A 60,013-nucleotide genomic window follows, 5' to 3' on the forward strand; every position below is an offset into this window, starting at 1 on the left:
GTGTCCCTCTCCCTCCTGATACTGCCTGCCTTGCTCTATCCCTCTCCCTCCTGATGCTGCCTGCCTTGCTGTGTCCCTCTCCCTCCTGATGCTGCCTGCCTTGCTGTGTCCCTCTCCCTCCTGATACTGCCTGCCTTGCTCTATCCCTCTCCCTCCTGATGCTGCCTGCCTTGCTGTGTCCCTCTCCCTCCTGATACTGCCTGCCTTGCTGTGTTCCTCTCCCCTCCTGATGCTGCCTGCCTTGCTGTTTCCCTCTCCCTCCTGATGCTGCCTGCCTTGCTGTGTTCCCCCGGCCTCCTGATACTGCCTGCCTTGCTGTGTCCCTCTCCCTCCTGATGCTGCCTGCCTTGCTGTGTTCCCCCGGCCTCCTGATACTGCCTGCCTTGCTGTGTCCCTCTCCCTCCTGATGCTGCCTGCCTTGCTCTATCCCTCTCCCTCCTGATGCTGCCTGCCTTGCTGTGTCCCTCTCCCTCCTGATGCTGCCTGCCTTGCTCTATCCCTCTCCCTCCTGATGCTGCCTGCCTTGCTCTATCCCTCTCCCTCCTGATACTGCCTGCCTTGCTGTGTCCCTCACCCTCCTGATGCTGCCTGCCTTGCTGTGTCCCTCTCCCTCCTGATGCTGCCTGCCTTGCTCTATCCCTCTCCCTCCTGATGCTGCCTGCCTTGCTGTGTCCCTCTCCCTCCTGATGCTGCCTGCCTTGCTGTGTCCCTCTCCCTCCTGATGCTGCCTGCCTTGCTGTGTCCCTCTCCCTCCTGATGCTGCCTGCCTTGCTGTGTTCCCCCGGCCTCCTGATACTGCCTGCCTTGCTGTGTCCCTCTCCCTCCTGATGCTGCCTGCCTTGCTCTATCCCTCTCCCTCCTGATGCTGCCTGCCTTGCTGTGTCCCTCTCCCTCCTGATACTGCCTGCCTTGCTGTGTCCCTCTCCCTCCTGATGCTGCCTGCCTTGCTCTATCCCTCTCCCTCCTGATGCTGCCTGCCTTGCTCTATCCCTCTCCCTCCTGATACTGCCTGCCTTGCTGTGTCCCTCACCCTCCTGATGCTGCCTGCCTTGCTGTGTCCCTCTCCCTCCTGATGCTGCCTGCCTTGCTCTATCCCTCTCCCTCCTGATGCTGCCTGCCTTGCTGTGTCCCTCTCCCTCCTGATGCTGCCTGCCTTGCTGTGTCCCTCTCCCTCCTGATGCTGCCTGCCTTGCTGTGTCCCTCTCCCTCCTGATGCTGCCTGCCTTGCTGTGTCCCTCTCCCTCCTGATACTGCCTGCCTTGCTGTGTCCCTCTCCCTCCTGATGCTGCCTGCCTTGCTGTGTCCCTCTCCCTCCTGATGCTGCCTGCCTTGCTGTGTCCCTCTCCCTCCTGATACTGCCTGCCTTGTTGTGTCCCTCTCCCTCCTGATGCTGCCTGCCTTGCTGTGTTCCTCTCCCTCCTGATACTGCCTGCCTTGCTCTATCCCTGTCCCTCTCCCTCCTGATACTGCCTGCCTTGCTGTGTCCCTCTCCCTCCTGATGCTGCCTGCCTTGCTGAGTCCCTCTCCCTCCTGATGCTGCCTGCCTTGCTGTGTCCCTCTCCCTCCTGATGCTGCCTGCCTTGCTGTGTCCCTCTCCCTCCTGATGCTGCCTGCCTTGCTGTGTTCCCCCGGCCTCCTGCCTGTCTATATTGAATTCCAGCATCTGTAGTTTTTTTTTGTCTCAAACTGTTCTCCACCTGAGGGCAAAGGTAAATGAGCCGCCCTCAGCACTAAGCCTCCATCAAAATAAAGATCTACAGACAGTAGTGAACAGGTTTGTTTTTGCTCCTTTATATCTTTATTTGGACCGATTTAGAGATGTCGGTGTTGGACTGGGGTGTACAATGTTAAAAATCACACAACACCAGTTCGCTTCCAATTAAACTGTTGGATTATAACCTGGTGTTGTGTGATTTTTAACTTTGTTTGGACTGGTTTAGAAATAGAGCGATAGAAGCCCCGCCTATTTCAGACACTACCCCCTTTTAGTGAAGGACAGGTTTGGGTTAGAGAGAACCCATGGCGCCATCTTGATGAGGACGGATGGTGGTGTCTCTGGCGCCATCTTGATGAGGGCGGATGATGGTGTCCCGGGCGCCATCTTGATGAGGGCGGATGGTGGTGTCTCTGGCGCCATCTTGATGAGGGCGGATGGTGGTGTCTCTGGCGCCATCTTGATGAGGGCGGATGATGGTGTCTCTGGCGCCATCTTGATGAGGACAGGTGGCTTTTGTCGTGGCTCGAAATTTGATAAAGTTTATTGAAAGTGAAGAGTCGACGGATAATGAAGCTGTTGAGGATCGGTAAGTGACCCCCCCCCCCCCCCGGGATCGGTAAGTGACCCCCCCCCCCGGGATCGGTAAGTGACCCCCCCCCCCCGGGATCGGTAAGTGACCCCCCCCCCCCCCGGGATCGGTAAGTGACCCCCCCCCCCCCCGGGATCGGTAAGTGACCCCCCCCCCCCCGGGATCGGTAAGTGACCCCCCCTCCCCCCCGGGATCGGTAAGTGACCCCCCTCCCCCCCCCGGGATCGGTAAGTGACCCCCGGGTACAGCTGGTTCTCTGGGGTCTCGGGCTTGTAAACAGATATGTTCCCCACAGACACAGACACAGACTGAGACACTGACAGTGACACAGACACAGACTGAGACACTGACAGTGACACAGACTGAGACACTGACAGTGACACAGACAGTGACACAGACTCGGTGTCGGTCTTGGTGTTGAAGGAGAGCAGCTGCAGGTGAAGGGGATGAGGGGCTGGAGATGGCTGCCATTTACCTTTTCTTTCTGTTTTCCTTCCCTCTCAAGTGCTGCCGCGCTTGGCCTGTGTGAGGCTGACGGTGCCCATTCCCAGATACCAACCGAGATCTCAGCTTCACGGCCTGGCCCGGCCTCCTCCTCCTCCTCCTGCTCCTGCTGCTGCTGCTTTACTACAACAAGGTCAGTGAGGAGCTGATTACTGGGCTATATTCATTCCTGAAGAAGGGCTTATGCCCAAAACGTCGATTCTCCTGTTCCCTAGATGCTGCCTGACCTGCTGCGCTTTTCCAGCAACACATTTTCAGCTATATTCAATTACTGTATATTCAAGGCTAGTACTCAGAGATTTGCATTTCTGCAGAATCCTTACAGACCACAAGTCATCCCAAAGAGCTTAATGATCAACTCAGTATTTTTAAATTATGTAAGTATTATAGTATAAATTAGACACACGATCTGCAAACGGTAGTGTAGTAGTCATAGATTCATAGACATAAACAGCATGAAACAGACCCTTTTGTCCAATTCGTCATGCTGACCACATATCCCAACCGAGACAGGAGTAAGGATTGCAGATGCTGGAAACCAGAGTCTAGTTTAGAGTGGGGTGCTGGAAAAGCACAGCAGGTCAGGCAGCATCCAAGGAGCAGGAGAATCAACATTTTGGGCCAAAGCCCTTCAGCAGGAATGGAGGCAGGGTGGAGAGATATATGGGAGGGGTGGGGAGAAGGTAGCAAAGAGTACAGTAGATGAATGGAGGTGGGGATGAAGGTGATAGGTCAGAGGGGAGGGTGAAGCAGATAGGTGGGAAGGGAGATATCCCAACTTAATCTAGTCCCATTTGCCAGCACTTGGCCCATATCCCTCTTCCTATTTATATACCCATCCAGATGTAATCCAAGATGGAGGATGGAAAGAATTTCTGTCTGTAACAGGCTGCTCCTTTTTTTTTGAGGTATTTTAGGTGTTGGAGGTGATTTCTTCAAATTCCAGGAGCAGTAATTACTATTTTATACGCTGTTGCAATTGTTTTGGTACTTTGTAAAACAAGTCAAAACAACAGCAATTTTAGAAGGGAGAAAGACAGACAAAGGCAGAATGGTCTGTAAGAGAGAGAGAAAGAAACCCACACTGCAAACTGACACAGCAGTGTAGCTGCGTAGTTACTGCCTTTGAATTCACGTATCGCAGAACGTTGGAGTGTGTCTAGGAAAACTTAACAAACAGCAAAGTTGACAACTGATCTTGGAGGAACCTGTTTTGGGAGAGGTCACAGCACAGACACAGATAAGTAAATACTTTTAAGTATAGTCTTGCTGCAAATCCACAATAGCAAGTAGAGTGGTTTCTTTCTTGATAATGTTTTTCTTGGGATCTGTCTCTTGTTTAAATCTTAAAAATATAAGCCCATAAGTATTAAGTTAGCCTGGAGTGGTATTTTGTATATCAATAAGATGGTGCTATTTTCTGGGTCTGTAGATTGGAAGGAGCAAAATGGCCTTTAGTAGAGTGATATGCTCTTGTCAGATGCTGGAGTTTTGGGAGAGTTTAAGGGTTACTGAGGATTATGTCTGCAATAAATATCGTTGGTTGCAAATCTTATCAGATCGATTGGAGGGACAGTTAGAGGCAATAATTTACAAGAGCAAGGAGATGTGTTTGATGACAATTATAGGAAGGGGGAAAAGCCGCAGATACAGTCAGGTAGATGGGTTAACTCCATTAAAGGTAAGAGAGGTAGGCGGGTAGTTTAGGAGTCTTCTGTGGCTATTCCCATTTCAAACAACTGGTTTGGAAAATGTAGGGGGTGATGGACTTTCAGGGGAATGTAGCACGAATGGCCAAGTTTCTGGTATCAAGACAGGCTGTAATGTAATGAGGGGTACGTCGGGTTCCAATTGATCAGTTGTGTTAGGGGACTGTCAAGTCAGGGGCACAGACAGATGTTTCTGTGGCCAGCAGTGAAAAATCAGAATGGTGTGTTGTCTCCCTGGTGCCAGGATCAAGGATGTCTCGGAGAGGGTGCAGAATGTTCTCAAAGGGAAAAAGGACCAGCGGGCGGCCATTGTACACATCGGTACTAATGACATAGGAAAGAAACAGGATGAGATTCTGAAGGGAAAATGTAGAAAGTTAGGTAGGAATTTAAAAAGGATGCCCTCAAGTGTAGTAATATCTGGGTTACTCCCGATGCTACCAGCTAGTGAGGATAGGAATAGGAGGATAGAGCAGATGAATGCGTGGCTGAAGGGCTGTTGTATGGGAGAAGGATTCACATTTTTGGATCATTGAAATCTCTTCTGGAGTGGAGGTGACCTGTACAAGAAGGTTGGATTGCACCGGAATTGGAAGGGGACTAATATACTGGCAGGGAGGTTTGCTTGAGCTGGTCGGGAGGATTTGAACGAGTAAAGGGGCGGAAGTGAGTGAGACCCAGGGAGATAGTGAGGAAAGAGATCAATCTGAGACTGGTACAGCTGAGAAAAGAAGCAAGTCAAACAGTCAGGGCAGGCAGGGACAAAGCAGATAACAAGGTAGGGCTGATAAATTAAACTGCATTTATCTCAATGCAAGAGGCCTAACAGGGAAGGCAGATGAACTCAGGGTAGGGTTAGGAACATGGGACTGGAATATCATAGCAATTACAGAAAGGTGGCATAGGAATGGACAGGACCGGGAGCTTAATGTTCCAGGATACAAATGCTACAGAAAGGATAGAAAGGGAGGCAAGAGAGGAGGGGGAGTGGCATTTTTGATAAGGGATAGCATTACAGCTGTGCTGAGGGAGGATATTCCCGGAAATACATCCAGGAAAGTTATTTGGGTGGAACTGAGAAATAAGAAAGGAATGATCACCTTATTGGGATTGTATTATAGACCCCCTAATATTCAATGGGAAATTGAGAAACCAATGTAAGGAGATTTCAGTTATCTGTAAGAATAATAGGATGGTTATGGGAGGGGATTTTAACTTTCCAAACATAGACTGGGACTGCCATAGTGTTAAGGGTTTAGATGGAGAGGAATTTGTTAAGAGTGTACAAGAAAACTTTCTGATTCAGTATATGGATGTACCTACTAGAGAAGGTGCAAAACTTGACCTACTCTTGGGAAATAAGGCAGGGCAGATGACTGCGGTGTCAGTGGGGGAGCACTTTGGGGCCAGCGACCATAATTCTATTCATTTTAAAATAGTGATGGAAAAGGATAGACCAGATCTAAAAGTTGCAATCCTAAATTGGAGGAAAGCTAATTTTGACGGTATTAGGCAAGAACTTTCAGAACTCCACGAAGATTGGTGGAGTAGCAGAAAGCATAAGACACTGTCAAAGAATACAGGAGGATATAGATAGACTGAAGAGTTGGGCGGAAAAGTGGCAGATGGATTTCAATCCAGACAAATGTAAGGTGATGCATTTAGGCAAGACTAATTCTAGAGCAAATTATACAATGAACGGAAGAGCCTTGGGAAACGTTGATGGGCAGAGAGATCTGGGAGTACAGGTCCATTGTACCCTGAAGGTTGCTGCACAGGTGGATAGAGTGGTCAAGAAGGCATGTAGTATGCTTACCTTCGCTGGATGTGGTATTGAGTAGAGGAGCTGGCCAGTCATGTTAAAATTGTACAAGACATTGGTTCAGCCGCATTTAGAATACTGGGTACAGTTCTGGTCGCCACATTACCAAAAGAATGTGGACGCTTTGGAGAGGGTGCAGAGAAGGTTTACGAGGATATTGCATGGTATGGAAGGTGCTAGCTATGAAGAGAGGTTGAGTAGGTTAGGTTTATTTTCATTAGAAAAAAGGAGATTGAGAGGTGACCTGATATGATTTTGTAAACTCAGAAGGGTATAGACAGAGTGGATAAAGACAAAGCTTTTAACCAGGGTGAAGGATTCCATAACGAGAGGTCATGCTTTCAACGTGAGAGGTCAGAAGTTTAAGGGGGATACACGCGGTAAGTACTTCACACAGAGGGTGGTGGGCATCTGGAACGCGTTGCCAGCAGGGGTGGGAGAGGCAGGCACGGTAGATTCATTTAAGATGCGTCTGGACAGATGCATGAGTAGGTGGGGAGCAGCGGGATACAAATGCTTAGGAATTAACCGACAGGTTTAGACAGTAGATTTGGATCGGGTCAGGCTTGGAGGGCCGAAGGGCCTGTTCCTGGGCTGTAAATTTTCTTTGTTCTCTTTGTTCTTGGGGGCAGATGCTTGTAGGTAAGGGGACGGCTGGAAAATGGGAAGCCTTCAGAAATGAGATAACAAGAGTCCAGAGTCAATATATTCCTGTTAGGGTGAAAGGAAAGGCTGGTAGGTGTAGGGAATGCTGGATGACTTGAGAAATTGAGCGTTTGCTTAAGAAAAAGAAGGAAGCAAATGTCAGGTATAGACAGGAGAGATTGAGTGAATCCTTAGAGTATAAAGGCAGTAGGAGTTTACTTAAGAGCGAAACCAGGAGAGCAAAAAGGACCTGGACCTGATCAGGTGTACCCTCGAATTCTGTGGGTACCTACAGAAGTGATTGCTGGGCCCTTCGGGCTCATACCCGAAACCTCGATTCTCCTGCTCCTTGGATGCTGCCTGACCTGCTGCGCTTTTCCAGCAACACATTTTCAGCTCTGATCTCCAGCATCTGCAGTCATCACTTTCTCCCCTTTGCTGAGATATTTGTATCATTGATAGTCACAGGTGAGGTGCCAGAAGACGAGAGGTTGGCTAATCTGGTGCCATTATTTAAGAAAGGTGGTAAGGACAAGCCAGGGAATTATAGACCAGTGAGCCTGAAGTCGATGGTGATCAAGTTGTTGGAGGGAATCCTGAGGGACAGGATTTACACCTATTTGGAAAGGCAAGGACTGATTAGGAATAGTCAGCATGGCTTTGTGTGGGAAATCATGTCTCACACAGGGAATTGATTGAATTTTTTTGAAGAAGTAACAAAGAGGATTGATGAGGGCAGAACAGTAGATGTGATCTATATGGACTTCAGTAAGGTGTTTGACAAGGTGCCCCATGGGAGACTGGTTAGCAAGGTTAGATCTCATGGAATACAGTGAGAACTAGCCATTTGGATACAGAACTGGCTCAAAGGTAGAAGACAGAGGGTGGTGGTGGAGGGTTGCTTTTCAAACTGGAGGCCTGTGACCAGTGGAGTGCCACAAGGATCGGTGCTGGGTCCATTACTTTTCGTCATTTATATAAATGATTTGGATATAAACATAGGAGGTATAGTTGATACGTTTGCAGATGACACCAAAATTGGAGGTGTAGTGGATAGCGAAGAAGATCACCTCAGATTACAACAGGATCTTGATCAGATGGGCCAAGAAGTGGCAGATGGAGTTTAATTTAGATAAATGCGAGGTGCTGCATTTTGGGAAAGCAAATCTGAGCAGGACTTCTACATTTAATGGTAAGGTCCTAGGGAGTGTTGCTGAACAAAGAGACCTTGGAGTGCAGGTTCATAGCTCCTTGAAAGTGGAGTCACAGGTAGATAGGATAGTGAAGAAGGTGTTTGGTATGCTTTCCTTTATTGGTCAGAGTATTGATTACAGGAATTGGAAGGTCATGTTGCAGCTGTACAGGACATTGGTTAAGCCACTGTTGGAATATTGTATGCAATTCTGGTCTCCTTCCTATCGGAAAGATGTTATGAAACTTGAAAGGGTTCAGGAAAGATTTACAAGAATGTTGCCAGGGTTGGAGGGTTTGAGCTACAGGGAGAGGCTGAATAGGCTGGGGCTGTTTTCCCTGGAGCATCGAAGGCTGAGGGGTGACCTTCTAGAGGTTTACAAAATTATGAGCGGCATGGATAGGATAAATAGACAAAGTCTTTTCCCTGGGGTTGAGGAGTCCAGAATCTAAGGGGCAACGTTTTCATGGAGAGGGTGGTGCGTGTATAGAATGAGCTGCCAGAGGAAGTGGTGGAGGCTGGTACAATTACAACATTAACAAGGCATCTGAATGGGTATATGATTGGAAGGGTTTGGAGGGATATGAGCTGGGTGCTGGCAAATGGGACTAGATTAGGTTGGGATATCGGGTCGGCATGCAGGACTTGGACTGAAGTGTCTGTTTCCATGCTGTACACCTCTATGACTCGATGACTCTAAATGTTGGAGAAAATGAGGGCTGCAGATCAAAGTCGAGAGTGTTGTGCTAGCACAGCAGGTGAGATAGCATCTAAGGAGCAGGAGAATCAATGTTTTGGGTATAAGGCCTTCATCAGGAATGAGGCTTGTCGCCCGGGGGGTCTGAGAGATAAATGGGAGGGGGTGGAGTTGGGGTGAAGATAGCTGAGAATGTGATAGGTTGGAGAGGAGGGTGGAGCATTTAGATAGGAAAGGTGATGGACAGGTCAAAAAGGTGGTGCTGAGTTGGAGGCGTGGGACTGGGATAATGTAGCGGGAGGGGAGTTGAGGAAGCTGGTGAAATTCACATGTGGTTGTGGGATCCCAAGGTGGAATATGAGGCGTTCTTCTTCCAGGCGTTGGGTGGTAACGATTTGGCGATGGAGGAGGCCCACGACCTGCATGTCCTTGGCAGGGTGGGAGGGGTAGTTGAAGTGTTCAGTCACAGGGCGGTGGGGTTGTTTGGTGCAAGTGTCCCGGAGATGTTCTCTGAAACAATCCACAAGTAGGCGTCCTATCTCCCAAATGTAGAGGAGACCACATTGGATGCAACGGATATAGTAGATGACATTGGTGGAAGTAGAGGTAAATTTCTGTCGGATGTGGAAGGATCTTTCGGGGCCTTGGACGGAGATGAGGGGGGAGGTGTGGACGCAGGTTTTGCACTTCCTATGGTGGCGGGAGTGCGGTGTGTGCTGGTGGGGGGGGCGTAGATCTGATTAGGGAGTTGCGGAGGGAATGGTCTGTTTGGAACACTGATAGGGTTGAGAAGTCAATATATTTGATTGATTAATATGTAAATCTCAGAACTTTGTTCAAGTCACTGTCCCGAGATAATTTAAGGTTTTATAAAAACAAAAGTGACATCGCATTACAGACAGTGCATTAAAGGTGTGAGGTTAGAGTATGTCTGTACCTCAACCTTGAGTCGGATCGTTTCTATTTCCAAAGTAGGAATTTATATAATGAAATATATTTCTGGTGATGGGGTCCGTTTGTAGGTGGCAGAAGTGGCGGAGGATGATGCAATGTATACAGAGGTTGGTGGAGTGGAAAGTGAAGAGCGGGGGGTGGGGGTGTGTCAAAGATGTAGGTGGAGGAGAAGCACTGGAGGGCATCGTCGGCCATGTGGGAAGGAAAATTGCGATCTTAGAAGAAGGAGGTCATCTGAGATTTTCTAAAGTGGAATTGGTCATCTTGGGAGCAGATCTGGCGGATGTGGACGAATTGGGAATAAAGGATGGCGCTTTTACAGGAGGTATGGTGGGAGAGGTGTAGTCTAGCTAGGTGTGGGAGTTGGTGGGCTTGTAGTAGATGTCTGTGTTTAGTCGGTTGTCAGAACAGCTCATCACAGCATCCAACAACCCCCAATATTACCTTTAATCTCTTTCCAGTGTTTGCTGACCTGACTGCAGCTAACACCCCTTTTGTTAATGATGCTTGCCACTTGCCTTGGTATTGAAATTCCAGGCCTTAATCTAGGCCCATGCTCATGACAGACAACTTCTTTGTGATTCTGCATGTCATTAAACAACAGCAAATATTACTGATATATTTGAAATAATATGCATTTTGTTTAAAATGAATTGAAGAATTCTGTCAAAAGGACAAAGTTATTTATTATCATTTTTCATAAAGATCTGGTTTTACATGGATTACTTCAATTTTTTTCCCTAGTTTCCCCAACTCCATGAGGGCAGAATGAATACATTGGACTACATTAAGATGCAATAATTTTACTGAGCATATTTTAATCCATAAAATGAGGCTGGGGAAAAGGAAGCCAATCTATGCCAAGTTTTGCATTTTGTTCTCATGTGTGGAGGTGTTCTGAAGGTGCTCCATGTGTCATCATTTTTGTGCAGTTGACTTTAGAGGATTATGGCGATCCATAATTTTTTTCTAAGGAGTTCAATGCCTGGACAGTGGAACCTTTTTTTAAAATAAGACATTTCTTAAATGGCACATATCTTATGGTAACTGCTTAATTATTGCAGACACCCGGGCTCTGACATACCTGTGGAAGAGGGGCAGGCAGTTGGCCCTAATGACCTTCCACTGCCCGCTGCCTGGACCTGTTTATGGCCAGTTTAGCCAGGCCCAGGTGCAGACCATGAGCGGGTCCTCAGGCCTGCCCTCCCCACTCTGTACCGGGTGCCCGAAGATCAGGAGCATGGGACTGAAGTGGAGCATGGGACTGAAGTGTAGCCAGGAACAGAAGGTGGTTTACTCCTGTTGTTTGTTTTTTTATTATTTCTTAGAGTGAGCAGAGCCTCTGTCACTCCTGTTTGTTTATTTTTTGTTCCCTGATCCAGTTCCCTCAGAGCCAGCTCTGAGTCAACAGAACCTCTGACACTCCTGTTTTTTTTCCTTTTTCTTTCCCCAGCACCCATGTTGTGTGTGTGTTTGTGCGGATGTGAGACACAGTGAAAGACACAACATGTACAAATTAGGAAGAAAGGAAACACCCGGGTGGCCAGTGACAAGCAGTGCCCTTCACATCAAAGGGCCGTGCTGTGTGATCAAACAGTGAAGGGGAGGGCAGGGATTAAATCAAAATAGAGTTGGAGGGGGAAATAATACACTCCACTCCCTGCGGCGCCCACCTCTCCCTGAACAGCTCAAGGGTGTTGGCGGACACCACGTGCTCCTTGTCCAGAGACACCCAGGCTCTAACATAACTGAGGAACAGGAGCAGTCTGTCGGCCCTAATGACCCCCTCCACGGCCCGCTGCCTGGATCTGTTTATGGCCAGTTTGGCCAGGCCCGGGTGCAGATCCATGAGGAGGTCCTCTGACCTTCCCTTCCCCCTCCGCACCGGGTGCCTGAAGATCAGGGACTGAAGTGCAACCAGAAACAGAGAAGCTGGTTTCCTCCTGTTGTTCTTGTTTTTTCTGGGCAGCTGGTCCAGAGTCAGTCCCCTCCCCTCTGACACAATCAGGAGGAGAGTCCTTGTACACACACACTGGTCCTGCTCCCTCAAGAGCCAGCTCTCAGTGAACAGAATCTCTGACACCTTTTTTTTATTTTATTTTTCTTTCTTTTTACCCCCACACTCCCGTCTAACTGCAGTAGTGCTTATTATTTTTTTTCCCCAGCACCCATGGTGTGTGTGTGTGTGTAGGTGTGAGACACAGTGAGAGACACAAAGTGCATGAATCTTTATTCGATTTCCACCACCAGGAAGATAGGAAAACACCTGGGTGGCCAGTGACAAGCACTGCCCTTCACATCAAAGGTGGACACCACGTGTTCCTTCTCCAAGGACACCCGGGCTCTAACGTAACCGCAGAAGAGGAGCAGGCAGTCGGCCCTAACGACCCCCTCAACAGCCCGCTGCCTCGACCTGCTGATGGCCAGTTTGGCCAGGCCCAGGAGCAGACCCACGAGGAGGTCTTCAGACCTGCCCTCCCTCCTCTACTAGGTGCCTGAAGATCAGGGACTGAAGCGCAACCAGAAACAGAGAAGCTGGTTTCCTCCTGTTGTTCTTTTTTTCTTAAGCAGTGCCCTTACACCTCCTTTTTTTTGTTTTTTTTTCTTAACCCCCACACTACCACCTAAGTGCGGTAGTGCTTATTTTTTCCCCAGCCCCCATGGTGTGTGTGTGTGTAGGTGTGAGACACAGTGAGAGACACAAGGTGCACGAATCTTTATTCAATTTCCACCACCAGGAAGATAGGAAAACACCTGGGTGGTCAGTGACAAGCAGTGCCCTTCACATCAAAGGGCAATGCTGTGTGATCAAACAGTGAAGGGGAGGGCAGGGAACTCCTGTTGTTCTTGTATGTGAGCCAGGGCTCCCTGATTGGACCATATTCTACAAGGTCCACCTGGCTGACCTCATTGCAATCACTACACAAGTTGTACATTCCTAAGTCAGGGACCCTCTGTATAAGGCGGTTGATTCAAGTGACCATCAGCTTTTTCAAAGGTTGTGTTTCAAGGAGTGGCTTTAAGGAACTGAGGGCCAAATGAGGAACTCCAGGGCTTTATGGTCTTCTGCACTGAGACCACAGTTGCGAATGGTGGCACAAAAGAGTCAGTGGTATGCAAGAGTCTGAAATAGGAGCACAGAGATCTTTGAGTATTTGTGGCTAATACAAATCAGTGAACTTAGGGAAGAGGGTTACAAAAACAAGTACCAGCTTGGTTATGGGGCCTCAAGGTATGGATAATCTCAAATTTTTGAGAGGACAAGAAAAGCAGACTTGCCAGAAATTCATTGGAAGTGACAGGTCTGCTGGTTCCAAAGGCATGCTTGAGTGTTTCAGCAGCAGCACTCAAGGTTAGTGGAAAGCCAGAGGTCTTTACAAAAACTAGCAAAAGATAACTAAAAAAGCATTAAGGGGGAAGAAGATGAAATATGAGAGTAAGCTAGCCAGTAATATGAAACAAGATCACAAGATGTGGAGATGCCAGTATTGGACTAGGTTGGACATGGTTAAAAATCACATGATACCAGGTTGAACTCCAACAGGTTTATTTGAAAACACTAGTTTTCTGAGCATTGCTTTGTCATAAGGTGTAATGTAAGAATTTGTTTTTGAGAGAGAGGAAAGAGTGTTTATTGGACCACTGGAAAATAAGACTGGATAAGTAGTAATGGGCGCAAAGAAATGGCAGAGGAATTGAACAGGTACTTGGCATCAGTTTTCACTATGGAAGACACCAACGGCATACCAGACCTTTGAGACAGTCAGGGGCAGAGATGAATGTAGTGGCCATCGTTAAGGAGGTGGTGTTGGGGAAATTCAAATGTCTAAAAGAAGATAAATCACCCAGAACGGATGTATTACACCGCATAGAAAGAGATAGCTAAGGAGGCTGTAGAGGCATTATTGGTGATCTTTCAGGAATGACTGCAGTCACGGAGGGTCCCAGAGGACCAGATAATGGCCAATGTAACACCCCTGTTTAAGACCCAATCCCTACTTCACCCTGCCCCCACCTCCCCCCAGTCCTAAAGAAGGGTTACACCCGAAATGTTGACTTCTGCACCTCCTGATGCTGCCTGGCTTGCTGTATTTTCCAGCCTCCTGCCTGTCTACTTTGGATTCCAGCATCTGCAGTTTTTTTTGTCTCTAAGAAGTGATGGAGGCAGAACACAAAGTTATCTGCTGGTTAGCTTCACCTTGGTTGTTGGTAAGATTTCAGAGTCCTGTATTAAAGATGAAATTGTAGAGTATTTGGAAGTCCTGGTAAAATACAGCTGAGTCAGCATGGCTTTGTCAGATGGAGATCCTGTATGACAAATCTGTTAGAATTCTTTGAGGAGATAATGAGCAAGTTAGACAAAGGAGAGCCAGTGGACATGATGTATTTGGTTTTCCAAGAGGCCTTTGACAAGGTATCGCACAAGAGGTTGCTAAATAAGATGAGATAAGAGCCCTTGGTGTTATGGAGAAGGTGTTGGCATGGATAGAGGATTGGCTGACCAGCAGAAGGCAGAGAGTGGGGCTAAAGGGGTCCTTTTCAGGATGGTAGCCGGTGATTAGTGGAGTTCCACAGGGGACTATTTTGGGACCACAACTATTTATGTTACACATTAATGATCTGAACAAAGGAATTGAGGGCATTGTTGCTAAGTTTGCAGATGACACAAAGGTGGAAGGGCAGTTAGTGTTGAGGAAGCAGGGAGGCTGCAGAAGGACCTGGTCAGGCTAGGGAAGTGGGCAAAGAAGTGGCCAATGGAATAGTGTAGGAATGTATGAAATTATGTACTTTGGTAGGAAGCACAGAGGCTTTTCTAAATGGGGAACGGCTTCGAAAATCTGAAGCACACGGGGACTTGGGAATCCTAGTTCAGGATTCTCGAGGGTAACAGGCACATTCAGTTGGCAGCTAGGAAGGCAAATACAATTTTAGCATTCATCTCAAGAGGGCTAGAATACAAGAGCAGAAATATACTGCTGAGGCTGTTTAAGGTCTGGTCAGACCACATTTGTAATATTGTGAGGAGGTTTGGGCCTTGTATCTAAGAAAGGATGTGCTGACCTTTGAGGGGATTCAGAGGAGCTTTACAAGAATGATATTGGGAATGAAAGGCCTGTCATATGAGGAGCAGTTGAGAACTGAGTCTGTATTTGATGGAGTTGAGAATGAAGAGGATCTGATTGAAACTTACACTGAGAGGCTTGGATAGAAAAAACGTGAAAAAGATGTTTCCTCTAGGAGGAGAGACTAGGGCATCGGCTCAGAGTGAATAGAGATGAGGGGGAATTTCTTCAGCCAGAGGGTGGTTAATCTGTGGAACTCATTGCGACAGAGGATTGTGGAGGCCAAGTCATTGAGTGTATTTAAGACAGAGGATAGGTAGGTTCTTGGTTAATAAGGGGGTCAAAGGTTATGACAAGAAGGCAAGGGAATGGCATTGAAATATATATTAGCCATGATCAAATGATCAGACTGATAGCTGAATGGCCTAATTCTGTTCTTGTGTCTTCTGATCTTACAGCATGTGAGCTGAAGGTAATGGAATGAAGACAGAACAAAATAGTCTTGCTAACAGACAAGTTCAGGACTCCATAACTCAACTTAACATCAAATATGACACCAGTAGTTTTGAGCAGTCTGCATTAACCTGAGACAGCAGTGGGGGGATGGAATGGAGTGTTCATAAGTTGGGGAAAAGAGGAGAGAGACAAGCAGCAGGGGACACGAATGATCATGGTACGAGAGCAGGAAAAGGAGCTATTGCAAGTGATTCCCTAGCCATAGATTGCATGGTTGTGTTCAGTTAGATGACTGTGGACAGGTGTTGGAGGACGATGATGTAATGGATAATAACAAAGGCTACTGACACGTTGAGAAGGGAAAGTTAACTTCGGCACAATCACATAGCTGTTATTAAAATCACAAATGTCATCCTGTTTTGGTATATGATGAATGGAACGTTCATTGAAGGGTTTCAGACATAGAGTTCTAGAAAATGTAGCCACAGAATTGAAAGTGGTGTTGTAAGTGAAATGTGGAACACATTTTGCTTCCCCAGGGATGGAAGGGGGTTAGCAATAAAGGCCTAATCTATCATTGACATGGAGATTCAATCCTAGATTCAGCCCATCAAGCCTGTACTGGCTCTTTAAAAAACATTTAGGAATTAGGAATCTCTCAGTACAGAAGCTGTGAGATGAGGTTATATATGAATGAAGTAATTGTAGTGCATTGGTAGTGTACCTATCTGCTTCAGAGGTTTCTGGATTAGTGGTGCTGGAAGAGCACAGCAGTTCAAGCAGCATCCAAGGAGCTTCGAAATCGATGTTTTGGGCAAAAGCCCTTCATCAGGAAGTTTGTCATATCACATCTGAACAGGCTAATTAAAACGTATATACAGCTGGATAAAGGGGTCTGAGCAGGGTGAGATCTGGTGATAAGAGTCAAATAGTGAGAACGACTGTCTTAAGTCAGCAGATGGTGAAAAGTATCATAGCGTTTCAGCAGAGGTAAGGTATCCCAACCTGTCAGTCTACTTTCAGTCAAAGCTGCCATATCAATGCAACCAGCTACAATAAGAGGAATGAATGACCATTTCATCTGTGAATGTGCAGAAAAATGATAAAATGTGGATAGCTCAGTACTGACGGCTCATTATTAATTCTGATCCTGAGCTTTGTTATGAATATTAACCATTGACTTATGTAATTATTCTAGAAAATGACTTGCTATTGACTGACCCCCTGAAACACCCAGACTTCTTTCACGTCAGTGAACTCTTCTCTCTCAAAGACCTCTTCAATGCCAGGGTGCACTTTGGTCACAAAAGAGGTTGTCGAAACAGGTAGGTGATTAATGTGCTGGTACTGACGGTGAAGTTCTTTTGAAACTACTCAACCAGGTGGTTCTGTAGATGAGGATTGGAGGTTAAAGGAAGAGTATAATTACATTACTTTGGTCTCATAGAATGGCTATTCCATTGAAGGAGTCAATTCCACAAGGTGTTCATGCTGGCTTGTTCACAACAGTAAATCCATCTGTCCCACAACCCTGCCTTTTACCCCATAGTCCTGTCAATCTTCTCTTTTCAGATATCTATCCAATTTCTGGAAGTATTTTTGTAAATATTTTCTGCACCCTCTCTAGTGTCTTCATGTTCTTTATGGTGTGTGGTGCCTGGACTTAGACAGTACTGCAGTTGAGGTCCAACCATTATTTTGTAAATGTTCACAATCACCTCCTTGCTTTTTTATACTGTGCCTCTCTTTATAAAGCTCAGGATTCATCATTAACCATTTTCACAGAAAACCCCAGGTATCTCGGCTTGTGCATCGCCTTTAGAATTTTATCTATTTTTGCATTTCTGTAGTTGTTATCTAAATGTTCACACTTATTTCAGTTAAATTTCATCTGTCACATGCCTACCTGTTCAGCCAGTCCTCCTCAGAGTTCCAAGGTTTGTCTCATTTGCAGGGTGCCATGCACACCTCACTCGAGATCATGAATATAGAACTGGAGGAACCCCATACATTCCTCCAATCTGAAAAATAATAATTCACCACTATTCTGATTTCTGTGATTCCAGGGGCTTCAGCTTTGCTGATGACTGTGTTATGGGGGACTTTGCCAAATGCTTTTTGTGAGTCCCTATGTACCACACTGATTGCATTACCCTCATCAATCCAGTCTGATATCCCAGTAAAAACCTCAACCAAGTTTAATACAACTTATTCCTAACAAATTTGTGCTTAATTGTTAATCAATCCTTAATTAATCCAGATTTGTACAAGTAGCTGTGAATTTTGACTCAAAGTCTCATTACTAAAAGCTTTCCCGTCGCTAAGATTAAACTGAATGTCCTGTAATTGCTGGGTTTATCCATACGTTCTCTTTTGAATAGATATGTAACATTGTCTGATGAGAAAAAAATTTCTGGTGTAAGGGGAGAAGATAGAACAATGGAACTTGATGAGTTGGCCTTGCAGGGAGCTGGCATAGACACAATTGCTGCCTACTACACTGAAAATACTCTATTAGTGTGTTAAAAATCACATAACACCAGGTTATAGTCCAACAGGTTATTTGGAAGCACTAGCTTTCAAAGCGCTGCCCCATCATCAGGTGGTTCATTAGCAGCGCTCCGAAAGCTAGTGCTTCCAAATGAATCTGTTGCACTATAACCTGGTGTTGTGTAATGTTTAACTTTGTCCACCCCAGTCTAATACTGGCACCTCAAATCATGACTGCTATTATGTAATTTCTGGCCTCCGGCACCACCTTTTTTGTTTGTTTGGTTAGGTTTAATAACAAAGTTTCACTATCTGTAATTCAACAGTTTCCAGTCACAACTGCTTGAGAGAAATTTCTCAGTAAAGTAAAAAGAATGAGGATAATGGTGTGAATGTTAATTATCATTTATGGGAATTCTTTCACTTCCATTAGGCTGATGGAGCCATATCTCTTTGGTTGTCGATTGGATCAGGACATCATTGATTTGGATCAGTCGATTCTTCACCTTCAGCAAGCTCTGAACTTTACGGCCCATTGTGCCTATCGAAAAGGGATTATCCTGTTTGTGAGTCGCATGCGTCAGTTTGCTCACCTGATAGAGGAAACTGCAAAGGAGTGTGGGGAATATGCACACACCAGATACTGGCAGGGTGGCTTGCTGACCAACGCACATGTCCAGTATGGAACTGGTGTTCGCCTGCCTGATCTCATCATCTTTCTGAGTACATTGAATAATATCTTTGAGCAGCATGTTGCGGTGCGAGATGCTGCCAAGATGAATATTCCAACAGTGGGGATAGTAGACAGTAACTGTAATCCCAGTCTCATCACTTATCCCATCCCGGGAAATGATGACTCTCCTTCGGCAATTAATCTCTACTGTAAACTTTTTAAAATGACCATTCTTCGAGCAAAAGACAAGAGACGTCAAATGGACCTACTGTATGGAATCCAGAAAAAATTGACCAAATAAAGCTGTTAATATATTAAACCATTCCTATCATCAAATACAGCGATTTGTTACTCTGATTATCTCCATCATTGAAGAATAGAAAAGTGCATTAAATTAGTCTGCTCACAGCACTTGATGTTATTTGAATGCTGCTACAGACCAGGGAGGATGAATGATAGGAAGGATGGACTTATTGCGTGTGAAAGAAATGGAAATATTTGATGGGATAGAAATAGAAAAACATGTTTTCACTGGGGAACATAAACTAGAAGCCATAAATATAAATAAAAACTAAGTGCTAGAGAAACTCAGCAGGTCTGGCAGCATCTATGGAGAGGTAAAGAGTTAGAGGTTTCAGTGTGATATGACTTCTTAGGAGCTGGAAAATTGTATTTTTTTTATGCTAAGGCAGAGGGGGATGAGGAATGAATGGAGCAGATTGCGAGGCTAATTAGAGCAAAAGACAAAGCCAGTGATAATGGTGGTAAAGGAGAGATAGAGATGTAAAATAGGTGCAAATGTTAGCTGTGTAAAGAAGGAAATGAGGAAAGGCAGGTTCCTACATCTGATGGAATCGAAAGTATGAAAGATATCGGAGGTGAGTGGTCGTTCCTTGGAAGACCAGTCAATGATGATGTTAGCTAGGGCTTAGCCTATAGGAGACCCCATGGCAAAGCTATTTATTTGGACACACACGGTATCATTGAAAATTAATTCAACTGTATGAGTTGCTATGTTTGTGAATTTAGTAAACACAAATTTAGACACCAATGGTAAAACTCTGTAATTGACTACTCTGGAAGAGTGTACTGTCACTGTAGTCCCGCTGTTCCATGGGTTACAAGATAAAATAAGGATTAGAGTCAAGAGTGTGGTGCTGGAAAAGCACAATAGGTCAGGCAACTTCCGAGGAGCAGGAAAAATCAACGTTTCAGGAATGAGGCTGCGAGCCTAGGGGATGGGGAAATAAATGGGAGGGGGTGGTGCTGGGGGTGGAAGGTAGCGGAGAGTGCAATAGGTGGATGGAGGTGGGAGTGGTGCAGATAGGTGAGAAGGAAGATGGACAGATGGGACAGGCCATGAGGACGGTACTGAGCTGGAAGGTTGAAACTGGGGTAAGGTTGGGGTGGGGTGGTAAATGAGGAAACTGGTGAAATCCACATTGATGCCATGGTGTTTGAGAGTCCCAAGGCGAAAGATGAAGCGTTCTTCCTCCAGGCATCAGATGGTAATAGAGGAGGCCCAGGACCTGCATGTCCTCAGCTGAATGGGAGGGGGAGTTAAAGTATTCGGCCACCCGCAGCTACACCGGCACCACTCCCCACCTTTTCCTCCGCTACAGCGATGACTGCATCGGTGCCACCTCGTGCTCCCACGAGGAGGTTGAACAGTTCATTGACTTCACCGACACATGTCACCCAAACCTTAGATTCATCAGGACCATCTCTGACACCTCCCTCCCCTTCCTGGACCTCTCCATCTCCATCAACAGTGATTGACTCAACACTGACATTTTCTACAAACCCACTGACTCCCACAGCTACCTGGATTACACCTCCTCCCACCCTGCCCCCTGCAAAAATGCTATTCCTTATTCCCAATTCCTTAACCTCCACTGCATCTGCTCCCAGTTCCACCACACATCACACACCAGATGGCCTCTTTCTTTAAAGACTGCAAATTCCCCTCTCACGTGGTTGATGATGCCCTCCAGCACATTTCATCCACTTCCCGCACCTCTGTCCTTGAACCCCAACCCTCCCACCGCAACAAGGACAGAACCTCCCTGGTCCTCACCTTTCACCCCACCAACCTCTGTATACATCGCATCATCCTCCGCCATTTCCGCCACCTTCAAACAGACCCCACCACCAGAAATATATTTCCCTCCCCACCCCTGACCGTTTTCGTAAAGACCGTTCCCTCTGCGACTACCTGGTCAGGTCCATGCCCCCCAAACAACCCACCCTCCCCTCCTGGCACCTTCCCCTGCCACCGCAGGATTGCAAAACCTGCGCCCACACCTCCATCCAAGGCCCCAAAGGAGCCTTCCACATCCATCAAAATTTTACCTGCACTTTCACACGTCATTTACTGTATCCATTGCTCCTGATGCGGTCTCCTCTACATTGGGGAGACTGGACACCTACTTGCAAAGCGCTTCAGAGAACATCTCCAGCACACCCACACCAATCAACCCCACCGCTTTTTTGATCTTTAATGAGCCCTTGACTCTCTGGGACACACTCTTGCTTCAGCATTGCAATGTCATCCTTAATCAATACCCTTCCTCTTTTCCTTTTCTTTCCTGTGTAACTAGTATCCATAAATATTGAATATCCAGTCTTTTGCTTTCTCGTGTTATGGAAAGAAAATATTTCCATGTGCTTAGTGATCAATTTTATTTTACCACTCTGCAATTTATATTCATGCACACTTATATTTCATTAATTTCTCCCTCACTCTGATGTCACCAATTAACTTCTCTATTATAGCACTATCTATTTCTACTATTTTGTGCACTATTCTGGGAATATTTTGTTTCACTACTATTCATTATTGCTGTGAGCTCATTGCCTTAGTATTGTTCTGTATAGTTATGGGGACACACTGTTTCACAATTTTTCCGTATCACAATAAACCCACATTTTTATTGCTGTTCACTGTCAGTTTGACTTTGCTTTTTCTCTACTGTTCTCTGTCATTCCAGTATCACTATCAGTGAAAGTGCCATTTGATTTCAGCCTCTGAGATTGCCTTTCACTGACACAATAACTTGTGGACAATGAAAACAGAACCATCCAAGATAAAATGGAAGAATGAAAGTTTATTTCAACACATTACAGTGAAAAGATGAGTGACAGTGGGGCAGGGCCAGACAAGGAGTAGCATGAGGCACTGGGCCAGGTATTGGGAGCAGATGGGTGCAGGACATCAGTTCAATTGGAAAGTCCGTTAGATTCTAGTATTAGAATGAAAGTAACAGCCCAATTTCCAGACCTTGACAGGATACCTTAAAGATACTGAATCATAGAACTTTTTCAGGTTCCCAGCAGATACTTTACTGAGAGAGATCAGTATAGGTTACTGCGTTGGGTTTTGTGGGGTATGTTTGGGTTTACTTCACTGGCTTGGCAGCTGATTTTATATACATATATTCCTGCCGCTAACCTTGCACATTTATCTGGGGCTGGGAACCATTGCATGGTTAGCAAGGAACTCTCTTACCACCACAGATGGATTTGGAGGATTTTGTTTTTAGCTTGTCCATGTTACAACCGCATCTTCCATGACCATTAAGTTCTGGAGTGGGGCTGAAAAGCTTAGAGCAAGGACACCATGAGAGCTCTATTACTTTATCTACTTGTATCTCCAAACTTATACAGAACTTGTTATTCTTGATGCATATTTTCAAAGTTTTTTTGTCTTCCATTCATTGGTACAATTCACAAGAATGCCAGTTTAAGGGGAAAACCCCATTTATAATGCATGACAGGAAAGTGCTGGATGTGGATACAGTTAAAACATTTAAAAGACATTTACACAAGGACATGAATAAATGTTTGGAGGGATATGGCCAAGTGCAGGCAGGAGAGTGCTGGTTGGTTGGCAAGTTAACTCTGATTGTTCAAGGTGTTGCCATGGAGTGTACCAATTAGTAATAACTGACAGTTAACTGCTCGTCTTTGTTTAAATTTTAAACCAGGCAGTTTGACTCTAATTGGCTAAGGCATTACCCTGACAAATGAACCAGCAAATGGTTGTTTAAATTGAAACAGGCACCATATGTGTATATGTTCTTTATGTCTGTAAAGAATGGGGCTCTGTGTTTTAGTATATGCAGCTTTCAATATATCCAGATGTGTCACACTGTGAGTCTGACTGACAATCCTAAATTGATTATCAGCATACTTCTTTGCACACTCTGGATTATCCAGCACATATTGTCAAATCATCAAATCCTGTCTAATATTAGCATTGCAGATTTTAAAAATGCTAGTTAGTTGGAGTTGGTTACTACCTTGTTTACTGTGAACAGCCAAAGGGATATGTAGTTTGGTATGATCCACCAATCTTTGGGACATATGGCCTACATACCTAGCATCACACCAGCACTGAAATTCATATACCATGTTAGTTATTTGTGTGATAAGCAGAACATTTTTCTGGCATGACTGCAGCAACCAGTTTAGTGGTGAATGATACTCGTGTTGTACAGTAGCAGCATGAAACTGTAGGCTCACCTATTATTCAAATACTTGAGATCTCTTACCCATGACAGAGTAATCTGATGAAGACTAGCACTTTTCAGGACCAAGAATGACCATCTTAGGGTCTTTTATGATTTTGTGTGATGTCAGTGAGAAATAATCTAATCAGGATCACCATTATCTTGCAGGATGAATTTGATTCACCATATCTCAGCATTGAGCTGGCACAATGAACAAATGGTTCAGGCCCTATTTACACAGTTGCTGAGAAGGCCAATCTTATGGTTGTGGGAGCTATAGGAATCCAGTGTGTGTACTGACTGGAGAGGGTGAATTTGAGGTAGTCAGCAGAAGACAATCCATTTGTGATCCACCTTCATTGTGTGAGTCAGGATTCACTGAATTTATGAAATCAGAAACTCAAGCAGTCAAAGTCAGTTTTAACACCACCATTGATGCCCAAACAGATACTGTTACCATGGGATCCCTGCTTGGGCTTAACATCTATATTTGGAGAATGCTAGTGTATTTTATAAAGGCTATAATAGGAAAGCATTTAGAAATACATAATTTAATCACTTAAAGGAATTTTTAATTTTCATTTTATTGAAGGGGAAATCATGCCTGACAAATTTATTAGAATGCTTTGAGGAAGCAACAAGGTGGATAGATAAAGGGAAACCAGTAGATGTTTTTTAGTGTTCAAAAAGGAATTTAATAAGATACTACATGTAAAGCTACCTAACAAGATCAGAGCCCATGGTTTTGGGGGCAGTATATTAACATGGATAAAGGATCGACTAACTAATAAAAGACAGAGTCAAGATGTCATGGGCATTTTTATGTGCCATTTTGAGATACAATAAGGATAAGAAAATTAGCCTCAGACAACAACTTATCAGAACGTGCAGGACAAACATGGTGTACAAGATTCCATGCAGGGACTGCACAAAACACTATATAGGACAAACAGGCAGATAGTTAGCAATCCACATTCATGAACTAGCCACTAAATGCCATGACCAGCCGTCCCTACCGGCCATACACACAGACAACAAGGAAACACATATTCAACTGGGATAATGCAACAATAATAGGACAAGCCAAACACAGGACAGCCAGAGAATTTCTAGAAACATGGCACTCATCCACAGACTCCATCAATAAACACATTGACCTGGTGCCAATATACCGACCACTGCAACAAACAACCAGAGCCGCAAACCAGAAGTAGCGGGACCAAAACCAAATAAGTTCCAACCAACAATACAGCAGTGCTTCACTGGAGGCTCTACAGCCCTGAGGATGTCACCTAGAAAGGGGATGAAATGTCTGCAAACCAACTTCCCAGCTCAGCAAACATATCCACAACTGCAAATGGCACCAGAGTTACACAAACCTTGAGAAATGTCTTAACTAAGATTTCGTTTTCTGTTCTTATTGGGGGCTTCAAGGTTTCTGCTAGGTCTCTGCAAGGTGTTCTGGTCCTCAAGGAGTCCCATCTGGGAAAAGCAGTGTCGACCCCGATGCCCCAGGAGATCCCAGCTGTGCTGCACCTCGATGACACACCATGAGTCCAGGCTCTGAGGCCTACTGCCACTACTGTGAGGAGTGTTGGTCCACATTACCGACGCACTAGTCATCACCCTGCCAACACCACTCAAAGATGAAGATGAAATGAAGAAAAGAAAAATGATGAAAAATACATAGAGAAAACAATGCTGCCAGTCTCAATCGGTCAGGTTCTAATGAGCCAGAGCACTACCTGCCCAACCTCGCAGTAATGCAGAGACTCGAACAAACAGCTCTGCTAACCATCCACCCTACACTTGGGGTCTGTTACGTGGACGACACCTTTGTCATCACTAAACGAAACAATTTAGAGGAAATCTTCAAGACCGTCAATAATACCCTTACTGGCATAAAATTCACTAAAGAGGGGGAAAACAACAACAAACTGCCATTCCTAGATGTCACAGTGGAGCGAACAGCCAATGGGGACCTTCAAACCACCATCTACAGGAAAACAACACATTCTGACCAAATACAGAAGCAATCGTCCCAACATCCACAAACGAAGCTGCATCAGAACATTATTTCAACGAGCCAACACACACTGCAGCACAGAGGAACTAGCCCACAAACCCATTAACACACTAAAACAGCAGCTAATGAACTTGAAATACTCTGTACAGATGACAAGCAAACCTAATGTCATTTACAAAATATCTTGCAAGGACTGTAACAAACACGTCATTGGACAAACAGGCAGAAAACTAGCTACCAGGATACATGAACATCAATTAGCCACAAAAATGCATAATGCTCTCTCAATAGTATCTATACGTACAGATGAGGAAGGACACTACTTTGACCGGGACAACACATCCATCCTAGGACAAGCCAAACAAAGACATGTGCGAGAATTTCTAGAAGCATGGCATTTCAATCTGAACTCTATCAACAAACACACTGACTTGGATCCCATTTACCAGCCCTGAGATAAAGAACAAGAAATGACATCACCACAGGAAATTACATCACCAACCCAAGGAAACCTAAAACCATAAACAAAAAGCAGGCCATACCACCAATGCTTCATCCGGAGGCTCACTGATGACGGTGACGAAATGTCTGAAACTAAGCCTTCCAGCTCAGTGAGCAAACCTACATCCACTACCTGCCCTACTGGCACCAAAAATAGGTGGGAAGGCAAGTGATGAAGACAACACAAAGAATTTACAGAGGGATACAGGCAAGTGAGCAAAAAAGGGGTTATAGACTTTTCAGGAAGAATGGAGGAGCTGAATATTATTTGAGTGGAGAAAGACTACAGAAAGCTGCAGCACAGAGTTATTTTAGGGTTTTGTGCATTAGTTAAAAAAGCTAGCATACAAGTTAAGTGAGTAATAGGGAAGGCAAATGAACTAGACTGCAGTGGTTCAAAAAGCAACTCACCATCACTTTCTCCAGGGTAACTAGAGGTGGGCAATACTGCTGGCCCAGACAGCAATGCCCTGGCCCATGAATGAATGAAAGCAAGAAATAAAAAGTAGGGAAGCTGTGCTAAACATCTGGGCGGCACGGTAGCACAGTGGTTAGCACTGCTGCTTCACAGCGCCAGAGACCCGGGTTCAATTCCCGCCTCAGGCGACTCTCTGTGTGGAGTTTGCACATTCTCCCCGTGTCTGCGTGGGTTTCCTCCGGGTGCTCCGGTTTCCTCCCACAATCCAAAAAAAATGTGCAGGGGTTAGGTGAATTGGCCATGCTAAATTGCCCGTAGTGTTAGGTGTAGGGGTAAATGTAGGAGAATGGGTCTGGGTGGGTTACGCTTCGGTGGGTCGGTGTGGACTTGTTGGGCCGAAGGGCCTGTTTCCACACTGTAAGTAATCTAATCTAATCTAATTTATAAAGTTCTATTAAGGTCACAACTTGAATATTGTGTCTAGCTGTAGTCCCTGTACCTAAGGGATGATGTGAGAGTCTGAGTGAGTGGATGAATATTCTAAGGATGACGTGCCTAAGTTCCAGAATTAACTAGCAGAAACTGGTGGTTGTTTCCCTTGTAGGTTGGGGGAGATATGATTCACATGATTATGACAAGTTTAAATAAGGCAGACAAAGAAAAGCCGTTCAAATAAGCCTATGGTGCAACGTTTTAGAAGATACAATATAAGAGAATTTGGAGTTGTGTCTAGACATCATAATCAGCACCTGGGACATTATGACAAAGAATGTATGGCATAGAACAAGGTGGGTTTTTTAGCTTGAACAGATTGTGTTTATGCCCCATATGTGACAATGCTGTCACTTTAAAAAGAGTTTGTCCTTTGTTTTGAAGAGAAGTTATAAAGGCAGAGGTGCTGAAGTGTCTACTGGAGACATCTTAAGTCAATAAATTAAGAGGCCTTTAGGTTGTTTTTAAAAACAGTTATAACAATGGAAGGGGAGTGGCTAGTTCTCATAGATCAGGCTTTCTAGTTTTTGTAGCTGTAGCAGTCAGAAGCTGTTTGGGTCCCAGAGGGGTTGGAGTTTCAGAAAATGATTCCAAGCTGCTACTTCCTCTGAAATCTCTCTTGATGTTGTTTCCTCCTGGATTGGAGAACTGCATCTAAGAATCGGTGTTTGAATTTACCTTTTTTGCCAAGGAGTGTGTTTATGGGATGTTACTATATTAGAACAATTAATTAGTAATTGGCACTGTATCTATTATTCAGTTAAGTTTTCCAATAATAGTTATTCTAAATTCCAAATTTCTTTTGTTTATATTTTAACTATAGTGTTTAAATAAATTGTGTTTTGCTTAATATCGAGTAGTTTGACCAGTTGCATCACAATTGGAAATGCACTTCACATCTACCTATAAAATAAGAAAAGGTTTGGGTCTAGGCTATCTTCTTAAAATATTTTGAGGGGGTGTGGTCTTGTCTATAACACATACAAGTCTCAACTGATTTGTCTTCAAGCCAAAACTACTTTGCCCCATATATTCTTCTCACTCATGTTTCTCTAAGTACGTAACTGGTTAGTGTTTGGAATGCAATGCCTAAAATATTGTGCTGGATACAGATTTATTAGTAGCCTTCCACAGGAAAATAATAAAAGGAGAAAAAAAAACCTTCAAAAGCATAGAGAAATGATGGAATAGAACTAACTAAATTGTTCTTTGGTACAGCCAGACCGAATGGTCAGAATTTCCTTCTGTTTTGTGGTACAGTTGTATGATTTGCCTTAACTACTCCTGTGGAAGTGAGTTCCTTAGCCATTACTCTCAGCAACAAAGCATGAGGCCTCACTTCCCAAGCTCCAGTTTAAGCAGCAGCTAGAGCTGACCTGATCAATGATGCCCTTTCAAGATATTTCTCTTTCCAAAAATCCCTGCCATTAATTTCAGCTAAAATTAAAATATGCAGTTTATGACACACCTCTCTGTTAGAATATATGAAATGAATAAGTGTTTACAGTTTGGATAGAAAGTTACATTTGTTTAGTTTGTTACTGAATGAGATGTGTTTGTTTGAATATTGAATCTGCAAACTGTACGTGACTAAGTCTTGGGCAGCAGATTGCAACAAAGTGCAAACGACTTGAGGAGAAAGATGTTAAGTGGAGAATCCCAGCCTGTACATTCTGTTAGATATATCAATCACTTTGTTGCTTCCTTTGGTTCATTTTAGAATTGGTTATTATTCATTATGTATCTGAAATTACATGAGAGTTTTCTATATTAAAGTGTGAGACATAGATGCAAGTTTTGAACATAACAGGAACTGTTTCCACAGTGTCTATATTTTGCTTGCCCACTTTTTTTTCCTAATTCAGATTTTTAAAGAATGCAGATAAATTGACAAATAGTGAACAAATTGACAAACTCACACATGGGACCAGTGTTTAACAGAACAGAGAATACAATATAACTTCAATTAAGCAAGTTTGGAAAAGATTGAATAGGGTAAATATTAAAATTGGGGGCAGCTAAAACAGGAAATTAAGAAATGTGAGAGAATGTGGCAGTTCAGGAGATCGTTGCAGTTGGTGAGAAAGAGAGGCCAGGTTTGGCATGAGAGAGAAAAAGAGAGTTCAAGAGGGAGTTGGTGTGATATAGATCAAAGGTGTATGCGTGGCATTGTATTTATGCAAGAGATTGGAAAATTAGGCATCAATGTGTAGGAAATTATAATTTGAATTTTGTGATTACATGAGGGTGAAGGAAGCACTAGAGCACGACGAAGACAGAAACATAGAGTTTGGTATTTGTGTCCAAGCCTGCTCTCTGCAACACAATTCACTGAGTGGTGAGAGAGTTGCTGAAAGGTGAGGGAGCTGTAGGAGGGAGAGGACATTGCTGGAGAAGAGGAAATTGATGGAGAGAGAGGGAGAGGGAGATGCTGTAAGCTGAAGAGGTTGCTGGAGGGGAAAGCGTTGACCGAGATGGTGAGAGTTGCTGGAGGTAGAGAAAGAGGGAGTTGCTGGAGACTGAGGGGATTGCTAGAGGAGGAGTTGTTGGAGGGAATTGGCGAGAGTTGCCAAATACCAAGGGAATTGTTGAGGGAGAGGATGAAGAACCTGCTGTGTCTCTTATGGATGAGATTCCACTGAATGGTTCAGTGGAACCATTGAGACACAAGAGGGTTTTTGTCTAAGTCCAGTGAAACATGACAATTAAATGAACAGAATGTTTCTTGTTACATGATTCCTGTATTTCACCTTTAATCATGTTTGCAAACCAGGCTTATGGTTTGACATGGCATTAACAGGTTATTATAAGTTGATTCACTAGTCCCACAATTGCTTGCCCAGAACTTCACTTCCGGCTGTTGATACAGTAGATACAATACATAAATTACATTAGACAGAATCTCCAGATATAACACAATATTCCTTTATGAATATTTAGAGTTTGAAATCTTTTTCCAAAGAAGAGTTTTGATGTTGTTTAACAGCAAAGAATGATGAACCTCCATCTGCCTCGCCAACCCATTCAGTCTCATGCAGATCTGGAGTTGTTTTTGTAATTCATCTCTGAAATTGATGGGTGCCCCATACAACAAATACTCCTGTAATAAGCCACAAATCTTGGCCAGATTTGGTTGTATCAGTTCAGTATTGCATTGCTTCACTAGTTTGTCACAAGTTGCTGTGCAGTCTTTCCCATGTGTGCAGTCTGTGTTATGCTCACAGTAGCGTCCTTTATAGAATCCTTTAAGAGTCATTTCTGTCACCATCATCCTTAAGTTCACCATCTTAAAATCATACTTGTCATTGTAGCCAATGTTACCTGGGTCCGTGTCACAGATGTAAAAGCTCCCATAAGTGCCATGAAAAATTTCCTCCACAAATTCCAAGAGGCCAATGGTAATTTCTGCTCTCTGTGGCCATGCTGGAGCAAACCATTGGTTTAGGCTCGTCCGTACTATCGAGGGCAAAACTACTTCAAGGAAACGTGGCAGCTTGAGGCTGTAAAGTGAGTGGTATGGGATCTTCTCAGTGATATACAGATCTCCACAGTAGCCCAGCAACTGCGCTGTATGCTCCTTTTCATGCAGTGAAATAATCAACAAAAACTCATTGAGCTGAAGCAATGCCCAGATAGACTTTGCTTCAGCTAAGGACACCTTGTTGTCCTGGTTGATATCTGCCATGCTGATTATTCTGTTGACAAGATTTCCAAGTGATTGCTGATCTCCAAGACTAGACTGAAAAAATGAGAGCATTATGAGTGTCAGCAATATCGGAATCCTGCGTAAAGCCCAAGGGTCACTACAGCTGAAAGCTGATCACAGAATTGGGGAAATTTCCTGAACAAAGTAGTGACAGAAATTTGGTGAATGTGTGATTCCCTGTTAAAGAATAAGTTAGGAGTACAGGCATTTAAAAGTGTGAAACTGCAAGCCAATGGCATTAACAGTTAATGAGCTATAAGTGGTTGACTGACCTTGGTATCATTTATTGTAACTGGCAGTTGTTAGAACAATTGACGTCCAAGGGGATGACAAGTTATTTGGTGATGTGCAGGAATGTAATATTGAGGTTAAAATCAAATCAAACAAACAACAGTACAGTACAGGAACATGCCCAAGGCCACCAAGACTGTCCTGGCACACAACACCTTTCTAAACTAAAAACCTTTTGCCTCTACGCAGTCCATATGCCTCTGTTCCCTGCCTATTCATGTATCTTCAAGATGCATCTTAAACAAGTATTCACTTCGACCATCTCTTCTAGCACTGCATACCAGGCACTTCACCTGCTGTGTAAAAAACTCAACTCTCACAACTCCTTTAAACTTTCCCCGTTTCATCTTAAACTTATGTCCCTGAGTAATTGGCATTTCTACCTTGGGAAAAGGACTCTGACTATCCATTCTATCCATAGCTCGCATACTTTTGTTAACTTCTATCAGATCACTGCCCAACGTTCAACGTTCAAGTGAACACAAACTGTTTGTTCAAATTCACCTCATAGCTAATGCCTCCCAAACCAGTCAACATCCTGGTAAACAAAAACAGGAATTGCTGGAATAACTCAGCAAGTCTGGCAGCATCTTTGGAGAGAAAGCAGAGTTAATGTTTCAGATCCAGTGACCTTCCTTGAGTTAACTCTACTTTCTCTCAACAGATGTTGTCAGACCTGCTGAGTTTTTCCAGCAATTTCTTTTTTGCTTCTGATATCCAGCATCCACGGAACATATAATGTTACAGCGCAGTACAGGCCCTTCAGCCCTTGATGTTGCATCATCCTGTGAAATTAATCTGATGCCCATCTAACCTACACCGCTCTAATATTATCCATATGTATGTCCAATGCCCATTTAAATTGCCTTAACATCGGCGAGTCTACTACTTTTGCAGGCAGGCCATTCCACGCCCCTACTACTCTCTGAGTAAAGAAACTAGCCCTAATATCTGTCCTAAATCTATCATCCCTCAGTTTAAAGCTATGTCCCCTCATGTTAGCCTTCACCATCTGAGGGAAAAGGTTCTCACTGTCCACCCTATCTAACCCTCTGATTCATCTTATATGTCTCGATTAAGTTGCTTCTCAACCTTCTTCTCTTGAAAGAAAACAGCCTCAGTTTCCTCAGCCTTTCCTCGTAAAACCTTCCCTCCATACCAGGCAACATCCTAGTAAATCTCCTCTGAACCCTTTCGAAAGCTTCCACATCCTTCCTATAATGTGGTGACCAGAACTGCACGCAATGCTCCAAGTGTGGCCTTATCAGTGTCTTGTACAGCTGAAGCATGACCTTATGGCTCTGAAACTCAATCCCCCTACCAATAAACGCCAATACACCATATACCTTCTTAACAACTCTATCAACCTGGATGGCAACTTTCAGGGATTTATGCACCTGGACACCAAGATCTCTCTGCTCATCTACACTGCCAAGAATTTTATCATTAGCCCAGTATTCTGCATTCCTCTTAGTTCTTCCGAAATGAACTACCTCATACTTTTTCACATTAAACTCCATTTGCCACATCTCAGCCCAGGTCTGCATCTTATCTATGTCCCTCTGTAACCCACAACTCCTTCGGCACTATCCACAACTCTGCCTACCTTAGTGTCATCTGCAAATTTACTAACCCATCCTTCTACGCCCACATCCAGATCATTTATAAAAATAACAAACAGCAGTGGCCCCAAATTAGATCCTTGCAGCACCCACTGGTAACTGAGCTCCAGGGTGAACATTTCCCATCAACCACCACCCTCTGTCTTCTTTTAGCTAGCTAATTTCTGATCCAAACCGTTAAATCATCTTCAATCCTGAAATGCCGTATTTTATGCAATAGCCTACCATGTGGAAACTTATCAAACTCCTTACTGAAGTCCATATACACTACATCAAACCCTTTTCCTTCATCCATCTGTTTTGTCACCTCCTCGAAGAACTCAATAAGGGTTTGAGGCACGATCACTCTTCACAAAACCATGTTGACTATCCCTAATCAAATTATTCCTTTCCAGATGATTATAAATCCTATCTCTTACAACCTTTTCCAACATCTTACCCACAACTGAAGTAAGGCTCACTGGCCTATAATTACGGGACTGCAATCTCCTCCCTGGCTTCCCAGAGAATCTGAGGATAAATCCCATCCAGCGCAGGCGTCGTACCTATTTTCAGATCTTCCAAAATTGGTAAAACCTCCTTTGTCAACTCCAATCCCATCTAATCTAGTAGCCTGTATTTCTGTATTCTCAGTAACGTTGCCCTTTTCCCATGTGAATACTGACAAAAAGTATTCATTAAGCGTTTCCCCTATGTCCTCAGATTCCACACACAACTTCCCACTACTGTCTTTGATTGACCCTAATCTTAACTTAGTCATTCTTTTATTCCTGATATACTGACAGAAGGCCTTAGGGTTTTCCTTGATCCTATCCGCCAACAACTTCTCATGTCCCCTCCTGGCTCTTCTTAGCCCTCTCTTGAGATCTTTTCTGGCTAACTTATAACTCTCAAGCCCCCTAACTGAGCCTTATGCCTCATCCTCACATAAACCTTCTTCTTCCTCTGGACAAGAGCTTCAACTTCTTTAGCTCCCTCTCTCGACAATTTCCTCCCTGCCTGAGGTATATCCTTTTCAAGGACCCATAGTAGCTGTTCCTTGAATAAGCTCCACATTTCAAGTGTATCCATCCCCTTCAGTTTCCTTCCCCATCCTATGTATCCTAAATCTTGCCTAATTGCGTCATAATTGCCTTTCCTCCAGTTATACCTCTTTCCCTGCGGTATATAGCTATCCCATTTCATTGCTGTTGTAAATATAACCGAATTGTGGTCACTATCGCCAAAGTGCTCACTTACCTCCAAATCTAACACCAGGCCGGGCCCATTCCCCAGTACCAAATCCAAAATGGCATCGCCCCTTTTTGGCCTGACTACATACTGTGTCAGAAAACCCTCCTGCACACATTGAACAAAAACTGACCCATCTAAACTACTTGAACTATAGTATTCCCAGTCAATACTGGTAACGTTAAAGTCTCCCATAACAACTACCCTGTTACTCTTGCTCCTATTGAGAACCATCTTTGCTATCCTTTCCTCTACATCCCTGGAACAATTCGGAGGCCTATAGAAAACGCCCAACAGGGTGACATCTCCTTTTCCGTTTCTAACCTCAGTCCAAACTACCTCAGTAGACGAGTTCTCAAACATTCTCTCAGCTGCTGTAATACTACCCTTGATTTATAATGACACACCACCACCTCTTTTACCATCTTCTCTGTTCTTACTGAAACATCTAAATCCCGGAATCTGCAACAACCATTCCAGTCCCTCCTCTAGCCACGTCTCTGAAATGGCCACAACATCAAAGTCCCAGGTACCAACCCATGCTGCAAGTTCGCCCACCTTATTCCGGATGCTCCTGGCATTGAGGTACACACATTTCAAACCAACATCCTGATTGTCTGTGCCCTCTCGTGACCTTGTAAACCTTTCCCTGACTTCACTACCCTCAACCTCCTGTACACTGGAACTACAATTCATATTCCCATCCCCCTGCTGCATTAGTTTAATCCCCTCCAAAGATCATTAGCATATATTCCCCCACAGATATTGGTACCCCTCTGGTTCAGGTGAAGACTATCTTGTTTGTAGAGGTCCCACCTTCCCCAGAAAGATCTCCAATTATCCAAAACCCTCCCTCTTGCATCTTCCCTGCAGCCACGTGTTCAGCTCCGCTCTCTCCATATTCCTCACGTCACCAGCACGTGGCACAAGCAACAAACCAGAGATAACAACTCTGTTTGTTCTAACTCTAAGCTTCCATTCTAGCTCCCTGAATTTCGGCCTTAAATCCCCACCTTTCTTCCTACCTATGTTGTTGTTGGACGACAACCTGGAGCTGCTCCCCCTCCCCCTCAAGGATCCTGAAAACACTGATCAGAGACATCACAAACCCTGGCACCTGGGAGGCAACAAACCAACCGTGTGCACATGGGAGGCAACACTACAGGTGACCCTTACCTCCCACGTGCTGCAGGAGGAACATTCAACTGCCCTAACCTCTGTTCCCACTGTTCTAAATTCCCAAATAGACCGCTGAAAATAAGAAACATGAAAGAAAATACTTGTCACCTTACCGACCGACGCACATAACCTTTCTTTGGTTAGAGGAAGAGGATGGGTAGGAGACACTACCCAAGGAGTGTTTTGGGTAAAGCAACCACCCAAATATGTGACCTTATGACCTCTCCAACTACCTCCAGGAACTGAAGAAAACCAGAACTAAGAAGAAATTTAAACCGTATATTCACGTATCCCAACAGGCTCCGTTGCTTTTTGGTGACCTCATGACCTCTCCAACAGCCTTCAGGAACATCTTAGTAAACCTTTTCTCTGTACCATCTCTAAAACATCCACATCCTTCTGGTAGCATATACACCAAATTCAACATGTGGCCTCCACTTGACGACAGGAGGAAGAACGCCTTATCTTCTAACCACATGGCATCAACCTCGATTTCACCCATTTCCTCATCTCCACTTCCCACACCTCATCCCAGATCCAACCCTCCAACTCGGCACTGCCCTCTTCAACTGTCCTACCTGACCATCTTCTTTCCCACCTATCCGCTCCACCCTCTCCACCGACCTATCACAATGGCCAATTCCTGCTCATAATTTCTATCTTTTATGGACAGGTCATTCCCATCTCAAGGCAGCAGACAAAGTCAGTTGCATAAAAGGTGGAAACTTGATGGATAAGGTCTATTTACCCTATCCATGACCCTCATGATTTTATAAACCTCTATAAGGTCACACCTCAGCCTCTGACACTCTAGGGAAAACAGCCCCAGCCTATTCAGCCTGTCCCTATAGCTCAAACCGTCCGACCCTTGCTACATCCTTGTAAATCTTTTATGAACCTTTTCAAACTTCATGACATCCATCCTATAGAAGGGAAAACCAGAATTGCACACAATATTCCGAAACTGGCCTAACCAATGTCTTGTACAGCTGCAACTCAATGGTGCTCTGACCAATAAAGGAAAGCAGAGTTAGAACATAGAACAATACAGCACAGAACAGGCCCTTCGGCCCTCGATGTTGCGCCGACCTGTGAACAATTCTCAGCTCATTCCCCTACACTATCCCATCATCATCCATGTGCTTATCTAAGGATTATTTAAATCTCCCTAATGTGGCTGAGTTGACTACATTAGCAGGTAGGGCATTCCACGCCCTTATCACTCTCTTAGTAAAGAACCTGCCTCTGACATCTGTCTTAAATCTATCACCCCTCAATTTATAGTTATGTCCCCTCATACAAGCTGACGTCATCATCCTAGGAAAAAGGCTCTCCCTGTCTACCCTATCTAATCCTCTGATCATCTTGTATGTCTCTATCAAATCCCCTCACAGCCTTCTTCTTTCCAATGAGAACAGACCCAAGTCTCTCAGCTTTCCTCAGAAGACCAGGCAACATCCTGGTAAATCTCCTCTGCACCTTTTCCAATGCTTCCACATTCTTCCCGAAATATGGCAACCAGAACTGTACACAATATTCCAAGTGCGGCTGCACTAACGGTTTGTATAGTTGCAGCCTGAGATTGCTGCTCCAGAACTCAATCCCTCTACGAATAAAACCCAACACACCGTACACCTTCCTAATAGCACTATCCACCTGGGTGGCAACTTTCAGGGGATCTATGTACATGGACACCAAGATCCCTCTGCACATCCACACTACCAAGAATCTTCCCATTGACCCAGTACTCTGCCTTCCTGTTTTTCTTCCCAAAGTGCATCACCTCACATTTAGCTGCATTGAACTCCATTTGCCACCTCTCAGCCCAATTCTGCAGTTTATCCAAGTCCCCCTGCAACCTGTAACATTCTTCCACACTGTCCACTACTCCACCGACTTTAGTGTTGTCTGCAAATTTACTAATCCATCCACTTATGCCTGCATCTAAGTCATTTATAAAAATGACAAACATCAGTGTCCCAAAACAGATCCTTGTGGCACACCACTAGTAACTGGACTTCAGGCTGAATATTTTCTATCAACCATCACTCACTGCCTTCTATCAGAAAGCCAGTTTCTAGTCTAAATCACCCTCAATTCCATGCCTCTGCATTTTCTCCAACAGCCTAGCCTATGGAACCTTATCAAAGGCTTTACTGAAGTCCATGTATACCACGTCAACTGCCCTACCCCCATCTACATGCTTGGTCACCTCCTCAAAAAACTCAGTGAGGATTGTGAGACATGACCTGCCCTTGTTCAATGCTGTTCAGGGGAAAGAGAATTGTTGGGATGGGGGGTAGTTGCAGTTCAGGGAAGGGGCAGGGGTCTCATGGGGAGTCATTCACTCAGGCGGCATTGACATTCACTGGGAGAAGGTTGCAAGGAAAGGGATTGGAGACTTATGGGGAAATACTATTGAACCAACCTTCAAGAATGTCAGCACCATCTCCTTGAATTCGTCCATTGAGGTCCCTCTAGTTGGTTTGTCAAACAGTACAAGATCCTTCCGAGGTAATGTCTCAGAATTGAGATCTACTCTGAAGGCTTCTTCTATTCCACATTTGATAATGACCTCTTTATTTCTCCAGACTCCCCCATAAACCTGTGGGGGCGAAACATGGAAACATGACACAAAAACCCATGTTTGCCAATGTGCTTCTTACCTTCCTTCTGAACTCCCAAATTTGCATTTTGTTAGACCATTTGGTACCTGTATTCATTAGTTTTTGTTTCTCAATGTCATCTCCTATCATTCGAGGATGATAAAAAAAAGTTTATCTAGTTTACCTTCTATCATCCTGTTCATCATCTGACACACTGATAATCGGTTTGTTGACTAATTATACTGATCAAACTCTGTCCATGAATCGATTACCTCAGTTAATATTGTTCAATGAATCGACACAAGGGCCAAATATTAACCGAGGAAGTCTCAGGCCTGCTCAAGCCTGGGGAGATAAAGCTCAGAATGGGTGATTACATTACAGATCACCTAATTTCTGTATGCAAAAACGATACTGAGCTTCCTAGTGCCTGCCACTTCACCACTTCACCGTGTTCACTGGCCAACATCTCTGTCTCAGGTTTGCTACAGTACTCCGGTGAAGCTGGAAGAATGGCATCACATTTTCCACTTTAGGACTTTGCAGCCTTCAGAATTCAAAATCAAGTTCAATAACTTTAGAGTCTGAGCATCATCTCCCATGCCTATATCCCAATACCTACACATCAGACCTTATCATCACATGAGCTGCTACCACACCATCCCATCAGCATCTATTGATGATCCCAGGATGACCTTTACCCATTCTCCATGGGAAGGCAATGGCTTAGTGCTAATATTACAACCATATTAATCCAGAGACCAGGTAGTATTCTGGGGACCTGGGTTTTAATCCCACAGGGCAGGTGGTAGAATGCGAATTCAATAAAATTCTGGAATTAAAAATCTAAAGATAGCCATGAAACTATCATCAATTGGCAGAAAATTCCATCTGGTTCACTAAAGTCCTTTCAGAAAGGAAACAGTGATGTCTGCCTGGTCTGACTAACATGTGACTCCAAATCCAAAGCAATATGATTGACTCTCAACTTCCTTATGGGCAATTAGGGATGGGCAATGAACACTGGCCTGGTCAGCAACACCCACATCCTGTGGATACAGTCATATAATCATCAAGTCAAACAGCACAGAAACAGACCCTTCAATCCAGCCAGTCCACGCTGACCAGAATCCCAAACTAAACCAGTCCCACCTGCCTGCTCCTGGCCCATATCCTCCACAACCTTCCTATTCATGGATCTATCCAAATGTCTTTGAAATATTGTAACTGTTCTTGTATCCACCCACTTCCTCAGGAAGTTCATTCCACATGCGAACCACCCTCTGTGTAAAAAAATTGCCTCATGTCTTTTTTAAATCTCTCTCCTCTCACCTCAAAAATGTGCCCCCTCGTCTTGAAATTTGCCATCTTAGGGAAAAGACAACTACTGTTAACTCTATCTATACCTCTCAGTACTTGACAAACTTCTATCAGATCACCTCTCAATCTTCCATGCTCTAATGAAAAAAGTCCCAGCCTATCCAGCCTTTCTTTATGACTTTAATTCCTGGCAATATCCTGGTAATTCTCTTCTGAACCCACCTTGGTAATAGGAGAGAGTGAGAACTGCAGATGCTGGAGATCAGAGCTGAAAATGTGTTGCTGGAAAAGTGCAGCAGGTCAGGCAGCATCCAAGGAACAGGAGAATCGACATTTCGGGCATAAGCCCTTCTTCAGGAAACAGGAAGCTTATGCCCGAAATGTCGATTCTCCTGTTCCTTGGATGCTGCCTGACCTGCTGCGCTTTTCCAGCAACACATTTTCAGCCCACCACCTTGATAATACCCTTCCTAATAAAATTAAGAACCATATCAGTCAGTGCATTTCTTGCAATGAATACCAAGTCATACAAGCGATGGAGCCACGTCTGACTCCTGATGAGTATGGTTAAAACTATGAGTTGACCTCTTCATTCTCACAGGAGCTGATTATCCTGTCAATGTTGAGTACTATTCTGACTATATGGGAGGTGAATCAGCTGCCATAATGACTCCGGGAGATTGTAGATTGCCTGACTGCACCCTTCAACTGTTCTGACATCCCTGACATTGTGATGAGTGAGAATGCATTTCAATTTACAAGGAAAGGATTCAGCCACTTCATAAAGTACAGGGAAATTCAACACCATTATTCATCCCCAGACTATCACCAGTCAAATAGAAAAGCTTCAAAATCATTAAAAAATCGAGCAAACCCATGAGGGGTGTATTGAAGGCAATCCTTATGTGGTAAAACACACCTACTGAAGATGTGGAGGATCATCTAGTACAAAGACCAATGTCATGCTGTACCCAAACTGGTCCTCAAATAGCAAAAACATTGCTTATGTCAAAAGTAGTTACAGGCATGAATGAAACAAATCAAGGTGAAACATTTCAGCAAGACTGTCATATCATTGCCAGAATTGAGCAATGGAAGGTACAAATCTTCAGTGCTCTCATCAAGAGTCAGTTCAATGCCAACTTGGGATAAGCATAGACGAGTTTTTCCATTTTTCATACCCAATGACATGAATGACCAGACACACCACTGCAACTGCAGGGACATTTGCAAAGCAGGAGAACCTGTTCCTCAACTCCCAACACCAGATTACGAAGATGTGAACTTATTACCTGCACAGACCACAAATAAACCACCAATCCAGAGGCCCCCCAGCAGCCCACCAATGGAATAGGAACACCATTAATTACCGTGGAGACAAGTGACACAAAATCGATATTCCCTAGAGAAGGAACATCACCCACATGAACAAGGCACAACTTTACCGTGAAGAAGCTAGTATGATTTTGAGACTGTGTGCACAATATGTGCAGAGACTAATGGGAATAATGAACTGATGATGCTTGAGAACAGTTGTGCTCATGAAGGATAACTTGAGGAATTCACAGTGTAGATGATTATGTATAGAATTATTTTTTGTGTTTTTGTATGAGAAAGGTTTCATGATAGATATGCAATCCTCTCCTAACATAGGTCTTGGTTTGACATTGTCATGGGATGTCCACCCATAAGGCACTCCCTTCAGGCAACCAGTTTAATTAAGTAACTGTACAAGCCAGACTGTTTTCCTGTGAGCCTGCAACAAAACATGAACCTTGCCAGTGACACTCAAGTCTCTTGAACAAATAAAGATCTCATATTCTCAAAAATATCTGTTGTAAAAAAATTGCAATAACATTTTCTTGAATCATATAATTTCCTGGGCTCAGTTGCCTCTCTGATTGAAATGTCCATGACTTACTGCACAAGGAAATCATATCTTAACTAAACATTCACCTTTTCACTTCAAAATCCAGGGGCCAATTTCACTTGATGTTTTGCTGTGATCTAACATGGTTCACAGAGAGTTCAAGTTCTGAGTCATGATGAAGAGCTGTTTAAATTAATCTTTTATACTCAAGTTTTAGCTGCATTGGGACATTTGAAATGTTGCTTATGACTTTTGGCTGCACATTTTGTCTGTATTTAAACACTTGCTTCATGGGCTGCAACATGGAAACCACTTCACAAACGCTCAAAGATGGAATCATCAAAAGATCAAATACCTGATGCACTGGACTCGACGACAAACACTGTTGGAACAGCAGCGTTTTTTCCTCACACAAGTCCTTGCAGGCAGAGCCAGAAATGATGCCTTTCTTATAGCGATCACACTGGGGAGATAAAATTAAACTCTGCAGATTATAGTTTGTTAAATAACTGTTCCCCAGATTAACAAAAGAAAGATTCCAGATTCATAACAAATATCCAAATTCTTAATACTTACAATTATCATCTGACAGATGTGACCACGGCATAATTCTGAGTAGGACGAGTAGTGCAAGTAAAGTACCCAACCGCCCAGGAGGATTCCTAACCACAGCAAGAATAGGTACTTCACTTTAAAACCAGGGAGACGCTTCTATCAAAAATACACAGAGGTTTTAGTTGTAAATACCAAACATTAAAGCTCATACATTTTTCCATGAGCAGTTAAAGTAAAGATGGCAAGTGATGTTCATTCCATCTTGGCCGAGGGTGAGAAATTTCTCCCACAGTCTTCCCCTTTCCACCCCCATGAATGATGTAGCTGAGCTGTTTGGGTTTTTCTCTGGGAATCATGCAGTGAGTGAGGCACAACTGGTCCCACTGCAAAGATTTTACAGCTTCAGAAATTCTGGCATCACATTTCAAGGCCAGCTGAAGACCAGTGCAGATGCTCACTGTCTCAGACTGCAAGATCCGACCCTGAAACTGTCCCAGAAACTTCTGAACATTTTTGTAGATTGGGGGTAGGGACGGGATTGTTTCTCCTGCTGATCATCACGTGAGGCCATTTCAATAGAGCCAGCTTGTCTGAATTCACATTGCAGCATGGGTCAGTGTTGTGTCCTGAATGAAGCAGGCTATCCAGCAGTGCAGAAAGAAGATCAGTGACTTTCCGCGCTCCACAAAAGTACCACCATTTTCTCTCTAACTTTCATTCATGGAGAGAGGAACACAGTTAACATTTCAAGTTTATTATGACTCTTCTACAGAATTCAGTCATATTGGACTTGAGATGTTAACTCTGTTTTTCTCTCCAAAGATATTACCAGACATTGAGTTTCTCCAACACTTCTTGTCTTTATTTTGGTATCCATAGTATTTTGCTTTTATTATGCTTTTGCAGCTACTTACTTCATTATCAATGCCTTTCTGTTTTCCTGCAGGAAAATCTGCCCCTCACCACCTGGACTGACTCCACAACAGCCCAACTGACTTACCAGTAATTCCCACCCTACTTGGACTTGACCTGCAGGACTGACCATGGCCCAATCCCAGTACTTACAGATTCATGTAGGACCAAGTGCCTGTCTCAGCGAGTGTAATAGGACATGCCGTTTGACTGATGTGGTGGTACCCCATGATTAAGTGTAGTCTCCCTTTAACCCACTGAGGACTCTTTCCATTTGGCTTTCACACATCATCATTTGTTAAAGCACATTCAGTCTGTTGCTGCACAAACTGCTGACCAATGATGTAGCACGATGCTACACAAAAACTGATTCACCCCATCTGACTAATAGATGACAGTTCAGTGCTCCCCACTGTCACAAACTGGCAGCTCGCTCTCTACATTCAAACAAAAGCTAGATTACAGAAACTGGCAGGAGAAATGAGGACTGCAGATGCTGGAGATCAGAGTTGAGAGTTTGGTGCTGGAAAAGCACAGCAGGTCAGGCAGCATCCAAGGGGCAGGAGAATCTATGTTTCAGGCATAAGCTCTTCATCAGGAATGAGGCTTGTGGGCTGGGGGCTGAGATATAAATGGGAGGGGGGGTGGGGCTGGTGGCGAAGGTAGAAGGGCATGCAGGTCTTGGGCCTCCTTCATTGTCAAACCCTTACCACCCGACGCCTGGAGGAAGAATGCCTCATATTCCGCCTTGGGATCCTGCAACTACACGGGATCAATGTAGATTTCATCAGTCTCCTCGTTTCTCCTCCCCTCACATTATCCCGGTCCCAAGCCTCCAACTAGGCACCGCTCTCCGGATCTGTCCATCACCGTTCCCATCTACCTGCTCCACCCTCCTCTCCGGCCAATCACCTTCCCTCTCACCTTCATCTATCTATCAATTCTCAGCTACCTTCTCCCCAACCCCACCCCCTCCCATTTATCTCTCAGCCCCCTGGCACACAAGCCTCATTCCTGATGAAGGGCTTTTGCCTGAAACGTCAATTCTCCTGCTCCTCGGATGCTGCCTGACCTACTGTGCTTTTCCAGCGTCACACTCTTGACTGCAGAAGCTGGCACCCTGGAACTGAATACCAAAGCCCTTGGACATTAAGAAGAGAATGTGAGTGAACCATAGACTGGGAGCCTTTAAGTAAACAGTCAAGTGAGTGAACGTAAGTGATTAAGCTAAGAGCCTTAAGCTGCGTAAGTGCCAAATTCTGTTGTATAGATACATGAAATGCCTGCGTGCCCCTACATAGAAAATGGCCTAATAGAAAGATACCTTAAATCCAAAGTGTTGAAGGTCTAAAGTAGCCTCTGAGCTGATCTAAGAGCAAGCAGGATGATGTGGTGAGGCTGGTGGTTCACTGATACTGACATGCGTTGATGTAGGATCAATGATGATGGTAGTCAGAGAGCATGCTGCAATGTTGTACCATTCAAAATCAGAGATGGTTACAGAGAGTGATGAACTCAGCCCGGACAATCACAAAGGCCAACCTCCCATCTATAGAATCCATCTACCAGGCCCGCTGTCAAGGAAAGGCCGCCAGCATTCTCAAAGATCCATCCCACCCTGGCAATGTTTTTCTACAACCTCTACCATCGGGGAGAAGGTACAGAAGCCTGAACACATGCACCAGCCGGTTTCAAAACAGTTTCTACCCTACTGTTTTAGATTACTGAATGGACTCACAAACTCATAACATTCGCCTGTACCTGTGTTTTTGTTTTTGCCACTGTTTACCTATTATTTATTTATCTATGCTACTAACTCTGTGATCTGCCTGTATTGCTCGCAAGACAAAGCTTTTCACTGTGCCTCGGTACACGTGACAATTCAATTCAATTCAATGTTGTTAAGATCGTATGACATAGGAGTGGACATTAGGACATTCAGCTCATCCAGTCTGCTTCACCATTCAATCATGGCTGATAAGTTTCTCAACCCCAATTTCTCGCTTTCTCCCCGTAACCCTAAATCCCCCGATACTCAAGAACCTATGTATCTCAGTCTTAAATATATTCAATGACTTGGCCTCCACAGCCTTCTGTGGCAATGAATTCCATAAATTCACCGCTCTCTGGCTGAAGAAGTTTCTCCTTATCTCTATTCTAAAAGGTCTTTGACAGGGTGCCACACAAGAGGCCACTGAGTAAGATAAGGGCCAATGGTGTCAGAGGCAAGGTGCTAGCATGGATAGAAGATTGTCTGTCTGGCAGAAAGCAGAGAGTGGGGATAAAAGGGTCCTTCTCAGGATGGCAGCTGGTGACAAGTGCTGTTCCCTTTACTCTAAGGTTATACTCTTGGTTCCTAGCTTCTCCGATCAATGGAAGCATCTTCCCAACATTCATACTGTGCAGATCTTTCAGAATTTTGTACATTTCAATTAGATTGCCCCCTCATCCTTCTAAACTCCACCGAGTATATACCAGAGAACTCAAATGTTCCTCATATGTTAAGCTTTTCATTCCTGGGACCATTCTCATGAACCTCCTCTGAACACGCTCCAGAGCCAGTACATCCTTCCTGAGGTATGGGGTCCAAAACTGCACACAATTCTCCGAATGTGGTCTGACCAGAGCCTTATAGAGCCTCAGAAATACATCTTTGGTTTCATATTCAAGTCCTCTCAAAATAAATGCCATCATTGCTTTTGCCTTCCTAACTACTAACTCAACCTGCAAGCTTACCGTGAGAGAATCCTGGACTAGAACTCCCAAATCTCTTTGCATTTCAGACTTGAGAATTTTCTCCCCATTTAGAAAATAGCCCATGCCTTTTTTCTTCCTACTAAAGTGCATGACCTCTCACTTTACCACATTATCCTCCATCTGCTACTTCTTTGCCCTCTCTCTAACCTGTTCAATCCTTCTGCAGCCTCCCTGCCTCTTCAATACTACCTGTCCTTCTACCTATCTTTGTATCATCTGTAAACTAAACCAGAATGCCTTCAGTTCCTTCATCCAGATTGTTAATGTATAAAGTGAAAAGTTATGTCCCAACACCGAGCCTTGTGGAACCAGCTGCCATCCCGAGAAGATCCTTTTATCCCCACTCTCTGCTTTCTGCCAGACAGACAGGCTTCTATCCATGCTAGCACCTTGCCTCTAACACCATGAGCCCTTATCTTACTCAGTAGCCTCCTTTGTGATACCTTGTCAAAGACCTTCTTGAAGTCCAGATAGGTAACATCTATTGACTCTCCTTGGTCTAACCTACTTGTTACTTCCTCAAATAATTCTAGCAGATTTGTCTGGCACTACCTCCCCTTGGTGAAACCATACTGACTTTGCCCTATTTTAATAAACACTTCCAAGTATTGTTTTGAAGAAGCAGAAGACGTGCCAAGACATGCATTCAGCAAGTTGCAGTCACCAATTACCCACTTTGTTTCACCTGCTGGAGATTTGCACCATTTAATTTCTTGGCAGGAGAAAGGGAACTTGGATTTGCAAACAAGTCAGGTGAGTTGGGCTTTAATGAGATGAAATGTGTGGAAATAAGGTAGTCACCATTCAAGGGTAAGATTTTGAAGATCCAGTTTAAGGCTTGAGGGAAAAGTTGAGAAAACCTTTCTCCAAATCAAGAATCTGTTCCTTTCAATCTGACCTCACTCTCACCATCACTCTAGTAAATACTGTACTATACAATATTCCTCATGATTTTCACCAATACTCTAGACAATGCAGTCACCAATCCTACTGCTGTTATTCTCACCATTACTCTGACAGTATTCTCACCAGTACTCTCAGTAATTCAACAATATAGTCACCAACACTGTTGCTATTAGTCTTGCCAATTCACCTACCAATATTCTCACCAATACTATCATCAATGTTTTCACCAATACTCTAGCCATGATTCTCAACAGTACTCTCACCATTACCCTCATCATTAGTTTCACTCTCACTGACTATCTCGACAATACTCTCACCCTGACTCTCATTGATCTTGTCAAATCTCTCACCATTATCTCACCAATATTATCATCATCACTTTTGCCAATATTGTCACCAAGGATTTCATCCCAATACTCTCACTATTACTGTTGCTAATACACTTTTGCCATTACTCTCACCTTGACTCTCACCAAGACTGTTGCCGATACTTTTGCCAATACTCTGATCATTATTCTTGCCATTACACTCACCAATATCCTCGCCAATATTCTCACCAGTACTCTGTCAATACTCTATCAATAATCTGATCATTAATGTTACCATTACACGCATCAATATCCTTGTCAAGGCTCTCAACAGTACTCCATAAATACTCTCATCATTATTCTTGCTATTACTCTAGTCACACTAAGGAGGTGTTAATGTCAGGGTTTCCACTGCTGAAGGCTGCATTGGTCTTGGAGCAATAAATTGAATAAGTAGAGCCACCAATCAGACAGAAACAGAACAATATCAGTGTTGCTGACTTCAAGATGGTAACAGGCAAAAAAAGGAGATAAGGCTGCTACAGAATACAGAGGAGAACTGGGGAAGAGGTCTGTCACCCAATGAATACAATTTCCAGACTTCTAGTGGGGACTGTGGCTGGGTTTGGAATTTCTGACCAAAACCCTGATTGTATTGGAAGGCTGATAGCCAAGTTCAGCACCCAGGAACTTGACCTCAAGCGGGATCTTGGATTCATGCTGCATTACAGGTGACCCCATCACACTATACACTCTCACATAAACACACACACACACACATACAAACACACCCTCAGATGCACAGACTGACACACACTCTCAGATGCATGTACTCCCTCACTCTCACTCTCTCTCAAACACACACACTTTCCTCTCTCCCTCCTAAACACACGCGTACATACATATAAATCTGTGGAGTGAGTTTGCATTTGCAGATATATTCTATTTTGTTCAAAAAGCCACAATTTATAGACAATCAATGTGGTATCTTATAAACTCCTACTTTGGAAATAAAACCCCAGTCTGAATTCAGGTTAAGACACAGACAGACTCCAAACAAGATCTCATGATAAAATACATTGTTTGATTGCACGTGTCACCTCCTTTACATTGATAACATCTTACGTTATCTCAGGTCAGTGACTTGAAAGAAGTTCTGGGATTTGTATATTAATCAATCGAAACCCGTACCTCCATTCCCGCCTCAGGCGACTGACTGTGTGGAGTTTTCACGTTCTCCCCGTGTCTGCGTGGGTTTCCTCCGGGTGCTCCGGTTTCCTCCCACAGTCCAAAGATGTGCAGGGCCAGGTGAATCGGCCATGCTAAATTGCCCGTAGTGTTAGGTAAGGGGTAAATGTAGGAGTATGGGTGGGTTTCGCTTCGGCGGGTCGGTGTGGACTTGTTGGGCCGAAGGGCCTGTTTCCACACTGTAATATAATCTACAATCTACAACTGATTAAAGATTTAAGGGCCATCTTATGTGTTCAATTCATTCGCAAATGTGGTATGACCCTTTGATATTTTCCTTATAAATTCTGTGTCTAAGGACTTCCTCTCTCACTAACTGATGAATGAGCAGTGCTCTGAAAGCTACTGTCTTCAAATAAATCCATTAGAATATTACCTGGTGTTGTGTGATTTTTGACCTTTGGTATTGGAATGCATTATAGATCATTTAAAAAGAACAAGTTCAGAGAAATGAAAAGCCCAGGCATGTCCAGGGAGATGGGGCAGAAAGAATAGTAAAATGGAGGATGGACAAGTGTTAAAAGGCAGAAGAGATTCTCTGGCGGCAAGGGGAGGTAAAATGAGCGAAATCAAGTAAATTGGATTATGCTTGTGACATTTAATCTGATGTTGGACTGGAGCCTGGCTCATTCATTGTTGTTTGAACATTGTCATGACTCATCTGAGAAAATGTGCTGATCCTCACTACTGCTGATGTTACCAAAAACTTAATGATTTAATCAGTGTATGCAAAATCCCCTGTCTGACAGAATCAAAACACTGACCAGGTGCCTGCACTTAAAAAGAACTACTGTATATTACAAATAAGTAAATTCTAGTCACAAGTAAACAGCCATGAATTATCAACAAATGGCTCTACAATAATACCCTTACTGGATAAAATTCACTAAAGAGGAGGAAAACAACAACAAACTGCCATTCCTAGATGTCGCAGTAGAGCGAACAGCCAATGGGGACCTTCAAACCAGCGTCTATAGGAAAACAACACATACTGACCAAATACAGAAGCAATCGTCCCAACATCCATAAACGAAGCTGCATCAGAACATTATTTCAATGAGCCAACACACACTGCAGCACAGAGGAACTACAACTACAGAGCAGAGGAAAATCACCTATACCGTGTATTAAAAAAGAATGGGTACTCAATGAACACAGTTCACCGATTTCTCAGCAACAAACTCAAACAAACAGACAAAATACATCCAGAAATCCTAGCCACTCTCCCCTACATCAAAGACATCTGGGAAATGACTGCCAGACTACTCAGACCCCTTGGCATCATGGTAGCCCACAAACCCACCAACACACTAAAACAGCAACTAATGAACTTGAAAGACCCTATACAGACAACAAGCAAACCTAATGTCATTTACAAAATACCTTGTAAGGACTGTAACACACACTACATTGGACAAACAGACAGAAAACTAGCCACCAGAATACATGAACATCAACTGGCCACAAAATGACATGATCCACTCTCACTAGTATCGTTACATACACTTCGACTGGGACAACACATTTATCCTTGGACAAGCCAAACAGACATGCATGAGAATTCCTGGAAGCATGACATTCCAACTGAAACTCTATCAACAAACACATTGATTTGGATTCCATTTACCACCCCCTGAGAAAAAGAACAGGAAATGACATAACCACAGGAAGTGACATCACCGACCCAAGGAAACCTAAACACATAAATAAAAAGCGGGCCATACCACCAGTACTTCATCCAGAGACTCACGGAAGATGTTACCTAATATGGTAATGAAACATCTGAAAATGAACCTTCCAGCTCAGCGAGCAAACCTACATCCACATCCAAATGGCTCTACTTGTTAAAACTCTAACCCTATTTTAAAACACCTCCAAAGACACATACACATACACAGATACAGGCAAACAAGCAAAATTGGTTATATAAATAGAGGGAAAAATTACAGGGAAATAGTTCAAATGTACAGACTACAGGGTATGCTAATATGATCCATTTGGTTTGCCAGACTGTTTTGTTCTTCGACCTCTTCTCATAGAATCATAAAAATCATATAGTACAGAGAGACCATTAGGCCCATCGAGCCTATACTGTTGAAGCTGTGCAATGGTATTATTTCCAGCATGAGGTCCATAGCCTTAAATGTTATGACATTTCAAGTGCTTAGCCAAATATTTTTAAAAGATTGCGAGGTTTCCCACCTCAACCACTCTCTAGGCAGTGCATTCCAGATTCCCAACACCCTCTGAGTGAAAAAAACTTTCCACAAATACCTCTAAACCTCTTACCTTTCACCTCAACTAAGGGGACCCTGGTTATCTGGATCTCAAGTGCTTTTATCTTCATTATGAGTCTCCCATGTGGGACTTGTCAAAGGCATTGCTGAAATCCCTAGCATCCACATCAACTGCACAACCATATCCACGTTCTTGGTCATCTTCCCAAAAAGCACTGCTGCCTCACAGCGCCAGAGACCTGGGTTCATTTCCCGCCTCAGGCAACTCTCTGTGTGGAGTTTGAACATTCTCCCTGTGTCTGCGTGGGTTTCCTCCGGGTGCTCCGGTTTCCTCCCACAATCCAAAAAATGTGCAGGTTAGGTGAATTGGCCATGCTAAATTGCCCGTAGTGTTAGGCGAAGAGGTAAATGTCTGGGTGGGTTGCGCTTCGGCGTGTCGGTGTGGACTTGTTGGGCCGAAGGGCCTGTTTCCACACTGTAAGTAATCTAATCTAATATGTTAAGCGTGAACTCCCTCTGACAAAGCCATGCTGACTATCCCCAATTAAGCCTTGCCTCTTTAAATGGAGACGAATTGTCCCCTTCAGCATTTTCTCCAGTAATTTCCCTACTATTGATGTGAGATTCACTGGTCTGTAATTTCATGGTTTATCTCTACCAACTTTCTTGAAAAATGGAACAACATGAAACTTGAAAGGGTTCAGAAAAGATTTACAAGGAAGTTGCCAGGGTTAGAGGATTTGAGCTACAGGGAGAGGCTAAATAGGTTGGGTCTGTTCCCCCTGGAGCATTGGAGGCAGAGAGGTGACCATATAGAGGTTTATAAAATCATGAGGGGCATGGATAGGGTAAATAGACAAGGTCTTTTCCCTGGGATGAGGGGAGTCAGAACTAGAGGGCATAGGTTTAGGGTGAGAAGGGAAACATTTAAAAAGGGATCTAAGGGGCAACTTTTTCACGCAGAGGGTGGTACGTCAGAGGAAATGGTGGAGGCTGGTACAATTACAACACTTAAAAGGCATCTGGATGGGTATATGAATAGGAAGGGTTTGGAGGGATCTGGGCCGGGTGCTGGCAAATGGGACGAGATTAGGTTAGGATAACTGGTCGGCATGGACCAGTTGCACCAAAGGGTCAATTTCTGTGCTGTACATTTCTATGACTCTATGAGGTTGCCTTCCAGTCCTCTGGCACCTCCCCTGTGACTAGAAAGGAATTAAAAATTTGTGTCAGGGGAGAAGTGACTTTCTGCCTCATCCCCAATAGCAGCTTACAATACTACTCACCCAGACCTGGGGACTTGTCCACTTTTACACCTGCCAAAACCTTCAATAACTCCCTTTGTCAATCCGCTGAAGAACCTCACAGTCCATCTTTCGGAATTCTGTAACTATATCCTTCTTCTCCTGGATAAAGACAGATCGCAAACTATTTATTTAATACTACCAATGTACACAGGCTCCACAAACAAATTTCCCTTTGGTTCCTAATAGGCCACATTCTTTCCCTGTTATTCCCTTCTTGATAATTATAGAATATCTTGGGATTCTCCCTAATCTTGGCTGCCAGTGCTTTTTCATGCCCCCTCTATGTTCTCATAATTGTTTTCTTACATCTCTCACCTCACACTTTCTATACTGCAACAGCATCTCTGTTGACTTGCTCCTTTTGTGTCTGTTAAACGTCTCTCTTTTTCTTTTTATTCAGTCCTACATATTTTGAGACATCCAGTGTTCACTGGACTTGTTGCTCCTACATTACATCCTAAATGGAACATTTTGGGCTTGTACTCTTGCCATTTTATTTTAGTATGCTCCCAGCCCCCATTGTTCTGCTGACGGTTTAACCCAGTCACTGTTCTGAGTCAGCCCATCCGATCAAGATCCCATTGTACCCTGAGGTAAGCTTCTTCACTGTCCACTACACTTCCAATTTTGGTGTCATCTGCAAACTTACTCACTATACCTCCTATGTTCACATCCAAATTATTTATATAAATGACAAAGATCAGTGGATAAAGCACCAATCCTTGTGGCACATCACTGGTCACAGGCCTCCAATCTGAAAAGCAACCCTCCACCACCACCCTCTGTCTTCTACCTTCAAGCCAGTTCTGTATCTAAATGGCTAGTTCTCCCTGTATTCCATGTGAAATAACCTTGCTAACCAATTTACCATGGGGAACCTTGCCGAATGCCTTACTGAAGTCCATATAGATCACGTCCTTAGCTCTGCCCTCATCAATCCTCTTTGCTCCTTCTTCAAAAAACTCAATGTAATTCATGAGACATGATTTTCCACACTCAATGGCGGCATGGTGGCTCAGTGGTTAGCACTACTACCTCACAGCGCCAGGGACCCAGGTTCAATTCCCAGCTCGGGTGACTGTCTGTGTGAAGTTTGCACATTCTCCCTGTGTCTGTGTGGGTTTCCTCCGGGCGCTCTGCTTTCCTCCCAGAAGATGTGCAGGTCAGGTGAATTGGCCATGCTTAATTGCCCATAGTGTTAGGTGCATTAGTCAGGGGTAAATATACAGTAAGGGAATGGGTCTAGGTGGGTTACTCTTTGGAGGGTCAGTGTGGACTTGTTGGGCCAAATGGCCTGTTTCCATACTGTAGGGAATCTAATCTAATCTAATGTAATCAAAGATACAAATACCTCAGTAAGGGGCCCAGCAATCACTTCCCACAGCGTTCTAGGGTACACCTGGATCTGGGGATTTATTCACCAGATTATTTTTTTAGATGTCACCATCTTTTTCCCCACATTCTATATCTACCATGTCATAGAGAGTCATAGAGGTGTACAGCATAGAAACAGACCTTTTGGTCCAATCCGTCCATGCCAACCAGATATCCCAACCCAATCTAGTCCCACCTACCAGCACCCGGCCCATATCCTCCAAACCCTTCCTATTCATATACCCATCCAAATGCCTCTTAAATGTTGCATTTGTACCAGCCTTCACCACATCCTCTAGCAGCTCATTCCATACACGTACCACCCTCTGCGTGAAAAAGTTGCCCTGTAGGTCCCTTTTATATCTTTCCCCTGTCACCCTAAACCTATGCCCTCTAGTTCTGGACTCCCCGACCCCAGGGAAAAGACTTTATCTATTTATCCTATCCATGACCCTCATAACTTTGTAAACCTCTATAAGGTCACCCCTCAGCCTCTATTGCTCCGGAGAAAACAGTCCCAGCCTGTTCAGCCTCTCCCTATAGCTCAAATCCTCCAACCCGGCAACATCCTTGTAAATCTTTTCTGAACCTTTTCAAGTTTCACAACATCTTTCCGACAGGATGGAGACCAGAATTGCACGCAATATTCCAACAATGGCCTAATCAATGTCCTGTACAGCCATAACATGACCTCCCAACTCCTGTACTCAATACTCTGACCAATAAAAGAAATCATACCAAACACCTATCTACCTGCGACTCCACTTTCAAGGAGCTATGAACCTGCACTCCAAGGTCTCTTTGTTCAGCAACACTCCCTAGCAACTTACCATTAAGTGTATAAGTCCTGCTAAGATTTGCTTTCCCAAAATGCAGCACCTTGCACTTATCTGAATTAAACTCCATCTGCCACTTCTCAGCCCAGTGGCCCATCTGGTCAAGATCCCGTTGTAATCTGAGGTAACCCTCTTCACTGTCCACTACACCTCCAATTTTGGTGTCATGTGCAAACTTACTAACTGTACCTCTTATGCTCGCATCCAAAACATTTACATAAATGACAAAAAGTAGAGGACCCAGCAACGATCCTTGTGGCACTCCACTGGTCACAAGCCTCCACCACCATCCTCTGTCTTCTACCTTTGAGCCACTGCTGTATCCAGGTAGTTCTCCATGTATTCCGTGAGATCTAACCTTGCTAACCTCTCATAAGAAACCCTCTCATTAGGATCCTTGTCAAATGCCTTACTGAAGTCCATATAGATCACATCTACCGCTCTATCCTCATCAATCCTCTTTGTTACTTCATCAAAAAACTCAATCAAGTTTGTGAGACATGATTTCCCACGCATAAAGCCATGTTGACTATCCCTAATCAATCCTTGCCTTTCCAAATACATGTACATCCTGTCCCTCAGGTTTCCCTCCAACAACTTGCCCACCACCGAGGTCAGGCTCACTGGTCTATAGTTCCCTGGCTTGTCCTTACCACCCTTCTTAAACAGTGGCACCACGTTAGCCAACCTCCAGTCCTCTGGCACCTCACCTGTGACTATCGATGATACAAATATCTCAGCAAGAGGCCCAGCAATCACTTCTCTAGTTTCCCACAGAGTTCTCAGGTACACCTGATCAGGTCCTGAGGATTTATCCAGCTTTACCCGTTTCAAGACATCCAGCACTTCCTCCTCTGTAATCTAGACGTTTTGCAAGATGTCACCATCTATTTCCCTACAGTCTATATATTCCATATCCTTTTCCACAGTACTGATGCAAAATACTCATTTAGTATCTCCCCCATTTTCTGCGGCTCCACACAAAGGCCGCCTTGCTGATCTTTGAGGGGCCCTATTCTCTCCCTAGTTACCCTTTTGTCCTTAATGTATTTGTAAAAACCCTTTGGATTCTCCTTAATTCTATTTACCAAAGCTATCTCATATTCCCTTTTTGCCCTCCTGATTTCCCTCTTAAGTATACTCCTACTGCCTTTATACTCTTCTAAGGATTCACTCGATCTATCCTGCCTATACCTTTCATATGCTTCCTTCTTTTTCTTAACCAAAATCTCAATTTCTTTAATCATCCAGCATTCCCTATACCTACCAGCCTTCCCTTTTACCCTGACAGGAATATACTTTCTCTGGATTCTCGTTATCTCATTTCTGAAGGCTTCCCATTTTCCAACCGTCCCTTTACCTGCAAACATTCGCCCCCCCCCAATCAACTTTTGAAAGTTCTTGCCTAATACTTTCAAAATTGGCCTTCCGGCAACGTTTAGACCTTCTCTATCCTTTTCCATTACTATTTTAAAACTAATAGAATTATAGTCACTGGCCCCAAAATGCTACCCCACTGACACCTCAGTCACCTGCCCTGCCTTATTTCCCAAGAGTAGGTCAAGTTTTGCACCTTCTCTAGTAGGTACATCCACATACTGAATCAGAAAATTGTCGGATACGCACTTAATCAATTCTTCTCCATCTAAACCCTTAACACTATGGCAGTCCCAGTGTACGTTTGGAAAGTTAAAATCCCCTACCATTACCATCATATTATTCTTATATATAATTGAGATCTCCTTACAAGTTTGTTTCTCAATTTCTCTGACTATTGGAGGGGGGGTCTATAATACAATCCCAATAAGGTGATCATCCCTTTCTTATTTCTCAGTTCCACCCAAATAACTTCCCTGGATGTATTTCAGGGAATATCCTCCCTGAGTTTAATTTAGATAAATGTGAGCTGTTGCATTTTGGAAAGGCAAATCAGGGCAGGACTTATACACATAATGGTAAGGTCCTGGGGAGAGTTGCTGAGCAAAGAGGCCTGGAAGTGCAGGTTTATAGTTCCTTGAAAATAGAGTCTTAGGTCGATAGGATAGTGAAGAAGGCATTTTGTACGCTTTCATTTATTGGTCAGAGCACTGAGTACAGGAGTTGGGAGGTCATATTGTATAGGACATTGGTTAGGCCACTGTTGGAATATTGTGTGCAATTCTGGTCTCTTTCCTATTGGAAGGATATTGTGAAACTTGAAAGATTTCAGAAAAGATTTACAAGGATGTTGCCAGGGTTGGAGGGTTTGAGCTTCTGGGAGAGGCTGAATAGGCTGGGGCTGTTTTCCCTGGAGCCTTGGAGGCTGAGAGGTGATCTTAGAAGTTCATAAATCATGAAGGACATGGATAGGGTAAACAGACAAGGTCTTTTCCCTGGGTTAGGGGAGTCCAGAATTAGAGTACATAGGATTAAAGTAAGAAGAGAAAGATTTAAAAGAGATTGAAGGGGCAACTTTTTCACGCAAAGGTGGTGCATGTATGGAATGAACTGCTAGATGAAGTGTCTAGATTAGAGTGGTGCTGGAAAAGCACAGCTGGCCAGGCAGCATCCGAGGAGCAGGAAAATCGACGTTTCAGGCAAATACCCTTCATCAGGAATGCAGTCCTCACTTTTGCCTGCTAGATGAAGTGGTACAATTACAACATTTAAAAGGCATTTGGATGGATATATGAATAGGAAGGGTTTAGAGGGAAATGGGCCAAGTGTTGTCAAATGAGACTAGATTAGGTTAGGATATCTGGTCGGCATGGACAAGTTGGACCGAAGGGTCTGGTTCTGTGCTGTACATCTCTATGATTCTTCCTTAGACCCACCAAGCTATATTTTAATAAAAGCTGACTTCCACAAATCCAAAACCCTTTTTGCAGCCCTTTTATTAATTTTCCATAACAAATTTAAAGTGTACAATGCTTCCCCACTAACACCTGCCCAGTTTCATTCCCAGAATTCAGTCCAGCACTGCACTGGCCTTTGTTGGATCATCTTCAGGTTGATATAAAAAACTCTCCTCTATACATTTCAAGTAATCTGCTCCCTCTAAACTCTTTGTACTATAATTATCCCAATTAAAGTTTGGTCCCAATTGAAATTGGTCTCCTCCATGGGTTGCCATCATTACAGATACCAGTCTTCAGCTAAATCAGTTCACTCCATGTGCTTAGATTAGATTACTTACAGTGTGGAAACAGGCCCTTCGGCCCAACAAGTCCACACCGACCCGCCGAAGCGCAACCCACCCATTCCCCTACATTTACCCCTTTACCTAACACTACGGGCAATTTAGCATGGCCAATTCACCTGACCTGCATATCTTTGGTGCTGTGGGAGGAAACCGGAGCACCTGGAGACACAGGGAGAATGTGCAAACTCCACACAGTTAGTCGCCTGAGTCGGGAATTGAACCCGGGTCTCTGACGCTGTGAGGCAGTAGTGCTAACCACTGTGCCACCGTGCGCCCATCATGTGCTATTAATAAACCAAGGGGAGATGATGGCCTAATGATAGTATCACTGATCTATTAATCCAGAGACCCAGGGACAATGTTCTGGGAACACAGATTTGAATCCGGCCATGGCAGATGGTGGAACTTGAATCCAATAAAAAGTCTGGAATTAGGAGTCTAGTGTGACCATGAATCCACTGTCGATTATTGGAAAAACCCATCTGGTTCACTGATGTCCTTTAGGGAAGGAAACCTGCCCTGGCCTACACATGACATCAGAACCACAGTATTGGTTGAATCTCAACTACTCTTTGGGGCAACTAGAGGTGGGCAATAAATGCTGGCCTGGGTAGTGATGCCCACATCCCAAGAGTTAATTTAAAATATGGTTTCAGACACTAGATATGGGCCCTGACAACATTCTGGCAATAGTACTGAAGACTTGTGCTCTGGAACTTTTCATTCTCCTTGCCAAGCTCTTCCATTACAGTTACAACACTGGCATCTACCCACCAATGTGGAAAATTGCCCAGTTATGTCCTGTACATAAAAAGCAGCACAAATCCAACCTGGCCAATTACCACCCATCAGTGTACTCTTGACCATCAGTAAAGTGATGGAGGGTGTCATCAACAGTGCCATCAAGTAGTATCTGTTCAACAATAACCTGCTCAGCGACGCCCAGTTTGGGTTCCCTCAGGGCCACTCAGCCCCTGTTCCCCCCCCCCCCCCCCCACCCCCCCACAGGATTAGTTTAAACATGGACAAATGAAGCTGAATTCCAGTGATGAGGTAACATCAAGGCCACATTTGACTGAATGTGGCATCAAAGAGCTGTAGCAAAACTAAAACCAATGGGTATCAGGGGGCAAACTCTCTGATGGTTAGAGTCATACCTGACACATAGGAAGATGATCATGGATGTTGAGGTCCATCATACTCCAGGACATCTCCGCAGGAGCTCGCCAGGGTAGTGTCCTAAGTCCAAAGATCTTCAACTCTTCATCAATGACTTTCCCTCCATCATAAGGTCAGAAGTGAGGATGTTCGCCAATGATTGCACAGTGCTCAGCACCGTTCAGGATACCTCAGATACTGAAGCAGTCCATGTTCAAATGCAACAAGATCTGAACAATATCCAGGCTTGGGCTGACAAAGTGGCAGGTAACATTCATGCTACACAAATGCCATCACCAATAAGAGACAATCTAACCACTTTCCCTTGACATTCTATGGTATTACCATCACTGAATTTTCCTATTATCAACATTTTGGGGATTACCATTGACCAGAAACTCAGCTGGATTCACCATATAAATACAGTGGTTATAACAGCAAGTCAGAAGCTAGGAATACTGCAGCGAGTAACACATCTACTGATTCCCCAAAGCCTGTCCACCATAACAAGGCACAAGTCAGGAGTGTGAAGGAATACTCTCCACTTGCCTGGATGGGTGCAGCTCCAACAACACTCAAGAGACTCAACTCCATCCAGGACAAAGCACCCTGCTTGACTGGCACCACATCCACTCCCTCCACCAGACACACTTAGTAGCAACAGTGTGTACCATCTACAAGATGAACTGCAGAAATTCACCAAAGATCCCTCGACAGCACCCTCCAAACCCACAACCACTTCCATCTAGAACAAGGGCAGCAAGTACATGGGAACACCATCACCTGCACGTTCTCCTCCAAGTCACTCACCATCCTGATTTGGAAATGTGTTGCCATTCCTTCACTATTGCTGGGTCAAAATCCTGGGATTCCCCTCGCTAAGGGAATTGTGGGTCAACTCACAGCACACGGACTGCAGTGGTTCAAGAAGGCAGCTCCCCAACATGTTCTCAAGGGCAACTGAGGATAAGCAATAAGTACTGGCCAGCCAGCAATGCCCGCATCCAATAACTGAATTTAAAAGAACACACATATAATAACTCTAATACTGCTTTTACACACCTCTGTGAATAGTGTAAATATCTGCTCCTCAATTATCCGTTGACTGTTTGGGGGCTTATAATGGACTCCAATTAGTGTGACTGCTCCATTTTTATTCCTAAGTTCTACACTTAGAAACAAAGAAACTAGGAGCAGGGCATTTGGCCCTTCAATCCTGCTACACCATTTATTATGATCATGGCTGATCATCCAACTCAATGGCCTATTCTTGCTTTGCCCCCATATCCTTTCATCCCTTTAGCCCCAACAGCTATATCCAAATCCTTCTTGAAATCATACAATTGTTTGGCCTCGACTACTTTCTGTGGAAGTGAATTCTATAGGCTCATCGCTGTCTGGGTGAAGACATTTCTCCTCATCTCAGTCCTAAAGAATTCAACTGATATCCTTAGACTGTAACCCATGCTACTGCACTTCCATGCCATCGAGCACACCGTTTCACCATCTACTCTGTTTAGTCCTGTTAGAATTTTATAGGTTTCCAATGACAACCCCTTATTCTTCTGAATCCTAACTGATTCAACCTTTCCTCATAGATGTATCCTGCCGTCCTCAGGAATCAGTCTGGTAAACCTTTGATGCTCAGACAAGGAGACTAGAACTGCACACAGTATTCCAGGTGTAATCTCACCAAAGCCTGTAAAACTTGAGCAAGACATCACTGCTCCTGTACTCAAAGCTTCTCCCTGTGAAAGCCAACAAACTGTTTGCCTTCTTGACCACTTGCTGTATTCTTACCTTCAGCGACTGCTACATGAGTCACCCAATCCCGTTGCACATTTCCCCCCTCTCATTTTATAGCTATTCAGAGAGTAATCTGCCTTCCTGATTTTGCTCTGAAAGTGCATAATCTCACATTTATTCATATTATACTGCGTCATCCATACATCTGCCCATTCACTCAACTTGTCCAAATCACACCATAACATCTCGGCATCCTCCTGACAGGTCACCCTCCAAACCAGCTTTAAACTTGGAGATATTACATTTAGTTCCCTCATCTAGATCATTAATATAAGTTGTGAATAGCTGGAATCCAAGCACTGATCTCTGTGGACACCACTAATCACTGCCTGCCATTCTGAAAAGGACACGTTTATTCCTACCCTTTGTCTCCTGTCTGCAAACAGGGTGTCCCATCCACTGCCCCCCTCCTGGTCCCAGTGCCTCTGCCTCAGCCACAGCCCTGGTTACATACTGATAGTGGTTTGGGCTCAAAATGTTGATTGGGATGCAGCTCCTTCGCAGAGCCCCGGCTGCAGCACCTCTCGGTTTGTTCCCTTTGAGCATCTGCATTCATTGCGGACCCAGTGCCGGGGCTTGCAGCAGCCAGTGAGGCCGCACGGTCCCGGCCCCAGAGCCCAATCACTGTCCGCATTGCGGGTACCGAGAGGCCGCTAACACCGGCCTTTCCCCCCGGGGCCCCGATACCTGCAAGCCCCTGGAGAACGGGCAGGAAAGCAGCAGCCTCCACGTTCGGGCTCTCATTCTCCGACAAACCGACAGCATCCTCCCTGAACCGGAGCCGGGAGCAGCCGCCACCGCCAATCCCTTTCAGCGACTGGATGCAGCTTCTCGCTATTGGGGCATCAGCAGCACCGAGGCCAGTGCCAGACCCAGTGTAACTCCCAGTGCCAGACCCAGTGTAACTCCCAGTGCCAGACCCAGTGTAACTCCCAGCGCTACTGCCAGTGCCAGACCCAGTGTAACTCCCAGTGCCAGACCCAGTGTAACTCCCAGTGCCAGACCCAGTGTAACTCCCAGCGCTACTGCCAGTGCCAGACCCAGTGTAACTCCCAGTGCCAGACCCAGTGTAACTCCCAGCGCTACTGCCAGTGCCAGACCCAGTGTAACTCCCAGTGCCAGACCCAGTGTAACTCCCAGCGCTA

General features: G+C 44.3%; 2 protein-coding genes across 6 annotated transcripts; one reads left to right on the top strand and one right to left on the bottom strand.

Annotated features, from left to right (window-relative positions):
• Positions 1-2,211: 2,211 nt before the first annotated feature.
• Positions 2,212-18,834, top strand: mrps2 (mitochondrial ribosomal protein S2). The gene is made up of 4 exons (XM_087998114.1): positions 2,212-2,303; positions 2,812-2,943; positions 16,547-16,673; positions 18,272-18,834. Exons 1-4 carry the CDS (start codon positions 2,285-2,287, stop codon positions 18,810-18,812), a joined length of 819 nt encoding a protein of 272 aa, XP_087854240.1. The 5' UTR covers positions 2,212-2,284; the 3' UTR covers positions 18,813-18,834.
• A 10,361-nt stretch (positions 18,835-29,195) lies between these two features.
• Positions 29,196-59,787, bottom strand: dipk1b (divergent protein kinase domain 1B). 5 transcript variants are annotated; one of them, XM_087998116.1, is made up of 6 exons: positions 57,062-59,514; positions 50,493-50,612; positions 40,860-40,994; positions 40,639-40,767; positions 36,916-37,092; positions 29,196-30,198 (listed from the first exon to the last, which is right to left on the bottom strand). In XM_087998116.1, the coding sequence occupies exons 3-6, from the start codon at positions 40,866-40,868 to the stop codon at positions 29,386-29,388; spliced, it is 1,128 nt and encodes a 375-aa protein (XP_087854242.1). In that variant the 5' UTR covers positions 40,869-40,994; positions 50,493-50,612; positions 57,062-59,514; the 3' UTR covers positions 29,196-29,385. The 5 variants fall into 5 exon arrangements, with proteins under 5 accessions (XP_087854242.1, XP_043576607.1, XP_043576608.1 ...); XM_043720672.2 differs by lacking the exons at positions 50,493-50,612; positions 57,062-59,514 and adding an exon at positions 59,556-59,787; XM_043720673.2 differs by lacking the exons at positions 50,493-50,612; positions 57,062-59,514 and adding an exon at positions 59,556-59,784 and having other exon boundaries at positions 40,639-40,746.
• Between the last annotated feature and the right edge of the window lie 226 nt (positions 59,788-60,013).

This window comes from Chiloscyllium plagiosum, unplaced genomic scaffold (genome assembly GCF_037043375.1).
Source record: "Chiloscyllium plagiosum isolate Xiang-an unplaced genomic scaffold, Cpla_swu_hap1 HiC_scaffold_21, whole genome shotgun sequence".
Classification (NCBI taxonomy): Eukaryota; Metazoa; Chordata; class Chondrichthyes; order Orectolobiformes; family Hemiscylliidae; genus Chiloscyllium; species Chiloscyllium plagiosum.

Coding starts and splice junctions, on each gene's coding strand:
- dipk1b (XM_043720672.2), bottom strand. CDS start 59,633: ATGCTGTCGGTTTGTCGGAGAATGAGAGCCCGAACGTGGAGGCTGCTG. Junction 40,768..40,859: donor ACATCTGTCAGATGATAATT/GTAAGTATTAAG, acceptor TATAATCTGCAG/AGTTTAATTTTATCTCCCCA. Junction 37,093..40,638: donor CGTCGAGTCCAGTGCATCAG/GTATTTGATCTT, acceptor TCGCCCCCACAG/GTTTATGGGGGAGTCTGGAG.
- mrps2 (XM_087998114.1), top strand. Junction 2,944..16,546: donor TGCTGCTTTACTACAACAAG/GTCAGTGAGGAG, acceptor TAATTATTCTAG/AAAATGACTTGCTATTGACT. Junction 16,674..18,271: donor AAAAGAGGTTGTCGAAACAG/GTAGGTGATTAA, acceptor CACTTCCATTAG/GCTGATGGAGCCATATCTCT.